Raw genomic sequence first — 66156 nt, 5'->3', positions numbered from 1 at the left:
CGCTTAATTTTTGCCCCTTACTGTGGAGGATTAAAGTATCAGCAACAAGAAGACAGAACGAAGGGATCTTTATCATTTTGTCTGTTTTGATAATCAAATATACAGTAATTGCAGAAGAAAGGAAATGGCCTAAAAAGAAAGTGGTTTTGCTCAGATTTGGCAAGGAATCATTTTGGTAGACAATAATTTTAAGAGAAACAACAGCTTAATCTCAGTTTTTTTCTTTCAAAAAACGGCAAACTCTGGTCCCATTCAACTCCAAATACTTCAGGCCTCATGTTTTTTCCAGCGTCATGTTTCTGTCCACCATGCTGGCAGTGGAACAAAGCTTTAAAGAAGGATCTAAAGGCCTCTCAGGAGTATGTGTAAGCTTAAATATTAGCAAGGATCTTCTTAAAACTAAAAATGTTCCCAAATCCCCTAGATTACTTGGAATTTGAGAAAAAAGATATTCATTTTGACATGTCGTTGGGGGGGTGGGGTAGAGAATTCTGTAACAATTTATGAGAACAAGATTAAAACCAGCAATTAACACAGGCTTCTATCTTTAGTAATTATTCATATACCTGTTTAGCTCACTATAAGTCGTAGCTCCAGGCTGTCTGCCTGCATTGCTAGGACACAGACAGCAACCTTTGCTAAATTGACTCCACTGGCTACGCTCATGCTGCAAGAGCTGTTTTCAAGGACAGATGTACAATGTTATATGGGTAAAAAGACAAGCAAATTAAAGATGGGTGTTCTGTCAGGAAAAGGACTGAAGAACTTGTGTCATACATTAATAAGGCCTCTGATTTTTAACTCTTTACCACCTATTACTTAGATCTAAGAAGCACCTTTCTTATATGGATAGCACAATTGCATCTTCTCAAATAAAATAGTGAAAATACAATAGCTCAGAACACAATACAAAGGCATGCACTATAGAAAACCATATATCTATATATAGATATAGAGAGACTCCTGAAGAGCTTTTGATCCTTATTAAACTGTGATTCATTTTAAGGCATCATAGCTTGTGGGTTAAAGAAGCTAAGAACAGTAGAACATGAAGTTACCAAATCACATTATTGCACACAATACAAAAGTATCCATCAATTTGAGATCATCAATAAACATACAGCACATTCCTACCGAAAACCTACACTTGTATTTCGGATTTTTCTTTTTACCACCTTAATTTTGTGTATTTCTGTTTAAAGCAGTATATGTATTTCTTTAAATGAGGCTGAAAGTGGGCTTATGGCATGTATATGACCATGTCTTATTTTACAAGAGGATTTCTAGCATAGATCTAGTGTACTCTGAGATTAAGAGCAGGTCTACACCTTATGATGTGAACTACAAAGAGCCAGGAGCCACTGAAATGCTCCCATGCAGCAAGACTGTCCTGTACTGTGACATTGACTTCAGTCCCAAAAGCCATACAGGACTATTATGATACTATTACACCAGGGACTGTAAACCCTTCTTGTTGGCAGGGATAATTAGAGCTTGGGCACCTCACTATTGACTATCCCATTTCTGAATCCAGAGCTAGGTTTGTTGCCGTAGTCTCAGGGTCTACTGCATTGTGCTTTGTCTCTACTGAACTACTTTCACTTCAGAAAGTCTTCTCTATAACAGTTTCTATTTGTTTGAGAAGAATCCCCAGTTGTCACCTGGGACCTGCTCCTTCTCATATTATGCAAAATTAAAGAGGCTTTTCAGAACTTCACTATGGACAGTGTCCTTCCAGGAAACTGACTACACTCTAAAATAGCCCTTAATTCTTAATGCAGTGGTTAAATAAAAGAAGTGTTATTTCCAACAACAATAGCTATTGCAAAGTTTCCAATAACTAGACAATGCAGGAGCCAAAATTAGAAAGTAACATCTTATCAATGTTTTCTCTGAAATTAAATAAGGTTTATTATGACTAATGAAAATTTCCCCCACTCGCCGATGTGATTAAAAATATGCCATGGACAGCCATAAGAAATCTAACATAAGGAACAATCAATCCTACACAGGGCATTTGACAAAAGACCTAAGAAGTTTCTATTCTTTAATGTAGTGAATTTCTGCATTCATCAAACAGCAGAGAAGCTTATTAGGGGCTTTAACCTCAACCCCCACCCCCAAAACACACTTTTCCTGTATCTGAATACAGAGAAATACTAAAGTTTATACTTCAAGATTTTTTAATAACTTCATCCATCTGTTAAATAATTTACATTCTGCTAGAACATGCAGCAACAGTATAGCTATGAAAACATACATTACTCCACAACCTGGAAACCATCCATCAGTACTTAACACTATTTCTTCTCTCCTGAAACATTGCATGGAGTTTCACAAAAGTAGTGCTTTAATGATTTGATCTTATCCATAAGAGATGCTTTGAAATAGCTTGATCGAGTCAAGAATCCTTCCACTTCCACTGTGAATGACAGAAACTGCCCTCTTTTTAATCGATATGCATCAGTTTTTCTGTCCACTATATACATAACACATTACCTTGATGCGCTGACTGTCCACAGCCAAAAGACTGAACATTAAGAATTGAACAGTTCAAGACAAAAGCTGTAGGATGGGAGATTTGATGGCAACCTATTTTTAATAAAGCCTTAAAAGTAAAAACAGAAGAATTTTGCATGTTCCCTTAAGTTGTAAATGTGATTTTGCTTTTTGTTTCATATTTAAATCCACTGGTAAGTGAACATTAGAGTGGAACATATTCTTTGGAAGCTACACCAGACAACCGTATTTATAATTTCTTAAAGTACTTAGAGAATACACACTAAAACATCTCCCTTTTAACTACAAAAGCTGAAGTGAAAGTTAAGGGGTAGTGAGACTGATGTAAATGAAAAAGTACAATTTGGAGAAGACATTCAAAAGAAATTAAAATTTTGGATACCTTGACTTGAGAAAGCGTAATTCAGTCTGATTTTCTGAAAGTGCTAAATCTACTGCAGCTAAAAGTTAGGCATCTTTCACATATTTCCAGCTGAGCATCCATGAACTGAGGAACTGCAAGTCATTAGTCTGCTTTGGGAACTGTGGCCTGCAACACCACAGCTCTTAACTTCTGACCAGTCACTGTCAGCTCTCCAAACTACTTACTGACTAGTGCACCTTTAGCATAAACGTTTTAAATTAAAAACTGCTGGTAGGTTATTTAAATGAGGCTTAACACACGTTAGTATTACTCTGCAGGCCACTTATCTTGGCCTAGAGGACTGCTGCCTGGAAAACACTGTGCAGTCTTTAAAGTGACTCACATCAAATGACTCACATCTTTCTTAAAAAGAGGTAATATACTTTCATACATGCAAAGAAAAACTAGTAGATTCAAAGCAAATTGCTTATACCAAAGGTAAGAGAAATAAAGTTACAAATTCCCCTTTGTGAAAGGGAATAGTAGACATATTTACAGAAATCTACATCAACAGAAAAAAGAATCTGCCTTATGCTTAAAGATAGTTTCTGTGATGAGGGATTAAAGATACTAAACCTTTGGGAGGCAGGTACTTCCAAGAAGGAAAGACAAAGATACTACAGTGCCTCAGATCTTACCAAAACCATTTCTGTTTTCTCATGCATAGGATGTTCTCTTCAAATTGCCTTTCTCTTGCTTTGAATCACCATTACCTTCTTTGAAAATATTCTTCTGGGTCAAGGCCTATAATTTTGATATTTATAGCCCCAACAAAATTAGAGTTTGTATTGTAGTACTATCTCCACTCTAATCTGCCGTCACGTTCTGGGGTTTAATGGTAGCTCTTATCTCTGCTGAAGGAGTGAAGTCTGTCATAAACTCCTATATCAAAATCAGCAAGTGGGAAATGGAAGCCAGCTTTACAAAACCAAAACATGAAAGTTAATGAGTACCCTTCAATACTGCCCAACAGCTTCATCATTTAGAAGAGAGAAATGACTGCTTCAGCAAGCTGAGAGGACTTATGTGTCTTCTAATGCTCTTGGAAATCTTCTCACGCTCCCAGGAGTAAGGGGGAGAAAGATGGAGGGAAATACAAAGTTGGTTTCTCACTTATCTTTTACATTGGTGGAAAGGGGAGGATGGGGGTGAGAGAGAGAGAATCCTAGTTTCTCAATAAGCCTCAATATATAACTTCTGTGCTCCTAGACCTGTGCCAGACATGTGCCACTGATGGCAAACCATCTCCTGGCACACTATAAGCAAACTATTTCAAGTCCACAGCATAATTTGCTGCTTCTACATGAGGAAAACAGAGTTTTTCTTGTGTTCTCCATGAAAGCAACCAGGATTTTGGTAGCAATTCCTCTACAGAAAAGATTTTAGGAAGGATGGGAGTAGGTGATGACTCGTGCTTCAATTTTTTTTTTTTTTTTATTTGCTTCCAGGGGAAACCATATATGATAACACTTCTAACCCAGTTCACCTCTATTGACCTGTGCTCTCTCCACCGGCCTCAGCATGAAAAAACCCCGACATACACACACAGACCCCCTCTCTGTTTTTTTTTCCTGTTGCAACTTAGATTACGTTACTGAATACGGGTTCCAAACTATAGTAACAAGTCAGTCAGGAAAAAAATGAAATGCCTTTTAATTTGGAGTTATTTAAAACTAAAGAAGAAAGCCCCTACAAGTAGTTTCTCTATGCTGGGAGTAAGTATGCAAATCCCATCAGTTCATGATGAGCAAAAAAAAAAAAAAAAAAAAAAAAAAGAACACTGATCAAAACTGAACAAATGAGCATTTTGTTTTGTTTTAAGTATCACCACTGCAACAGGGACACATTAGCTAGGCTGAAGAAGCATGGGTCCAATGTAATTAATATTCCTATGACTAATCACTGGAGTTATACTATTGCCCAGAGACCCAAGGAGGATTAGAATATCATCATAACAGAAATGATCAGTAGTATTTGTTCATTTTTAGCTTTAAAAATACAACTAAATTATTAAGACTTTGACACTGCCTCATACAACAACAAGAATGATTTATGGACATTCAGCAAGGGAAAAAAAAGGGCATAAAAAGGCATGAATCCCTACAGAACGCCACAGGAAGGCAAGCAATAGGCATAAACCTGCTAAAATGTGGAACATAATTTACATGATTCTTATATTTACGTTATTTTCAGACAAAGTATTGACTAAGATATCTGATTTCATCAAAACTGTGAAAACATTCTCTAAATAATTACATAATTACATTAGATTAAAGAGCTGATATTTAAGGAACAATGCTCTTTGAGGGTTACTCAAACAGTGCTGTCTGAGTAACAATGCTCATCCTGCAGGCAGATGACTGCAAACGAAAGAAAAAAAGGTGTGGGAAAACAACACTTCTGTACTGTGGTTAACCTTACTGAGGATGACTGTGTCAATCAACTGTAATGCAAGCTAGCAAGTAAACTCAAACACAGACTGCAAATCTGAAGGATAATCCACACATTCTTTTAACTCTTGCATTTAACTGCCAGAGCAGCAAGTGGTGCCCTTGGAAGGAGCAACCAAGACGGGGAGCGCAGCCACCGCCGCTGGTGCCTTCCAGGAGAGCAGAACTGGGAGGCAGCAGCATGGGGAAGGAAAAGCTTTCAAACTGAGGTGTGCTTTGGGGAGGCAACCAGGCTGGGATTTCCTGCAAATTAGACCAAATCCTCCCAAGTAACCTGGCACACTTTCCATTCTGTGTTTGTAAATGAACAAACCAAAGACATAGAAAAGAAGGCACTTTTGCCCAGAAACTTACTAAATAAAAGCAGTACCCAGCCTCCAATACGATTATGTGTATTTACAAAGACAGTAAACAGAGAAGAGGAAAAGGAATGAAGTCACAGTGCTGCCATTTGAGCCCTGTTTGGGAGCAATTCTACACATGAACGTAATCAATTATACTAGTACGTAACAGCAAACCTGCTGCTCGTCTGCTGTCTTCACTTCAGGGAATAAATGAGCGACAAAGGCTGTTGGTATATCCCGTGGGCAGGAGGTGAGGAAGCTGCCTTGCTCTGAGGAGCACAGAGCCCTCAGTCCCCTGTGGCGAGACAGGCTCCCTTCTGTCAGCAACTGCATTGCCCTGAACCTTGTCTCATAAAAACACGATCCTTAAACAGAGGTGTTTGGACAAATGGGGTTTCTGACTGCTTTCAGACATGAACTAGCAGTGGTAAATTGCAATTAGTCCAAAAGCTCTTGTACTTGAGTTAACACTGTTCATTTCCACAGGAGGTTCCATCACTTCTAAGAAGATGATGTCAAATCCAGGAGGAAGCCACACAGCTACTGTAAATTTTTTATTCTCTGTCTCCAAAATGGCAGTAGCAGAAAAACAACTGCGTGATCAAGGCAGTTAGGAGACTTAAAACAGCAGCTCCCACTTCTCTGACAGGGTTAACTCAGTTCCCACCTCTTCTTCCCCAACACTTGCCTTCCTTTACCATCTTTCCTGTCTATCTCTGTCACAAGTTCTTCAAAGAAAGGCCCTTCAAACTGTGTGCAGTTTCTTAGTGCAAGTGACCTTGATCTCATATGAGACCTTTGAGAGCACCAGGGAGCAACATCAACACCACAGCCAAGCAACACTGCATCAGGTCACCAGAAATAACTCACATTAGATCATTTAAAAAGTCCTGCACTCTCTTTGGTGACCGCAGCAGATGAGGTTACCTTCTTAGGACAGAGAGCACTTTTACTACAGCTAGTATTTGATATAACAAATATTTAGCTATCTAATGAATGGATTAAGGCAAAAACTAAGGTTTTTAATACTTGTTTAAAAAGGGAACATTATACATTTAAGAAGGCCAGGAGTGATATATTTTTTCCTTTTAAAAAGATTTATCATTATAATAAAGAATGTGACTATGACAACCAAGTTCCAGATCTTGTTAACTTGGTTAAGCAGCCTTTTGCTATGGTTTGAGTTGCGATACGGCCTGGGTTATCTTCTCATCAACAGCAGCTGTTCAGCAGCATATACAAAATGAGTGCACTGGTCACAGTTCAGCTCACATGCCCACATTGCCAAATTTGTTATCTTGAATTCAGCCTCTCTGAAATCTATTTTGAACAAGAAGTAGAGGACTTAAAACAGATATTGTCTGGTTGATTTGTTCAGACCTAAATTACTTTTGAAAGCTTGCTAATCTTTTGCTCATGTTGCAACTGTCCACAGTTTAAGAAAATTTCATACTTAGGGATTCTGCTTTGAGAAATATTACATTTTTTGAAAACATTTCACTTTACATCTGTCATCTAATGCTTAATAAGCTCTTCATCAGTAGGCTGCACTGCCGAAACATTATCCCTTACCTCTAATTTGGAACATCTCTCATTTAGTGTTTTCTTCCCCCCACTAAAAATCCTTGAAAGAGTTATTTAGCGGGACTGATGCAGAAAAGCACATCATGCTTTTACAGCCCATTTGCCCTTCTGCAGACTAGGATGCAACAAAAGAAATAACACACTATAGAAAGTTATTATCTAAGGCCAGCGTGCCAATAACATACAAACAAACTCTTCCCATACATGTTTGAATTCAAGTTAATTTGCCATACATGTTTCAATTCTAACTTAAATTGCTGAATTTCCATCAGTAAAGGTTTTTCTTTGCCACTGTTTGCTTTTTGTTGGTTTCTGCCACAGGGAATAAAACCAAGATTTTTCTCTGACATCTTCAGAAACTCATTTCTTTTAATAATCTTTTACCTCTATCTAACAGCATCAATATTCAATATTCTACCCTCTGTCAATCAAAAAAACCCTAACCAAACAAAAAATTCTACCATTTTGATCATTCTTCTCCCAGACATAGTACCATTATTAACATCTATTCCTAGTCAGTTTTGCATACATCAGCTCTGCTGCCATTGCAGGAAAGACGACTAGGCATTGAGTGATCAAAGGATGAGACCAGCTACATGAGTCCTCATTTAGTACAACAGCCATACTGCACCAAGTTTTTTAATAATTAGAGTTTTTTCATATTTCCTCCAAATAAACAGTAAAGTCACCTCATCAGCTCACATCACTACTTTTGATCTAAAAAGATCCCAAGTGGGACAGTAAATAACCCTTAGATAGTGGAGCAAGTGATATTCTTGAATGAGAGACAGCCACAAGATTTACACATAAGATCATGAAGAAACATTATGTTTTTAAATGTGTACTTAAAACCAGCACTCAGTCTCCCCCCATGGAGTTAAATAAGCAGAGCAATTTCTCACCGTCTGTGCACTAAAAGCCGAGGCAAGGGAAAAAGTTTCTATTATATCTACTAACAAAAACTGTTTGTGCATACATTGGCCTTTCAGACAGATGTGGTCTTACACTTTGTCACTTCAGAGCAGATGTTTAATTGGCAGGAAGCGATTTTAAACATCTGCAGCCAACATCTGAGAAGCTGGATGAAGACCACACAGAGCCTTGAGGAAATTAAAGTGTATGCAATTATGTCACTTCCTAGACTGCATATTTAGGAGAACTGAAAAAATAAACAAAACCAGAAGTTTCACTAGAGGAACCTTCAAAATAGTTTCTCTCCCCTCATTTCCTTTCCTCTGCCTTACCAAAAAAAATCAGTACTTGAGGAGATAATAAAGTCCATCAAGTGAGCAACCAAGGTTTGACCAACAGGAGACACTGCATCCCATGAAGGAAAAAAAAAAGGGGAATAAAAACCAATTTAGTATCAAGCCCTTAATCCCTCAGGGAAACAAAGAACAGAGTAAACATTTAGAAGATAAAACATTACTCGGTCCTAGTGTTTCTCAGGTGTATTGCAATAACTGAGGTTTAGCGAATACACCTGCAGCATATACAACAGCAAAAGCCTTCCACCAAGAAGAGCCAGGGGACAGTCTCTCCAGAATCCATGTCTCTAACTTGCAACAGCATTGCTGGTGGTACCCCCTGGACTTGAGCAACTGGGCTGCCTCCTTATTTCTAGTTACATCTTTCAGAAGCCAGGTTCTTTACTTCACAGAATAGTCTGGAAAAGAAAGAGTATTCAGATAAGCTTTTCCTACTTGGGTAGCTGCAACAGTGGGAGAGCAAAACAGAAAATGAGGTGGCCAAACAGACCAGTTCCCATCAACGTGAGGGGAGATGGCCATGAGATTCAGTTCCAGTGATCATTCAGTGAGACTTGCATTTTTCAAAACTGCTTTGCTTAAACAGAGCATCATCTACCAAAATCAGAATGACTAAATTTCTAAAATTCTAATTTAAAACTGCAAATCTTAACAAAATTAAGAGCATGTTTAAATAAAAATACAAATGCAGCTTGGTTTTGCCCCTCTCTTTTTTAGAAGTAATTTATTAGTATGCTATACACAGGTAGCATTCTATTTCCCAACTTGAATGGGAAAGTTGGAACTCTTTGCATTGTCAAATATGTAAAAATACTTCACTAGGAAGATTATTGTTTGATAATTTTAAATTTAATTAGGATCAAGACAGCAAAATTGTAATGGCTCAGCTCATGCAAGGTTTGTACAACATGAGGAAAATCACAAGATTTCACAAAAACTGTAAGTGACCAATATACATTTTTCTAAGTCCACAAAATCGATCTCTAAAAAGGTTCCCCAAGGGAATGCCAAACCTTTTGATTTAGTCTCTGAGAGCAGTAAATCGCCACGTAAAGTACAGTTTAAGTAGCACTAGCAAACTATTGGTACTTAGGAATATCAAAAGAACTTGTCAGAATTTGTAACCTGCGAAACAGCTGGAGTGGCTCCATGGCAGAAGTGAAAGACTAGAGGTCAGTACATTCTGCCATCATACATTCACTTATATAGCTGATGTGCTTTGGCTTGATAATAAAAATCTTCCTTTGAGCTAAACTACAGACTATAACTACAGCTTTTTTTTTTTAAAAAAAGGTATCTCAAAAGAGGAAGATGCTGTTTCACAATGTGTTGGAAAGGATAAGAGTCCACACTGTTTGCAGCTCCCCCGGTCTTAAGCCTTCCATGGAAGGCATCTGATTCTCTGTAACAGCAGGGAGAGCGCACCTGATGCTGACAGCTTTATGAGAGGTCTCTGGTCCATGAGATTGGTTAGAGACTTCTCTGGACAAATCAATGTGTACAGATTGCCAAACTTACGGATCCTGAGCATCAAAACCACACACAGTTTCAAAGTACTGTGGTACCTTTATTCTCTAAGTACTATAGTTTGAACATGGTCTTTCTCTCCAGGGAACAAACCCAAACACAAGTAGCAAAATTTCCAAGAAAAAAAAATTGTTAAAAGCTCTGTGGAAAACTTCCATTTTTGTCCTGCACGAAAATGACGCATTACTTCAATTTGTAGAACATATAGATCTTTTTAAAAAGTAAAAAAACAAACAAACAAACAAAAAAACCAAAAAAAAACCCAACCACAAAAAACAAAACACCAAACAAAAAGAACCCAAAAAAAACCCAACTCAAATGAATTGATTGTTATTAATGAGCAGCCAAAGTGAGAGAAACAAGTATGCTCTCTCGTCTCCAATGAGTTATGATGGCCCACTCAAAGCTGACTCAGGAACTACTGTAGTTGTTTCAAGAAGCAAAACAGCAAAAGACTTAATTTTTGGCAGCTTTTAAACCATCTGTTCCACACTATTTTAATCACTTCTGCTCAGTACAGAGATTATGGGTTTCAGTTCATTTGTGGTGGAAAAACAAAGAATGCTGCATTTTTGGAGTGCATGGGGGGAAATCCAGAATCCTCCCAACTACTCTGAAACTGGGGTATTTGAAGAAAGCAAAAGGCTTACTGCTTGCATACTGGAGTGATAAAACAACCCTCCCCCTCCATGAGGGATTCCTCCTGTGCCTCGAAGCAAACCCAAACTGAAATGTGCCACACTTACCTGAAAAAAGGGGGATGTGGGGAAGAAGCTCCTATTAACCCCTGTATTATGGCAAAACAATTAGTAGAATTCTTTCCAACAGAAGAACCCAAAAGTCCCCATTACTATTTGTTGTGGGAAATTGCTTATTTATGTGAAGAATGTGTCTCCTCAGCTCAAAAGTTACAGACTTTTCACAACTTTCTTGTAGTACCAAAAGCTCATTAGGGTAGAAGTGGGTTTGAAGTCATGAGTGCATCTTCTTTGTAACAGTGATTTCTCTCCCCTTCTCTCCATCCCCAAAAGAAGAGCAAACAGTTCTCAGAGGTGACAAGCAAACAGAAAAGGTCAGTCCTATAGCTAATTTGAACAGATCCTCAACTGAAAGTGTCCTCCATGCGGGTGACTGGTGGATCAATACAAGCGTTTGTACTTACCTGCCTGAGCTATGCAAATGACTATTCCCCTATAACCATGTTCATCTTCCCCAAGGAACTGTACTGTTACAGTTTCTGCTTCCCACTTGTGTCTTAGCACTTCTAAGGGGACCTGGCACAGCTCTATGTGCCACTTGAAGCTGAAGTGGTGTGCCAGTTCTTTCCCAGGTCACTGAAGGGAAATACGTTTCTCCACCACCAAAAGCTGATGCAGTCTTCATGAAAATGCTGAAAGACTTATCAGGATCTCAAATAATGTAGCCTGTGATGATTCAGCCTGTGATCCGACTAAGACGTAGGTAGGTAAACAGAGTTAGCGATAGGGACCTTGATCTCTATCTAACCATGTCAGCTTGTCCAAGCCGAATGTCCCACTGAAAGAGTTTTTTCTGCTCTAAAGATTAATTCTCAGTATTCCCATGATCAATAACTCCCATATGTTATCATCTAATACTGATATCAAAGGAGTAACCCAACTACATGAAGGTCAGCATGGATTTGGCTAAACAGGATTGGTACATTTGTTTGCATGGCCTTGGATGACTAACAGTGTTGGCTGGAAAGTAAATATGAAATTTTTAATTTCTGTTTATATTTTTCAATCATTACAGTGTAAATTCACATTTAATGCCTTTTACAGTCATCAAAATCTTCCATATAGACAAAGCATGCAACAAAAAAAAAAAAAATTCTAAATATAATCAGTGGTTCATCTAGAATATAAAAGACATCCAAAGAATATAAGTAGTATACATAAATACCTACTTTATATCATTAAAATACTAATAGTAAGTGTCATTAGGTTACGACAATTGTTATGGGGCAGAATAAACTGCTTGTAGCTAAGAACATCATAACTCTTACCTATGTAAACCAAGGAGGCAGAATTGGTTTACATAGATTTGTCCAGCCACTTTCCATTGCTGAAGGATCCGCTAAGTGGATTAATCATCTCTGATCTCAGCACACTCAGAATAAGCTAAGGATTTCCACAGGAAACATTTTCTGTACTACAGCAAATGAAAACACCATGAGGTACTTTCCTTCCTCTTTTTTCACCTTATTGGCTCAATTTGGGGGCTTTAACGTTCCATCTGCTATACCCAGCTACTCAAAACCCTCTGAAAATCAGGACCTGAGTGAATATTAAATACCCATAGAGGGTGCCAGTCTGAACCAGAAAGGGATTGTAGTGATCTATTTTTAGGACAGAAACGTCACAGTCAATAGTGAGGCAAATATCCTGCTTCCCTCTGCCCTGGAGCTAAAAGCTTTAAAGGTCAGAACGCACCACTTTCTGGAGATACTCCACTTTAGCTTCTCTAATAAGAACATGTGATTAGCCTTTTGAATTAGAAAGTTATTTACCGATAGCAGGAATATTTCAAACTGCACAGACCCTGCATATATGTTCACGTTGGATGGTTGTTTGCCACAAGCACTTAAGACAAAAGATTTGCATTGCTTCTTAGAGTCCATGGGATGCCTCATGCTCTTGCTCTCTGCAATGTGAGTATGAAAGACAGATCGTACCACTTGTTGTTAACTGTCCCTTAACAGCAACCCCATAAAGACGATAAAAGGAAAAGAATGAAGAGCGGGAAATGTACTTGCTCCTCCAAGAACTCTCTCAAGTGGTCAGCAGACTGTTTTCTCTCTTCAACTGATTGTTTTTACACAATCTCAAATATTTATATTTGAGATGCTTTCAAACAAAGATTTCAAAGTCCTCATGGAAACAAGAGATTGCATGATGGTTCTAGCAGCCACCTGCTATCCCTCTGAAGCATCTAGGGCAACTGAGAATGGAAATCCAGGTAGCTAGCTATGAAGAAAAGACAGAAAAATCTTTCCTGAAGCCCCAGTCACAACTCAAGACCTCCAGTGGCACGCTGGCCACTTAGGTGATTTTATTACAGGTTCTACTGTAACCTGTTATCCATTTAGACAACTTCTACGTATAAAGTAACTGTGCCCTCGTTTTGATCCTTCTGTTATCATGATGAGTCTTTTGGATACAGTTTGACACTTTAATCCTGTATTATGGAACATATGGAGATATAACTGGAAAACAAAAAAATCTAAGAAAACTGGTAAAGGACTATCCTGGTTTAAATTAATTAAATCATCATCTTAGGGAGACACATGGGATGCAGTCAAAGAATACTCTATAAAAAAGATGGTAAAAAAGTCCACCATTCAGGCCTGAGTTTTTCTTCTACTTTGCTGTGATTATCTTAACCAAAAAAGGTAATTTATGGGATATTAATAAGAAAGCTGCTTGTATGATGGACTGCTTCTGTCCTCTAACTCGACGCACACAACTTCAGCAGTTGCAGTAGCTGCTCTGACTCTCTACAGGTTATACTCTTGACCTCTGGTAGGATGATGAGCTGCTACAGGAGAGAGGAGAATAATGTGGGAGACACCCAACAGAGGAAAGCTGATGCTTTGTCCCTGACAGTAGCCCAGATCTCTCATTAGAGAATGGTCTCTCATTCACTGTTCAAACAGCTGTTCCCTCTCCTTACTTTACCTTACATAGCAAAGGGAACCAATTCAAGCCGAAGCTCTGACTTAACTTACAAGCCACCTGTTAGACCATGCCATTCTAGACTGTGACTATAGCTGCTAACTGGCAAGAAATAAATTACATGATACAGACAAATACTGACTACAAGGTTACCCATTCTCCATCAAGGCGGCCTGCACAGGTAACGAAGCACTCTTCCAAAAGCAACAGCTTTCAGTCACTATTGGTGAAACTGACGTAGCAGTCATCAGGAGAAAAGGCTATTTTTTATTTTTTTTTAACCACAAAGACATGAATCTATAAATGAACACGTCATTTTCTGTCATCTAAAGGAAGATGATTAAATTTAAGCTTTAGACTAAGGCAATTACCAGGAAATAGTGATTAGTTGATAATGTACACATGAACAAAATGTTGAGTACCTTTAAAAACACAAGTCTACACTTATTCAGCTCTCTTACCTGCTTTTCTTTTTTGAACTTATTGGTGCTGATAACTTTATTAACTTCCTTTGCAGCCCTTAAGTCCCCATGGTGTGAGTTTTACCAAGTGGAAGAAATCTGATCTTTTGCAGTGCACCTTCCTGATTAATCCCTTGCTAGTACATCAGGGAAACTTTTCTGTGTTATTTAGGCAGGGAGCATAGTAAAAAGCTCACAAGCAGCCCCAGCTCATTTATGAAATGTGGCTGAAATTCCCATATGTGTGTTTCTGTGTAAGAAATATCATGTTGTCCTTCATATTCTTACAGGGGAAATTCTTATTAGGCGCTTAATGATTCAAGGCCAACAAATAATGAGTTATTTATTTATGACATCATAAATTAAAACAACACATGAAACCAAAGGAATCAAAGCTTCTTCTATATGACAGGCATTCTTCATTTAATACTTCTGTCTACATACTTCCTTTTCTAGTTTTGTTATGAAAATGAGTTAGTAACTTGGCTTTCAGGGACTAGATAAAGGGAATAGTGTCATCAGGAAAAAAAAGTATTACTGTGTTGGGCACGGTCCTTCCACGCTGCATTGCACACTGTGTGGAGGAAAGGTGCCTTAAAAATATCAGAGATCCAACTATCACGTTTGAGGTGCTGTTAAGCAAACTAAGAAACTTTAACATATTGACATGTGCCTTCACCACTGCGACTCAAACAAAAAGGCACCAGGCAGACCTCAGAAGAACTGATGGGGGAGAGGAGGAGTTTAAACTTCTTCCTATACACAAAATCATGCTTTCGACCAGCAATGCTGTCCTATTATTTGTTGTCTCGAAAGTACTGATTCAGCAAAGAATTTAAGCATGTGCCTAAATTTAAGCAGTTTAATTAACTTTGACGTCAGTGAGCCTACTTGTGTGCTTATAATTAGATATGTGCTTGCTGAAGCAGAGCCCATCTGAATAGATTCTCGTTGATTTTAATTTGGCCCTTTGTCTTTGCTCCTAATTTATTCTTTGCAGTAACTGATGGATTAGCGCTAAGGTTCTGATTCAAGAATGCTCTTAAACAACTCATCTTCACTCACACCATGCAAAAAGAGGCTACGCATGTCTAAAAAATATGCATAGACCTACGTGCTTTCCTGAATAATGACAATTTCATGATTGAAGAATGATGAGAGAGGAGAGGTATTTCACTCATACTGTAAATTGGGTGCCCCAGTTTTTTTGTAAGTCAGATTTTTCTGGAAAAGATAGAAAATATTTTTCATTTATGTAAATAAAGAGTAAAAAGTTGTGCTCCACATACTAAAAAGAAAAATTTACAAGTAAGCAGCTACTTCATAGAGAAATTAATTTTGTATAGGAATCCTTTTTTCACTGTTGTTAGTTCTTGCAGTGTGGAGGAGTCTGCTGTAAATACCTTATTTGTTCATTTGAATGATGGCTTTTAGGTCCTGATATCCAGGGTATTTTAAAGCCACGTAAAAACAAACACAAAATAATAAAGCATTAAATAATAATAATTAAAAAACTGCATTAAGAATGCTGAGAACATGACCACCACTCATCCAGACAACAGAAATAAAAGTTCAACGTCCACAGAGGTCAAGAGACAGCTAGGTGCCTCCATAGTACATGCACCAAAGCAAAGCAGCAAGATCAAAGCCCCACCTCCTGCCAGGTTGCTCTGCTAAACACCTCTAGAGGAAAATCTGATGTCTTTTAACACGCCCCTGCAATTGTATTCAGCACACAGATAGCATCTTGAACAAGCCTTTCAACTCAGAGACTTCAGCCCATTCTTCTGTCTTTATGGCCTTTTAAAACCTAGAATACATGATAGCCATTATTAACTGCAGGCACACTATGATTAAAGGTGGGTTTGTAAGGCTACAGCAGCGGAGGGGGATGAGGAAAACAGTACGAAAACCAAGAAGTGAGCTCACTATGGAAAACATTACAGAAGGAGTTACTCACAAAGAACCCCAAAGGGTACTTCTTCTGAAGAGTTTCTGCTGCCTGTCACAATCCTCATTTACACAACTCACTGCGGGATTCCCTGATGCTCTGTACCAAGATGCTGCAATGCAGGGTGGGACAGCTGTGCTGCACTGGGGTACACTGCTTGCAGAACAACTGTCAGGTGCCTGAGCTGCACCAAGCAACTGCAACAGCAATGGATTCGTTACGCAGTCTGCATTAATTGTACTAGTAAATAAACAGCTAAAATACCAACAGGTCTGAAAAATATTCATCAGAAATCCCACCAATTTAATGATTTTTCAGAAACCCCCCTTACAACTGTAGGCGTGTGGCAAGATACCTCATCCTTCATTTACTCAAAAACTGTTGGCATGTACCTAACATTCTTTCAAAAGAATGTTCCAACATTTAAAAGTTTAAGAGGATACAGCCTCAAATTACACTGACGAGAAAGCCGATGATATAAAGAAATCAACTGTCCATCTACTTCATGAGTGCATTTGAAGACACAAGAACAAAATAAGAACATACCGGTGGATTATTAAAGCAATATGCTTTAAGTGACAGAACTAATACAATTCTTTTAAAGCCATCTGGTTTGTTAAGATAGGTTGACATACTGAGGTTGAAGGAGATGTAGGAAAAAATTCATTTAGCTACTAATTTTAGTTATGGGGGTATTATTTGCTTATTAACTTGCACGTGCCATAATTGAGAACCACATTATTACCTGCAGATCTCATAAAACTTCATTATCCCATTCCCATTACTTTGGATTTTGCACTACTGTATGATTGGGTTTCCCTGGACACATCTAGATATTCCATCCTAAAGTTTCTATTTTTAGCCTTAGATTCAGCCTCTCCCACACTAACTCATTTGTCTAGAATTTGCCGGCTTTGCAGGCAGAGCAGGCATACACTGTCCTTCTCAGCTGTTCCCATTTTGCGACCTCTCCCTTCTTTGCTCCATATCTTTTTGCTGCTTCAGTAAAAGGAATAGACCTATTTCACCTCTGTCATCTCTGCTTTTCTACTGCTTTAAAAATTTACAAACAGCTGCCAAAAGAATGGACACTGTTTAATGTGCAGGACAGATGATGTTTGGTCTGGGCACACTGAAAACACCGAATACACAATTTGTCACCATCCTGTGCAGCCAGCAATCAAGGCTTTCTCTCCAGAGGAGGGGAGACTTAGCGTTCAGAAAAGACATCACTAACAAATAATGCTTCTAGACATGGAACCTTAAAAAGTAATTCCAACATTGCTGTAGAAGACAGCTATTTCTGCATGCATGAGCTTTCTTAAGCATGGTTTTATATTGTCAATCTCTCTGCGACCTTTATAGCTTTATTGACCTCATGATAAGCAAAGAGTCTTGGACAGAGAGACGAAAGGCAGATAAAAACACCACCTACGCAAATAAATACAACAATGGAAAAGATCCTTTACAGACTTTTTTTTTCACCTTTGTAGACTAAATAGCACCTGCAGAATAAATGGTTTCGTTTCATGGGGCAACGTATATAATTAATACCCGACTATTCCAAGTTTCCAGGATGTTTCAAACCACAGTCCAAATATATTTACTTCACAACAGATGAACATATATGCTCACATTCCTTCAAGGTCTTCAGTTTAGTTTTATTTTCTTCTCTACAAAATTCCCCTCAAGAATGATTTGTATCATACAGAGACTGTCAGCCACGTATCAGTGTTAGCTTTTGAAGACTATCCTTAGAGATCATCATCATCTTTCTATAGAGTTGAAGACTATCTGACTGACAAGTTTAAGATGTCATTAAATGTGGGGCCAATTTATTTCCCATCCTCCCTCAATTTGAAAACACAAACCTCCCCACAGTTGGGAGCCTGGCTCTTCCCTTCTCTCCAAGTGAAAGCACACATTTGTCACTGATGCAGGAAGATGTGAATTCGAGCAGATCAAGAAAATACGAGGAAGACAGAACACACTTTCAACTGTGGAAGACTCAGTCTGTAGTGCTGACTGAACCAACGGGGACTGTGCCAACCCAGGCATGGCAGTCAGGATTTCCCCTCTGGTTTTCTAACATCACCTTCAACATTTGCTACTCCACACATTACGATTGAAGAAAAAAAGAAAAATGCTAAAATGCCTCTGTATATATAGTTGTTCTAAAGGGATGCTGAAAACCACTCTGCTGTCCTTCACATGGACTGAGGTCTGTTTGAAACCTATCTCCCAGCAAGGACTCTGGGGGAAGACTGGCTGCTGAACTCTTTTAAGCTGATTTCTTTGCCCTGACACATGATTTGGGGTCTCATATTAGCAATAAATTCCCTCAGTTCAAGCCAAGTTTGAATTTTGGTGTGTGTCAGAGTTATAATCAATTTGCAAAGGATCCCATCGAGCCTCCAGCTGTGGTTTGATGATCCACCAGCTCTGTGTCACTGGCTTAAAGACTTTGCTCTCAGATGTTATTCTTGTTTCAAACCACAGCTTCCTGTCCCTTTAGAGACACTGAATGATTCTGTGTAAGGGGCTGATCCCACTTACACAAAACAAATGGGCACCACAATACTTCTTTCCATCCCTCTATCAAGGCTTTCTAAAAGGCGGATCAGTCCTCAGATCCCATGCCAAGCACACAGCTTCACATGATTGTTCTGATATAACGGAGAGCAGCGCAGAGGCAGGAACACCTTGAGCAGCAGCTATCATACTGTACCGCCACTGCCTTGGCTGAGGAGCTTCTGCCTTTCTCTTTCACTGCAAGTTCGGAACAATATTTGGCTGCAAAAAATTAAATGAACACAGAATCTGCACAGAATATGTCTTTACCCATTAATTTTTCCACACACCGAAAGAAGGAAAAACAATCTCTCTCTTTTGGAAGAACATATTTTTCTTTCTTCCATTCTGTCAGTTGCTAGACCACAATGTCAGTCTAACCCTTCTCCAGCTCACAATGATGCTCGTCGTAGGTGCTGGATGCATATTTAGTTAAATTGAGTACAATTTCAAATCAGAATTTTAAAAGTATTTCTTGTCCTGTAAAGCATGCTAGATGTTGTAACAGAAAAGTGAAAGGATGTTAACACAATTTTGGTTCTAACAAAAGTCTTCCTGAAGTCTTTGCTCTTGCTCTCAAGACAGCACAACAGGGACACAACTCCAGTACCCCTTTGTTTTTCCTTTGGTCAAGTCACTGTTATTGTACTTACTGCTAATTATTCCAAACACACACATTTGGCTGTAATACTAGAAGACCTCTAAAGCAAAACCCTCTTACTGCTTGCAATGGCTTTTCAAGGACCACTAGGACCACTCCAACATTCCCAGTGGGACACAGCAACTGTTACAGATTTCCAACAATGTACATCTCCCAATCTCATTTTAGACCAGCAGTGAGTCATTTTTCACAGAGAATCTAGAGGTCTCTCTGGTTCTTTGCCCTAATTGAAATTGCTTCTGTAGTAAATACACTAAATAATTTCATTTGTTTTTTTTCTATGATGGAAAGACAATACCTTCCAGAGTGAGCAAGATTAATGTCATTTGGGTCTGACCAGACAATCACAGGGGAGACTATTGCACAAGAAACAACTACCCTGCTTTGTACGCAGATGTTCCGTGTTCAATTTATCTCCTCAGTGGTAGCCCCTGTTCAGCCTCCTGTTATTGATTTCAAAGCCAAGCCAGTAATATTTGCCTTTAAAAATATTTAAATTTATGTTTCCTGGGAGAGCTTGCTTTAGAAGATGCACATTTTAAACTAGTTTGTGAACCTGAAACTCGGGATTGGTGTCTGTGGCTGCAGGTGCGAGTATATAGAGCCCTAAACAGGGCATTGAGAAATTACAACACAGGCAGGTGGGATTTAAAAACACATGACTTGTTCCACCCACTAAAAATAGTAACTCCAGCACACTTTAAATGCAGGTATTTCTCAAAGACATAAGGAATACATTGAAGGGGGTTGCATTTAACCATTAGTTTGATCACATATTTCATACAAGCTAAGTTTCTGTATGAAATACTACTTCTTTATGTTTTGCTGAGAGTGAATCTCTGAGGTGATACTCAGTTCATACAACACATAAAGAAATACCGTTTCTTTGTAACAGTGCATGGAAGAAATACATATTCACAATAACAAAGGATAGGTACAACAAAGATACCTACTATACAGACAGATAAAAGAGTCAAAGATATTTGCTTAGGACTGCACAACATCCAGGCATCTTAATGTTTGGTAATTTTTTCTTTCCAGCACATTAGGAAATCCTGTCTATGAGCTCCAGCCCCAACAACAAGTATGTCTATGGAAACATCCTACAGGAACAGAGACACATTTAGCATCATAGACTTGCTTCTTGGACTTCACATACAGACTTTCATAAAAGCCTAGTTTAAATCACAGAAAATATGATTCTAAAGATCTAAAACAACGTAAGTTTCTAGGTTCAGATCCACACCTTCTGGGTTTTATTATTGTTAAGGTACTAAGCTTCATGACTTTTTTTTTTTTTTAAGTGAAATCTTATTTCTTCTATTTATTCCTCAAGTCAGCTGTTATATAAACTGCTACAGAGCATGATTTAGCATATAAAGACGTGTCAAGAATAAAAAAGGAAAGTATGGATTTACTAGGATATTAACAAAAGTTCACAATGAGACACAAATATCCCTGCAGTTTTAATCAGACTATCAAAAAATAAAAAGGGAATATTTACCTCGGCATCCAGAAAACCTGTAGAGGAAAGCTAATTTGATGGTTTTCTTTACATGTGTTACTGAAACTGAAGTTGAGACAAATGGAAACAATCCAGAAGCCTTAGCTAACATGAACATCTTAACCTCTACTGAACCTCTAAGAAAAACAGCACACATTATAAGGAACAATATTGCATTTGGTTGGGAATATATTACTTAATAGCTCTCTTCAAATCCATTTTCTGTTATTCAGCGGTCTTTCTCCTTGAATTCCCTCTCATGAAGAGGCACAAATACTAACACAAATTAGAACAGTCTATGATGATGAATCCTTATGATTCTTTGATTATTCTTTAACTGGTATTTTAATGAATGTATTTTATCACATAGCACTTACGTAAATACCTTGCTATACACATACTTTAACAGGTGTATTTGAACATGAGCATTAAAAAATATGAAATATTAAAACACTTATTCAGTGAGACTTCTAAATATGGAAATATCTCTTTTTAAAGAGAAATACTATATATACCATCTTGTCTGCTAACCAGTGTGTTTCATGGAGTGTCATCTCTAGAGTATTTGGAGCATGAACTTTTCTTAACAAGCTGACTACATGCTGCAGACAAACCTGCAGGAATTAGGAACGGATCTGAAATTTCGACCAGGGGAATCTCATTTGTATTTAGGAAGTGAACTTGCTGTCCTGGAGCTTGATAATCTGATCTATTCACACAGTTCATGGTTTCGGTCGTTCCGCCCTCTGGCACCAAAAAAGCTACCAATCCTCATGGAAGTTGCTATGTTACTGTTCTCATAGCTGGACTCCTCATGAACTTCTTTGAATGTCTCCAGGACAGACAGGCCGACAAAAGAGCACTGGCAGTGAGGTACATTTGGATGCACTGCAGCTCAAAAGGGAACACGTTCAGGACTGCATGGCGTAAGCTGAGTAAAGGTAACTCATAAAGGGCAAATGCCATTCTGAAGAGTTTGCTTTCTTCTCTTCCATGAATACATGTATGTTTTCACAGCTGCCTCCCTTCTTACTTTCCATTTGTGACATACTTTATGTTCAAAGGGACAGATATGTTACTCAAAATATAAACAGAAAATAAAACATTGAAATTCACATCAAGACAAAGCTCTGTCACCAATTTTTCAGTTTCTCTCAGTACATATGAGGTCCCTGAAGCAGAAGACAGAAAACAGTAATAGAAATCAACAGAAATCTTCTCTGGAGAATGTCATCTCCAGTCCAAGTGAAAGTGTGTTGCGCACACTAGGAAAAGATACTGCCCAGGATTTGCATGATTACTATCCTCTTCAAATCCACAGCAAAGTGAACGTTCAGGTAAGTACCAGCCTCACGAAAATCCAAGGCACAGACTAAGAAAACAGCAGACCTCCCTTGTTGCTATAGTTGAGTCTCTGCAATTCTTAAGTGCTACAGTAATAAGACATCAGTGCAAGAATGTTCCAACCTGGCAACAGAGTTTTACCGCTACATCTCTCAAAGTCAGGGACCTGTCAAATGTCAAAAAAGAACAGGCCAGATAAACCACCTGATATTTTGCCCAGACAGCAGCAGCTCGGCTGTGCAACCTCCTTTATAAACATAGGTGTTCAAGTGTACAACAGAGCAGTGAAATCCAAAAAGGTAATAAATTTCCATTCCAGAAAAAGAATACCTATGTATATATATGGGGGTCCTGGTGGACAGCAGGATGACCATGAGCCAGCACTGTGCCCTCGTGGCCAAGAAGGCCAATGGCATCCTGGGATGTATCAGAAGGGGGGTGGTCAGTAGGTCGAGAGAGGTTCTCCTCCCCCTCTACTCTGCCCTGGTGAGACCGCATCTGGAATATTGTGTCCAGTTCTGGGACCCTCAGTTCCAGAGGGACAGAGAACTGCTGGAGAGAGTCCAGCGCAGAGCCACAGATGATGAAGGGAATGGAGCATCTCCCTTATGAGGAAAGGCTGAGGGAGCTGGGTCTCTTTAGCCTGGAAAAGAGGAGACTGAGGGGTGACCTAATCAATGTTTATAAATATGTAAAGGGTGAGTGTCAGGAGAATGGAGCCAGGCTCTTCTCTGTGACATCTAGTGATAGGACAAGGGGCAACGGGTTCAAGCTGGAACATAGGAGGTTCCACTTGAATATGAGAAAAAACTTCTTCACGGTGAGGGTGACAGAGCGCTGGAACAGGCTGCCCAGATAGGTTGTGGAGTCTCCTTCCCAGGAGACATTCAAAGCCTGCCTGGATGCGTTCCTGTGTGATCTGATCTAGGTGTTCCTGCTCTGGCAGGGGGATTGGACTAGATGATCTTTCGAGGTCCCTTCCAATCTCTAACATTCTGTGATTCTGTGATTCTGTGATAGGTATGTCATGAGGCCCTAAAACTCGCATTAAAGACGAAGAGGAATTTCCAGCCCAAGGACAGTGAAAGCCTGACACAAGTATGATTGTGTTTCTTCTAAGAACAGAAGGCAGACTAAATACATCATCAGCAGACATCTCAGAGGAAGGGAATAGAACAGCTCGAACAAGTAAGGTCCAGCGGGGAAGAGTATCTCTCATTCTGCAGGCTCTTCAGATGCTCCATCTCAAGATGTTTGAGAGCTGACTCCTGAAATCTGCCGCATGCTAAGCCAACCTGACAGAGGCTCAACATACAGGATATGATTTTCCAAACTGCAGGTCTTCTGGAGTTTTGTTCTGAGTAAGCTCATGGGCAAGACAAATGGCCAAAGTCCATTGTGCCTTCCTTATGATCTCCTTTTCTGCGGTCAATGTAAATGTGGCTGTCACAGACTACAGACATAAATAAATGCTGCTTATCACTAAGCACCAGTACTGACTGACTGTGCTTCCCTTTGGTCAAGGGGTGCTGACTTCATTAGCAGAAGCTAATGAAACTAACCCTATAATCTGAATCAATTACTCATTTATTTGCAGTATCCATACTATACATCTTTAGGAAATAGAGACTTAGTTGCAACAAAGGTCTATCTTGCTGATACACGTTCCAGAATTATTTTATCTGTATGATAACAAAGCATAAGTGTCTCAGCTGAAACCATGGCTCCACTGCACTGGATACATACCTACAGGTGAAGAGGTAGTTTCTGTCCTGCATAATATTGAATCTAATTAAAACAGAGAAATAAGAGTGAGATGGAAGGTGTACTATTATTCTTGCTTCAAAGACAAAGCTACAAAAACAGAGAGCAAAGTTGCCAAGGGCACACAGTGAGAATCTGTGCTAAGAGCTGGTAAGGGAACCTAGAGATCACCTGAAATTTAGCCAGTCTTCTGCATCAAAAGCTGTTTCAGAAGGTAACAGCTAAAAGAAAACGATGCCTTTATTTTAACGAAGAGTGTCAAGTGGACAGTTTTAGGACGCTAAGTACTACTGGATCAGACAGCTGCATGGAAATGTGCCAAGAATTTAGGAACACACAGATAAAAGGTTCTTAATGAGCTTCCAACTACATCAAGAACCACATTATACAGTCAGTTTCATACATTTATTGAATTTTATCCTTAAAAAGGCAGTTTGATTTTCTGTTTTCCTTTCCTCTGCTCCCTCCCTCTCAGCTGTCATTCTATTTGAAAACCTACTCCAAATGCAACTGCCCTAATAGTTCAGAATTTCCCCCTTATTTCAATAATTTATTCAATTTACACCTATATGTTTTTGTGCCAACATTGTCCTGCAGCTTCATAGCTCTTCTTGTTCTAAGTTGTGTATTTGTTAGTATTTACATACATTCCAGAACTCTGGTCAGCTTTAATTTCATGAACAACCTAAGCCAAGCTCTTCAACTCTGCTCTCTCAAAGCCTCCTACTACTCATTCTTTTTATCAGTGACTTTCTAAGTACAGGTAAAGCATCTGTATTTCTTCTCCAGTCATATGAGACCATTTTGACTTGGCTGATTTGCCAATCTTCAGTGTGAGGCCTGAAACTAACGATTCATATGCTGTATCTTTCCAAATGCAGCCATGTCGATCATTTGGTCCCTTGGACCTGGAAGGAAGCCAACAACTTTGGTTGTAGTAATTTCTGTTCTATACTTCCAATCCTTTTAGCCATCTCACTTTGTCTTGCCTTCATAGACAACATGAGCATTATTATTGGAAACTTAGGCAAAGTGTTCATCTAGCCTTATGGTCCCCCATAATCTAGAGGTTATCCTTCCTTTCTACCTTTTCCTCATTCATATTGCAGCCTCATTTTGTCTCTCCTTTTCTCTCATTTCTGTAAGTTTGATTTGATAACATGCCGAAATGCAGATTGCTCTATCTATGATACTGTTTTGAAACAAGGCAGTAAAACCTGTTAGATGATATACCCTAACCAGGACATAACTTAGGTCTCAGTATCTTGTCCAGCACAACCATTTGCCAGTAATCTCACTGCAAATATCTTTGTCAACCTGAGGTCCAATTTATTCACAGCTTTGGTATCAGATCCACTAAGAACAGCCCTACTATTTTACAGTTATATTATAATGATTAAAGCTAAAGAAATAATGTAAAATCCTCAAATACCGTAAAGTTTTAGTTTATGCTTCATTTAAAATTAAGATCATTAAGTAATACTGCTCTTGAAAAATAAAAAGCACACCAGGCAGAGCCTAAGGGACTGAAAACAAAGCAAGAGCAAAAAGGGGTTGCTGTCTCTGCTATCAAACATCTAACACTTAGCTGCCCATCCAAGCTATCACAGCATTTGTTTGCTGTGCTTCTCAGTGATAGCTAAAGCACCTTTTCTGCACAGTTCTGCCCTTAGGCTCCTTTCTCGCTTCTCTTTTTACAGAGATACTGAACACTGCTCTTTTCTGACAAAGCTCTCTGTATGATCTCATCCTGTCATCCCCTTGTCTGGCCTCAGCTTAGCCTCCTCACAAAAGCAAAAGTAGGTAGAAGACCAATGAAGTTCAGTAGCTCGATAAAGTATTTTTTAAAAAAATATTTCAGAACAGAAAATTACTCCCTCACTTTTTTTTTTTCTTTTTTAAAATAAACACTAAATCGGTGAACTCTGTGTTATTTGAACAGCAGACCTTAAAATAAGGTTACCAAATCACTTAAAATCTTCTACAGGAAGGACAAAAGTAGCAGATATCATGCTCAGAAAAGGTCCATTCAGAAGTAAGGTCTTCAGGCTTAAGGAAGAAAAACCAGAATGCGCAAACACCCATGCACTCACATACTAAAGAGCAAGTGACTGAGGTTGCTGCAGTTTGAAAGAAAATGAGGCAGCTAACCTGCTGGGCCATTCCCTATAGGTGTCACAACAAGGCAAAGGAATTTGCAGTGGAAGGTTTGGGGAGCAGCTGTCACCAAAAGAGACACATATATTTTTAAAGGCTTTGTCATTTGTCTTCAGGGTGGAAAACGCTGTATTTGACCTCCCGCTGAGGCAGCAGCCCAGATGCAGCAGCATGGGCTAGAAGAATAAAAGGAGGCACAGCTATTATTTCAGGTACAAACACCAGAAAGCAGAGACAAAAGGCACAGTCATTAAATCATCATTACTATTTAAAAGCACACATGACAACTTCTTAATACTTTTCATGCCACAAGCGTCTCCCCTCAAGGCATTCTTCAAAACAATTTATATTAGCTAACTATTAACTATCTCAATGGCCAAGTGAATCAAGACAGACAAAAAAGCAGGACATCAAACACTGCCTCGGCAACACCAAACAGCCCGGGATGGGAAATGCTCTCTAAGTAGCTGACAGCTCTGGGTCTGTTCCCCTGCCTTCCTCTGGCCGTGACACCTGCGAAGGCTGCTGTCCCACCTGGCTCCAGCCCCCCATCTCTCCCCCACTCCTCCCCATGCCTGCCTGTGCTCTGATCTGCCATCTGCAGCTCCTGTAATCATTCTTCAACCTCTTCAGCTTAGCAGGGAGCTACTACTAAAACGGTTTAAAACAACAGGGATGAAAACAGCGCGGCGCCAATCGCACGAGCCAGGGATGTGGGTTTCCCACGGAGCTGAGCCAGTTCGGCAGCTGGCTGCTCTGCCCTTCAGCCTCAGGCTCCAGCCCTCTTCCACCAGGGACAGCCGAGACCCTCAGGCACTGCCATGGGGACCCTCACCCTCCTGAGGCCCTACAGAGAGCCAGTCAAACAGAAAACAGGCTGTACTAGCAAAAGCTCTTCTGGCAGTAGAGGTCCCTGAGCAAGAACAGGCTGGGAATCACTGGAGAACAGGAGCAGAACAATTGCACGGTTCAGCTGCCTCTGCAAACCAGCACACCTGAGGGACATCAGGCTGGGGTGGTCTACCTGCTGCACACAGCAGAGACGCAAAGCCTGCCGGCCACCACTGCCAGGCCGCTCTAGGCATCCCAGCCTGCGGGACATCAGTCAACAAGCCTTGTCCTAAACTGTAAAGAGGTACTACTAGTGGATGGCCCTTGACAGGATTTGGTGCAAATATTTTTCCCCAGTGTTCACCTAACTCAGATGTGTTTTAATTAGTAAAGGTTATTTTCTCCTTATATTTCAGAACATCAGACACCAAACAATATGGATTAATAATGTTCCCAGAGCGATCCCTTTGGCAGCATTGAATTCATACTTGCAGGAATTAATTCAAACCATTTTAAATTCCCCTTAAGCCCGGAGAAAGGGAAAAACAAATGTTTATTCATTAAAAAAAAAAAAGCCATTTGATAGCTACATCGGGGGACTTCTGTAGGAAAGCAACTGGAAGAAGTGTTGAAGGTGTATTTCAATAGATGTAACTGAAAAAATAACAAGTTACTCAAAACAACACGCAAGCATACTTGACAACAACTCAAGGAAGTCATGAAAAGCAGCTTTCAAGGATGCACACTGTTTACAAAAAAAGCAAAGGGCAATCTCAACATTTTTACAAAAACTGAATGAGGGAGCAGAGCCACTGTTGCTTTAGAAATCAGAAAATGTTAATGCACTCAAATGTTGAAATTAAACCTTTCAAAAAAGTCAGGATGGTCTGAAACAACCTCACATTTGTAATCCATGCCTGTCAGTCTTTCAAATTGCCCATTCAATGATGTATCTCTCACAGATATGTGAATGTGAAATCCTTAAGAGTAAGGGCTATACATGACATTTCACAAAATATGTTCTGGTATGCCCCAAAACATGAGTATTTAATACAGACAATAAAAGCACTAAAAACCACAGCATGGATGGGCATGATGAAAGCCCAGGAATAACTGGTGAAATAACTGTATACATGGTAAAACTAAAGCAGTTGTGAAACCAAATATTTTAAGATAATTGGAAATAAATTAGTTGTATATGCAACTGGGAAATAGGAAGCAAAGAAAAGGACCAAGAAGGTTTTCAGAAAATACACTGAGAAGAGCACATGATTACAATACTGAGAAAGCTGGTAATGAATCAATTAACAATGGAAAGACTGAAATCCATACAGATTGCTAAGGTAATGTGTTGGAAAAAAAGCATATATTCCCAAAAAGTAATTACTGGTAGAAGTCAAACACTGACACTGGGCTTTTCTGGAACATGGTGACTGACTAGTAGTTTTCAAGACTATCCCCTCATCCAAGCCCTAAAGGAAAAGGATTCACAAAAGATACAAAGACTGACACTTTCACGTTCACTAGCACACCAGTAGAGACACAACTCGGGAAGAACTGGCAAGAGAGGGGGTATGGCTATTTTTAACAGGTATATTTTCAAAGGAAATCAAGTTTTAATGTCTCAATGCACTCATAGCTGGAAATCCTCACTTGACAGGTTTTTAAAAAATGAAGAGTAATAGATGTGATAGCTAATGATGGGAGAAACTCACTAGAAATACAGAAAAAAAAGGGAGATCATGCCTGGTCAACTGAATGTTTTATCTTCCACATAGTTTTTTCCCAGATGAAAATAAAACAGCTTATTCAACATTTAATAAAATTAAGGATCTCTTCCCATGCAAAAGATAGATCAGTAAGTCCAGTGAATATGACCTGATGTGAAAGCCACTTCTGCACAAGGAACTGCTTAGAGCACTTAGGACAAAAGGTAGCCATGAGTAAAGAAGTTTGGGGCTGATAAAAACTGAAGAAGCATATGAAAAGAAATGTTAACAACCCAATCAGTTGACTACAAACTACTGTTTTGGAAGAAGGTAACCTTTTCTGATGTTCTAAAACAGGCAGTGCACACCAGTTTACTACTAAGGAGAAAAGTTATCCATGCTCAGTCTGGAAAGGAAGTTATCTGCCTGTTTTCCAAGCCGGCGCACATTATGTTGACATTCATCAGCTAAGAAAAGGAGAACCAGAATTAAATGCTCCAGTTAAATCAAAAATGTGAGAAGCAGAAAGACCTAAAGTGCATTTTCTACTTGTACGACACAGAAAAGCTATGGCAATACATCATGATCAAATATTGCTACTTAATCAGAGCCCTGTAACACATTATTGCCCTAAAAGACTGGAAAAATGGCTACTTGATGCTATACTAATAGCATTGCCACCTATTTTTGGCTCAAAATTCTAAAGCTAATGACTAGACATATGAGAAACCATGGTATATCTTTGCACAGGTATATGCAGTCAAGGAACAAAAGTTTAGCGATAGATATATCAAGGAGTGCAGAATGAATGTGAAAGATTTAAAGGCTGACACATGACAGAAAATCAATGGTTTACCAAGATGGAGGGGCCTCAGTGTGTTCACTCCCACCATTAAATTACTGAACATCAGTGCCTCTGGAAGTAACATTTCATCTATAAGATCAAACAGGGCAACAAACAGCACTAGTCGGGGAAAATACAAATTTCCAAAGTCATGTATCCTCAGGACAGAATGCCATTGAAATGTTAAAAGCAGCAGCACTACTACCACCAAATACATGTTTGGTTTGGTTTTGTTTTTTGAAGATGATACTGGGTAGCATTTATTCAGAACATGACCATGCAAGAATCAGTAATACACTAAAAAAGGCTTTTCCTACCAGCTGACTTTGGAGTAAATTTGTCCCTGTTGGCTGCACATACTGCCAGTAGCCTGTATCCAAGATCCAAGTCAAATCCCTGCTGAGCTGCCACTCGACTAACCACCTGCAAAGCAAAAGAGAAAAAGCTTCATTAGGGGTTACTTGAGCTCTTTGCAAAATTACATTAACCTGCTTACCAGCACTACTGTTAGGTAACTGAATCTGCTGTAATAGCCACAGTACAAACATGGTGCGAGGAATTGCTCTTCAGTAGTTTCCAGTGCAAGCACAGCAAACTGAACACAGGAGTCTTCTGGTCATCTAGTCATTTGACCACTCACCACAGGAAAGGCCTGGTAGTTCCATGGAAGTTGGAGAGACAAAGCTTTTCCAGAAAAAAAATAATGCAAGAGAAATGTAATGATTGTACATAATGCATTTTACTGTATTTGTGACTTCGGGATGAGACGCCCTGAAGTCTCTATCTCTGTGTCACAAGCAGTTCCCGGCCCTGTTTCTCAAGAGCAGTGCCCAGGTTCTTTAGGTTAAAATGCCCTCCTCCATACTGATGGGCAGTGTTCTCCTATGCTGTGATCAGTGGTGCAGCTACTGCATTTTAACAATACCGTATTGGGAAGCACATTTACTACAGCTTTTGAATAAACATGCCTATGCAAGATGTATTTGCCAAACACATTAAAGAGGGAAAGAAGATTTTCTGTTTGTTTGTTTGACTTCTCCTGGAAATGGGAGCTGATCTAGAAAGATGAGCAAAACTAGGCAAATAAAAGACTGGAGTTAAGGATTAAAAGCAGTCAACTGTTTCTCCAGGCCAGCAACTCAGTTACCAGCCAAGAATGTAGCCTGACGAAAATCTGCATAGTATAATCACAATACTGTGGTCATTCTGTCAAACTATGTTGAAATTATACACAGCAGAGCCTTTATATTGCCTTTTAGTGGCACAGGATGACTTCAGACTCAGAGGTATAGATAAAACAGATTACTCCTAACATTGCTATTACTGCTTTGCATTGAAACAATAGTCAAGGAACTCCACAAGAAATAACACCATTTCCTTGTGTGAAGCAAAAGAAAGTCCCTATCCTAAATAGCTTACAACACAAGAAAATATCCTTTTCCCACCCCTATCTCCACCCAAAAGCTTCTTCATAAGATTAGTAACACTGCAATTATCTGTGTCCAGGACTGGTTCCCCCCCAAAGCAAGTACAGAACACAGTGAAAAATCAACATATGTGATAACATACGAATGGTAAATAAATGCACTATTCTGCCCTACCTACTCAACATTATTACATGAATATTATTATTCTGAACTTTTTCTAATATCCACTTTTGCTGATTAACAATTAAAAACCAGATTTCTTTCTTAAGAAGGAATTAGCACAGATAAAGTTCCCAGATAGATTTTTTTTTTGCTTGTTTCCATTGTTCCTATTAATTTAGAAATTACAGATTCATATTCATTTATCAGGTGGGAGTGTCCCCTCCCTAAATTTCTTTTAACGCTCACAATCTCAAAATTGAGCAGTAGAGAGCTTCAGGGAAATGCAATGAGAATTTGGGATAAGCACTACGATAATACACAACCCTAGAACACACCTACTGTTTTATTTCCAGGATAAGACTCTGTGTCCAAACCTGCAAAAATAAGATAAAATAAAAAAAACAGAAGCAAAAGAACAACAGAACAAGAAGATACCTCATATTTCATGCTAAGTTAGCAACTGGAGTGAAGACTGGTGGGCTGCTATGAGATCTGGAGAACACACACACTTGGAAAATCTAACTGTTCCACTTTGCTGCTTCCAGTATCACCATAGTTCAGTCACTGACAGGTAGATGTTAGGGAAGAGGTCAGTGGGAAGTAGACAGAAAGCTCCTCTAAAAAAGCCATCTTGTTAAAGGCACTTGAGGGCAATGTCTCATTAATGTCTCATTATTTTAACTCCTTTAGGTATCAACTACTGTACCACCACAGATGAACCCATTTCATAGCGCTACTCAGATCTGAAAAATAAAGGAGAAGGGGCCCTCACATTTTCTGTTTTGAAAAAGCACATTATCATTGAACTATTGTTTTGAAACTGGACAGGAGTGAAGGCAGATACACCTGCTCATCAGTGAGCACACAGTAACTATAGAAACATGTTGTCTGCTTATATAGCATGATAGAAAGGTTTGGGTTGGAAGGGACCTTAGAGATCATCCAGTTCCAACCCCCCCCTGCCATGGGCAGGGACACCCTCCACTAGACCAGGTTGCTCAAAGCCTCATCCAGCCTGGCCTTGAACACCTCCAGGGATGGGGCATCGCACAGCTTCCCTGGGCAACCTGTTCCAGTGCCGTGACACCCTCACAGTGAAAAATTTCTTCCTAATGTCTAGTCTAAATCTGCCCTCTTCCAGTTTAAATCCATTACTCCTCGTCCTGTCGCTACAGGCCCTTGTAAAAAGCCCCTCCCCATCTCTCCTGTAGGCTCCCTTTAGGTACTGGTAAGCCGCTACAAGGTCCCCCTGGAGCCCTCTCTTCTCCAGGCTGAACAACCCCAACTCTCCCAGCCTGTCCTCACAGAGGAGGTCTTCCAGCCCTCTGATGGTATGCTTGGTTCATTTTAAAACATGAAGCTATGAATACTGAGACCCTGCTGGCCAGAGGCCAAGTCACTACTCTCAATTGACATCTTGCTAATTACAGAAAAAATTCTTCAAGGTAGCTCAGGAAATACAGAGAATTGTAAAACCCTGAGCTCATAAAAGCCGACCTATGATTCCAATGCCTTCACTGACTGTAAAGCCTAGGTCAGTCTGAGCCCTAACAACAGGCTGCGGCCTGACCTGTTACACTCTCATTTGACATCAGCTTCCTCTCCTTAATTTCCTCTGCCAGACAAAGCACTGCTCTGTACCCATGGACAAAAGCAGAGCTTCCAGATGCCAGGGCACACAGCCTTGACGCTGACTGCACCCTGATGGCCATGGCACTGCCCTGCTGAAGCCTTACCTTGAAGCGGGTGAAGCTGTACCTTAGCAAGCACTGCAAGCAGCAGACTAAGCATGAGAAGGCGAAACCTGAACTCGCGAGTCCAGAGAAGTCAGAGAGTCAAACTGTTGCTCAAGTTTTCATGAAAAATATTTTTAGCTAAAAAAATGAAAAGTAATAATCTGTATTTGAAAGAAAGTGCTTCCACTGACAAACTGCACAAAAACCCTTCTTCCTCTCAAAAGAACAAAACCCTCAGCTACTTAATAGAAAACAGACATTTCTCATAAAATTTCCATTTTGCCAAGAGTAATTTTCCACCAAATTTTTTCTTCTATGAACTCTGCTAAATGCGGAAAGAGGCTCTGTAAAACAAAGTGGTCAAACCATGCTCAAGAGTGCTTTCTCTGGGCCCTTCTCCCCCAGCTTTGCTTTTGTACACCACTCCTCAGTGATCCCCTTGTCAACAAGAACAGGGTGGATCATTTTTTATTTCCAATTTCTTCATAGGCTCAGAAATCCTTACATTAACTGTATCTAAAGTGTTTTTTTTTCAATTGTGACAGCTAAAGACTTACTTTTATTTCAAAATGGAAGTCAAACTAAACAGATCTTATATCCTCCAAAGACCCTGTTTCAGGTTGGCTCTGAAGTCAGACATTGCTCACTCTGTACTCAGAAGGCTTTCCTCCAGTGAACCTGTATGTCAGGGACCTCATGGCCTTTTAAATCAGCACTGACATTTCTCAGCAACAAGATGACAAATGCATCACAGGAATATGATCCAGAAAACACAAAGAACTAACTACAAGACATTTGGCAAGTTTAATATATTCAACTCAGCAGACCCTGTTGAAATTTACCTTAGAGTGCCTCAAAGGAACTAGCCCCGGCAAACCTTGTAACTTCTAATGATTATCTTCAGGAATTCATTCAAGACAGAGACCTTGGAGGCACATCAAATCTCTGGTTTTAAGATGGTAAAAAAAGTAAATCTCAGAAATTACAGGTACCCAGACAAACAACAAAACAAATCACTAAACCAATATTAGGTGAGTAATACAGAACATCATCCTGAATCTGTCAGCACAGCGCAGTTTTCTTTTTTGACAAGTTAACTGGCCTTGTAAGTGTAAGGAAGATAGTGGATGTAACATATCTTAACTGTAATATGCCTTTTGACATCGCCCTATATGACACTGTCATAACAGAGGAACATAGCCCAGATGACAACAGTACAAAATTTACTCAGATTATTAATTAGTAGTCCTCTGTCAAATCATAACTTGTCCTGGATAAAGGTGTGAATGGTTAGCCCTTGGCTAGGGGACAAACCTCAAACACACGCTCACGCAATTCCCCCCGACTTGAGGATAGGGGAGAGAATTAAAGGGGTAAAGGGAAAAAAGGACTCATGGGTTGAGATAAGGACATTTTAATAACTAAATTACAATAATATTGAAAATAATACTATATACAAATATACAAATGAGTGATACGCAGTGATACTGCCCTCCCCTCCCCCCACCATGACCAAGGCTCAGCCTGTTCCTGGCTAATGATCCCAGAGCAGGGAGAGTCCTGAAACCGCACTCACGGAACGGAGATGACAGTTCGAGTGTTCCAGACCCAGAGCTGACCGGGGTGGGGGGGGAAGGCCTTGGGAGAGCAACCACCTGGACCGAGATGACCCGGAGCAAAAGAAATCCAGAACCAATAGGGCTGGTCTTCTGGAGGGTCCTCACCTATATACTGGGCATGACGTGTATGTTATGGAGTAGATTACTGGCCACTCTGGGTCTCAATCCTGAACCTAAGATCAAATCCTGGGCTAGTAACTGGGGCTGTGCTCCCTTCCACCTTCGCCGGTCTGCCGACCTTGGCAGCAGCACAAACATCACTTCTTATCAGCTTTCTTCTGAGCACAAATACAAAACACAGCCTCTTGCTAGCTATTATGAAGGAAGTTAACTCTGTCTCAGCTTAACCCAGGACAACAGGTCATTTCTATATCTTCAGTTGTGACTTCAACAATGAAACAGAGTAAACTGCAAAACTTCTAGATGATAACAGGCAGAGGAATTTGCAAACACTTAAGAGGACAGAATTAGAGTTTAAAATAATATTTGTAAACCAGAAAATCAGGCCAAACACATATATGAAATGTATGAAACAAAAATGAAATGCCCAAATAGAAAATGAGGAACACACAGCAGAATCCATTTGCCCAGTGTACAAGTGACTACAGATAAATGCTGGCAAAATGTTCTAGGTATTAAAGATCATCAAGCACTGGAACAGACTATCTATCAATCCCTGGTGTCTGGGGGGTAAGGAGATTTACAGTAGACCAGAAAATATCCATACAATATCCCATCTTGGGGAAAAAAGAGTAGACACCATGTTCCCTTAGGTCTGTCCCAAAATGAATCTCAGTGATTCCAGACATCTGCTGCTGACTGGAGCCACCCAGCTCAGTCTGAACCCTGTCCCAGGAATTCTCCCAAGTTTGAAACCTCCTCTAATTCTTATCTTACTCAGGTAACAGTGCTGATCAGATGGGATCGAGTCAACAGAGTTTCAATTATTCATTCAATGTTATGGCTAAATGATACAATACCACTTGCAAACATACTCAGGCTTTCTCTAACCGCTAACTCAAGTTGAGCATAGTGGCAAAAATTCAGATAACATGCAGGTGGTACCATGTGTTCAACCATTGACTTCATTCTGCAATGTTGTAAGCGTGTATCCTAGTTGACCTAAGCATACATGTCATAAAATTCCGTTGAAAAGTAGTGCATTTAAAAAACATAATAGACATAGTTGTCAGTGATACCACAATGATAATCTGAGATAATCATCCTTTATCACAGTTGAGAGAGGTGCTTGGCCAGCCCAAGGTTCAACACTTAATGTTATTTTACAATAACAGCTGAGACAGCTAGACCTTATAAAAGCCATGCTATTTCCTAAGGACACTTGTAACATCTAGCTTTATTTTAAGTTAGATATGGTGCTGACAAGTATTCCAAGCTGTGTCTTTAAAGGAACATATACCTAATTTGCAAACAAACATTATTGTAATATTAACCACCAATAAGAAAATCGGATTACCCCAAACCTTTGAAATCTTTAATCTGAAAAATATTGCATTAATAACTGAGACATTGCATTCACTGACTGCTACGCAACTCTGCAGAGTTCCAGATGCCTGAACTCTCAGGGTCATTGACAGTGAGGGGAAAATGATGAGAGTGGGGTTTTAATAACATGAAAAGCAGATAAATTCAGCTGCCAACTTCTTTTCTCTTTGCTGAATTTAACTGCTATACTTTTTCTTTGCAAGGCTAAGGAGCTACACCACGGCAAGAAGCTCCACTTCTTGTCATTGCACCACAAAGTACTGGAACAATGTACCTCTTAACCTAACAGGCCTGTTAATCAAGAGAGCTATATGACTGCTTATTACAAAACTCCCTTCCCATTATGCTGCATTTTCAATGAATCTCTTAACTAGCAGCAGTCAAGAGCACACCCCCCCCCCCCCCCCCCCCACCACTGGCATCAGAATGAATTTTACCAATTCAATTTGCTGGCTGCTTAAAACTAAAAATGCCAGCTGATTGCTAGTTCAGACAGCTCTGTGTTCAGCCACTTGTGCATACTTGAAATTATCTGAATGCAGTTTGAAGACTACAGCAGAAATTTTGTAATTAGAATTCTGCAATGTAGATGGTAATTTTTCCCCTTCAGTAACACACGAAGATCAGATAAACAGGAAGCAAACTGAGGAATTTTGCAACATGAATAGTGATCTGCCTCAAACAGAAAAAAAAAAAAAAAAACAAAGGGAGCAGGGAGAGAGAAAAAAATCTTTGCGATATGAAGTTCAGGTCTCATGAGACTCTTACACTCCAGTTGCGGAAGGGCCGCCTCAACAATACAGACAATCAAAGCAGGTGAGTAAAGTGACATAACATTAACTAGTTTCTTGCCTTTGATGCTTGAAAACAGACATTATGTAGATTCTGCAAACATAAGAGACTCTACAAAGCCCTTGTATTCAAACTAGGGTTTTGTAAAAATACATCTCCCCACCCCTTTAGGTGGATAAAGACCATATTTTCAACATAAACCAGTATCCCTACCTACTATTACATTACTTGACAGTTCCTGCAACAGTGAAGCAAACCATACTGAATAAGAATATCTCCTCCTCTACATCCTCTTCCTCTCCTCTGCATGTCTCTAACAACCATAAACATAGAAGGGAAGGTCACTGTACTCAACCCTCTCCATCTGAAATTTTCTCCCAGAGGGAAAGATGCAAGGATCTTGCTTTAATTAAGCCAGCTGATCACTGGGTCACTGTAATACTGTTGGCACCTGAGTCCTGGTAGACTTTGACTAATGATATGGACGAAACACACAGCCATCATACGAAGAAAGTGATACAGGAATTCCAAAAGCATTTTAATTTGGACAGCAACACATCTCAAATATTTTAAAGTTGCAGAATAACCCAGGTCTTGACTAACAAAATTAAGTTAAAAAAGGGGTCCAGGACACCATGAGGTCACACAACAGCCAGTAATACAGAGTTACTTGGTAGCACTATGAGCTTCTGTGCCTACTGGCTGTACTCTGATGGTACAGCACGTACACAGCCCTGGAGTGCTGTGATGCACTGCAAACACATGAAACTATGTGCGTAACAACTGCATGGAGAGGATGATAGAAGCAGAATTTGTTCCACCTGAACTTTTTGCTCTGAAAGTCTTGGATACAAAGACTAAATGTAACATTTCTAGAGCTCTAATAGGAAGCTGCATCCTGCCATTTTCTGGGTATAAATACACTGAACTAACTCTACCATCTATAATTACTCACATTCAGATCCCAACCCGAACTGAAATCTGATCTTTGAATGTTCCGTGTTGATTTTTGATTACATACTTTTCTGCATTAAACAGAAAGAACCCAGCCAAACGTGAAGCCACTGTAGCAGCAGATACCTTGTGAACACATTAACATTAGCTTGACTTTGTCTTTTTTGTTGTCTGAAGCATCCTGCTGTGGAAATGTGACATTATTCAAAGCTACTGTTCTTTTTTTTTTGGTACTTTTTTCTTAAAAAAAAAAACTATTATATTTTTCATTGCATATCAGATGAGCTAAAATAGATTTCTATATCATGAAACTCAGAGCAGCTATTTTTTTTTTTCTTAAAATGACCTAAAAATCTCAACAGTCTCAATTCCAGGGTTTGCCAGAGAAATGCAGTTCAAAAGATTATTGTACCATGTATCAGTATCACTAGAACATGATCCTATAGCAGATACTTCCATCAGTTTAACATAGATGCTCGTTATTTCAGCAACTCTCTTCAGCAGTACAGAGATCTAGAAAGAGCCACACAAACAGCTAGGCCCTACAGCTTTGGGTGTTGTTTTTATTTGAATTTAAAGAGAAACATTTCTTAAACAAACATGGGTGAGTTTCCCATATCTGATGACTGAGGTAGACCCAACATTTGGAGAAGAAACCTAGAACATGAAGATAACAGGGGAAAAGGCATTTTCAGTGACTATTTCAGCATAGTTGTTTGTGGACAAACTCGGGTATTAACTGCCATCTTTTGGATGGAACAAGAAACCCAGGTCCTAAGCACAGTGGTCAGAGACCCCAGTTTTCACTAGAGAAGCTCACTTACATTCAGTGCTATGGCCAAAAGCCAGCTCAGGTAAGCACACCTTGTTTACCTAAATTCCTTCCACTGTCCAAAACCATTGTGCTGCTGGATTTTAATTTCTTAGGCTAAGCCTTTAGGTACAGTTACAGAGTAACTGCACACAGCTGTGCTTCTCTTGCTCTTCTATTTCTTTTTCAGGCACACTGAAGAATTATGAACTCGTTGCCTTGTAACACTGAAGTGCAATATGAGAACAAAGCAGCGCCTTTATCATCCTTTGCTGAAGACAACTCTGTAAATCTGTCCATTCTGCTCTCAGCTGTCCCCTCGTTTCCATTTTTGCTGCACTGTTGACACAAAAGATGGCCAATGCCCCCAGTAAGATCATTTACACGTTAAAATGTTTGTCAAGAGCAGACCTATGGGATGAGACTAGAGTGGATCTGAGAAACAGCAGAAAAGAGTGAGACAACCTTGTCCAACCAATCTAGGGTTGCTTGGTTTTTTTTTAACTGCTGTGTCACAACCAAGGCTGTTTCTTTCAGAAGACGGTAAGGTAATCCCATATACAGTATATGTTTAGAGAATTATGTTCTTAAATTTATCAAGAATATTAGCCTTATCATAATATAACCTCATCCCAGGGTGCTTTATAAACTATGAATGCTTTATAAACTATGAATGCTAGAATCAGAAACTCTTTCCACCATAGTAAAAACATAGCTATGTCTGGTTTGTGGAAAGCAGATGTTATTTTAATCATCTCCCTGTAACACTATGCAAGAAGCAATCTTACATACCAAAGAACACCTTATCCATTGCACTGTCAATAATTTATAGAATAAATTATTTCAATTGTAATTCAGTTTCTGGCCTACAGACAGTTCTACTTGATTTGAAAATAATTACTGCTGAGAAAGAACACCTAGCTTTCATTAGCAAGTTAGAAGAGAGCTTATTGTCTCTGAGAAAGATGATAATTTGTTTGCATGAGTTCCAGCAAAGCTGTTCAAGGGAACCTTTCTGTAGCCTGTAGCTTGCAAGGAAGAAAAGAGGTTCAAAGCTTACCCCTCCCTCCTTGACTTTTTATCTGTTGAAATGCATTTTCTTCATAAACATATATTACACGCTCACTTTGGTGAGTTTCCATAATGAGTGAGCATAAGAAGTTAAGCTCTAGAGTTAGTGTCTGCCAGAACTGTTTGAACATAAGTGATGCACGTGGAGTCACACACATTTTTGCCAGAAGGGGCACACCTTTTGGGGCTTAGTTCACGGAAAAAATATGCTATAAAAAGCACAAGCTATAGGTTTACTCGTGTACCCTAAACCTTTTCTCTTTGACTGTTTGCACTGCACAGAATTATTCCAGTTTTATTCATAGGCCTTGACAGCATCAGCCTAAGTTCTTTATCACAAACAGAAGTTATTTCACCTCTAAAAGAGCTATAATTTAAAGGATCCTACATAACAAATGCAAAATATTTAACTAACTAATCAAAGCCTGTTTACAGGCTTTATTAGACACCTCTCTAGCAAAACTTCAGCTGTTGTACCAAATCCTGAGTTTGTTCTTGAGATAAGAAAACCATTTCTATTATCCTGCATACAGTGTCACCAGAGCCCATAATAGCACGTCACTCCAATAATATCAAGTACTGCTGATACATAAAAATTATTATCTACTGCTAATAGCCAGTATGTATACTGTGCACATGTATTATTCTAAAACAGAAAAAAATCACAGAGGAAAAATGAACACTAGAAATGTATTGATGTTCAACTCGTGCTGTCTAGCTCTAAACTCATGAAATTTTCAAGTCATCAAGATCTCCATAAGTGCTGGCATTACAATTTAGGCACAGAAAACGTTTTGTAGCAGTCTATTCTACATATTTTTATCAAAAACAGTGATTCTGTAAGTGAAGCTGGAAGTTTTTCTGTTCATGACCAAGCAGAATATTTCCAAGACTCCTTCTGCATCCATTCAGGGTCTGTTAGACTGGCAACATGAATAAAAACATCCTGGTGGTACAAAGTTAACCAGATACTACTGACAGTGCTGACATGAAGATGGTGTGTAGAATAAACAGAATTACTTGCTAAGAACCACTTCTTAAATTAAAGCACAATTTCAAGATTTTGAGCAGTTTTTTTTTCCTTTTTATTAATAGGATTAAAGCTAATTGGTTAATTTTTGCAAAAATATTATAGATAAGACTTAAATAATGCAAAGAATCTGTTATACCTAACGTACCATTAAATTGGCTATTCATAATACAACAGCTCTATTTTGATTTTCTGTCATTGTATCAGATGCATCTAAACTTTGCAGTGTGTGAATGGATGGGTTGCTCATTCCTGGGAGAGCTTCCCCTTCTGCAGTCATGACATATTAATATATTTCAATTTGGATTAGTACATTCCGTGTTATCTGCTAGTAGGATATGATGATTTCATATCCCTTGATGGTTCCAAAGCAGTTTAGTGTACCACTTTTTCCCTAGTCAAAGAGTTAACAGAACAGAATGTCATAAAATAAAAAAATGCTTCTGTAAACTACAGAGGAGGAGCCCTACAAGCAAGCATTTTTAGTATTCGTAGAATTTTTTTATTAACTGCACTTGCCTTTACGAATCTACACAGCTCAAACGTTGTACTGATGGTACAGATTGCTTGCTTTAAAAAGCATATCCAAAAATATGCATCTTTTAAGGGAGTTCGTTTTGGAAGGTCATTTTAAAGACTGGCAAAATAAAACAATAATCCTGTTTTAGTGGTTGAACAGACTTTCACATAATTTTTCACTTTACTTTTAGAATCATCCCCACAAAGAATACCAATATACTTTTTCAACATTAAGAAAAATTTGCTCCTGATAGTACAGAAATGCAGCTAAGCAAGCTAATGTTAAATTTACTCATGACATTCCAGTGTTTCAGCTGCTTTTCACTTATTTGCAACTTTCTGAATAATTTCCCTGGAAACGGACTGAAGTTCTATCATGTTTATTAAATGCACACATTCTCCTGTAAGAGGACAACAAGTCTCAACATCCACCTTTGCTAAATTTTGAAGAAGAAAATATTGTTTAGAAAGGAGTTATATATGAGCACGCTCAGATAAAAAGAATTTCTATAAGAAAAAAGAGCCCTTGCCCACTGTACTGCTACGTATTAGGAAGATACAGGAAGTATCACCTTCCTGAGGTACAAGAATATAGTTAAGCCTGTTTAATGGGAAGCAGGAAGAGGGATGTACACAGTGAGAAGAAATTAAAGAATATCTTCCTTAGAGGGGTTTTAAAATTAGGAACAAGAAACACATTCATTGCAGCTTATATGCAGTCTGTATATCCAGTGTATTTATCTAGCACAAAACAAGCCAACTGGTTAAGTTCCTGTCTTTTTTCCTCGATAGGAATATAATGAGATGACAACAAGTGTTAAAGATGCTGCTGCCAGTCAGTCCTACACTGCAGACAGTGCTCTCTCGTAACAAGCCTGGGAAAGGAGGATTTCATGGCACCCTGTTTGGATTTCAGGGAGAAGTATAAAGCAAAGCAATACACGCTGTTTAAATCTTAACAGTGCTTAGATAATAAGGAATTTTTGCTCTTTCTTGCCAGAAGTAAGATAACATTCTAATTTCAAGAAACTCTGATAACCAGGTATTGTGCATTTTACCTCACTGTTTTTCATGAAGCATTTCCTTCTCGCTTTCCCTGTGCTCTGTGAAGACAGTGAACCACTACCAGTCAGACCTTTTTTTGAGCCTGTACTTGGGCAGGGCTGCAGATCTGCTTATGTAGAAAAATGGATTTAAACAGCAAGGAAGTCACAGGTCAGATTTATAACGTTCTAGCAGAGGTCTGCAGAGAAGTACTGTGCACAGGCTGCCTAAGTATACTTGCGCTGGACGTCTCCTTTCCCAAACGCTAACCTGAAAATGCTAGAGAAGTTTTGAAAAAGTATAGATAAATTATATTTATGGTCACACTAGACCCTACATTTTCTCATGACTGAGTTATATATAAACTTTTACTTCAAACAGAATTGTTAAATATCTTATCTTTGGACTCCACCAACATTTCTAACTTCTTTTAATTTTTTTTTCTGGTTGGAAGAATGATACACACCTCTTTACATCATTGGATTCATTCTAACTTTTTGACATAGAAATCTGAGGGATGCTATACACTTGAGCACATTAAGATGGAGCCATTCCTTAACATTTGGATTTCTGGAAACTAAATTTCAGCCTTAGTGTTTGTTTTATATACAACAGCTACACAGCGCATGAAAATAATTCATGCACTTCTGTCTCCCCAACAAATACAATAATGCTCTCTTCATTAATAATTTTAAAATTTCTCTCTCCTTTGTGACTATTTATTTATATCAACTTGTTTTGCAAATTACAGTGAAGCTTTTGAACCCTCCTACTCCAGTCAGAATTTAATTATTCTAAAGCCTTGACTTGTAGCAATTTTGGATTGGATCCAGCTGTTGGGTGCATGGGACATAAAACTTTCAAAGCAAAAAATGCTGTTCTGAACACAATAAAATATATTTTCAATGCATTATGATGAAGTTGCTTTAGAAACTACAGGGGTCTTAATAACAAGTGAACAGAAAGAAAAGCACTGAAGTCAATACAACTGTTTGAATCAGTATGTCAGGATTAGACCTCCAGTCAATATATACAACAAAGTAAGCTGAACAGGCATGTCAGAACCACTGCTTAGTTGAAAGTACAGCATACTTAGGACAGAAGACAAGTCGTCCTCCAATCCCACCAAAAATGAGCAAAGGAAAATAAATGCCTGAAAAGTCCCTTAACTCCATAAGAACACAGCTCGCTTAGCAATTTCAAACCATGAAAATAAATATTCTGTGTGCATATCAAGTAACCTAGCCTGTGCACTTGTAAGTATTCTAACTATAAATATTTTTCTCTTTTATGATTTAGCTTCTTGTTACTGCATTTTGCTTCCTGTTAAGTAATGGAGTCAAATAAACAGTTGTTAGGATCTGGCTGCACGTGTTTAAGATAAAATGACAAAAAACCCCCACAAAACGCAGATTTTGAAAATCAAGTTCCCTTGTCCATGAAAGACTGCATACAGTATAAAACAGACGATATGAACAACTGCGAGAGAGGGAGCAGACGTACCGTCAAACAACCCATCAGGCTCTGCTCAAACGGCCTCTGGAAGGCTCTGGGGTCTCCACACCAGTCCAGGAGCTCTGTTGCTGCATTATGGAAGTTTGCAGGGTTCTGTAAGTGCTGGAAAGGGAAGACAAAGCAACACAGTAAATAACATACACAAGGGCTGATGTAGACTTTCCTACATCACATTAATGCAATGTTTGGAAAGCAGGAACAGCAAGTAATTTGGAAGCAAAACCGTAAATTGTACAGTGAACACAGAAATTTCTACTTCATTTTTGTTAGTACTGATGCAGATTCTCTGATTTTCTGATATGAACTCATTAGTTAGAGGTGAGCTGTATCTAAAATACCAGAGATGCCCCGAATTCCATCCTCCGTAACATTGCCTCTCCCACCTGCAAACCATAACGGATTCTACTCAGAATCAAAACTGCCAGAGCCCAAATTTAGGGAAATTTCAGTCTCATGTTCAAAGTCTTTGCCTTGGGTTTATGCCCCTTTGTCAGGACATGCCAGCAGAGCCATGCCTTCCAACAATTAAGAGTTTAACCTGTGCCTGCCAGACAGAAGGCAAAAATTACAGTCTCTGAAAATAACAGTGACAGAGAAAAGCAAATTTACTATACTGATCCTTTCTAGGAGTTCTGGGTTTTGTTGATCATGATGTCTCATCATGAGCAATTTGGGTGACCAGCTTCAGGATAATGAAAAATGGAGGATTATTTCTTGACTGAAGTGTGATGGAATACAGCCATGACCAAATAACTTTTTCACACACACAGAAAGCAAGTAGAAATTACAGAATGGAATCCTACCTCTTCTGAAGAGGCTGGCACAATTTTAGGAGAAAAATCTGGTTTTGTTTTGAAATTTGCACGGGCAATGCAATTTTTTAACTGTTAAAATCACCCCCGTCTTTGTACTGAACAACCTGTAGTCCTGCTTTTAGAGGCATTTAGTAAACTTACCTGCTTCTGTTATTCACACTGTCATCCCCCACTGTGTTACATTGCCAAAGTATTCCAACATTTTAGCAGGAGCAGAGGGAGGGCACAGGAAAGAAGGAACTCAGTTTACATGAATAATACTGATACTAAATTCTCCAGTTCTGGTGATGCTAGATGTTTCAAGGAAAACACCAGAAACAAGAAGAGTCTATTTAGGAATTGTTATGTTTTTAAATAGTAGTTTTACAATTCTTGGGATTGCTGAGAAAAACATGGAAATGAGATGAGCATTTTATCTGGAAGGCACAAACCCCAAAGGCATCATTTAAAAAATACAGCATTATTTTTGCATCAGTTGCATAATGCGGGAAAACATGACTGCTCATTTCTAAGCATCTGGATTAGCAATAATATTCACAACCAATTTTTTCCCCCCTCATCCCCCTTTGTGCCTGAGAAGCTGCATATATTAACTCTATGACAAATTAAGTAAAAAAAAATTCCTCCCACGCCAGGTTTTGAGGAGTTCCCAGTCTACGAGCTTTTGGGTCACGTTACTGTAATTCTCATTCAATGAAGGCTCTTGGTCAGAGGCCTTGTTTTAACAGGAGATGACTGACATGTGGGGCACAGATTTTTAAAACAACAGCAGAATTTGAAAAAGCAGACAGGCATTGTGCAATGCAGTTTTCTTCCTCTGCACTACAAACACAGACTACAGCTCACACTACCATCCAGTTTGAGAGCTTTACCTACGCTACATTTCAGAACATTTCTTTGCCAGCTGATCGTCTAGTTGTTGAGGAGTCAAACTATTGCATACACAAATTAAAGAGAAGAATCCAAGTAAAGAAACATAAGAAACCATATTTTAAGGCTTCTTGTAAAAAAACATCCCATGAACAGAGACAGCAGTTTGCGTTATAAATCTCATAAGTAAAAGGGAAAAGGATGCCTTTTTGAAGGCTCCACTTAATCCTCCAGAGAAGTGATTGCCTGACACCAAATCTCTTGGTGTATACTGCTCCTTCTGCGTGCCAGTTTAAACTGCAAGGGGAACAGAAGTTGGTTCAAACCCCTCTACAACAGCACGTGTAAGCTCTGCTACTATCAAATATACAATTTCCAGAAGGCAAGAAAGGCACTTAAGCTGGTGAACAAACTGCACTACACTGAACACATACTGCACTGGTAGGACACAGGTCACAGATCTCTCAGTAGTGAAAAAGAAACAAAACCAAAAACCCCTTCCACACAGAAACAACATAAGGAAAAATTAACTGAAAGCCACTCAATTCTGTACTTCAAATAGTCTTTAGTAGTCCTTCCCTCCTTGGGAAATTAACCTAGATCCGCTGATGAAAAGCCCTAAATAAGAGGCTAGATACCATTTATTTTCACCAACATTGCTGTTTGCCAGCTACACACATGGCATGTTCCACTAATGTTTACAATGAAATTTCCCCACTGAGAAACAGACATCACACCTGAATCAGAACAATTTTTATAGGTTTAGGCTACTAAATAAAAAAGCAGAGCAGGACCTTAGTCATATGCTTAGTTTTCAGTTTAGCATCGCATAATGGCAATTTCTACTTCCTGTGACAGCACTGAAAAGCTGTATCTCTTTCCTAGACTAAAGGTCCGAAATATATTAAATTTGCACTTCTCCATGGAAGAAAAGGCTCCTTCTACTTGCCTGTGTCACGGTGACCTCAATGACTTGATCTGTTTGTTCTGTAACTCTCCATCAAGTTATTTCACTGCATCAGGACTGAGCACTGAGGCACACTGTCATCACCCACTTCTTAAATACAGAGGGGATACTGAAATCCTGACTTATTAAATGTAACTATGCAACTGAAATGAGCTTAGAAACTTGTTGGGCAAGATAGGCATTCTATTAGTCCCATTATAGGCTAAAAATCCCCAAACAGACCATAATAAAAGTCAGAATACCGGTGGTTTCCATCTCTGCGGAGTTGATTTGAGTAGTTTCTGGGATGAGAGAAAAGCTGGTCCTGCTGGGTCTCTTCTAGCAATGTCTCACGCAGTTCTGTCTGAGACATATTTCTCACAGCTTTCTGTTTTTCTTAGTATTTTTAAAGTAACATTTTCCTCCAATTTTCTTTTTCAGATTACAGAGGGCAAGGTTACTTTTGTGGAAAACAAAAAGAAGATCCAGCATGAACCAAAGCATGAAGGGAAGTGCAACTCCTTGCCTCAGTTACGCAAGAAGACATTCCAAATGCCTACTGCAATTTTTTTTTTTTTTTAATTTATTGACAGCTTAAATACTGTAACCAGGGCAAAAAGCCCCAATGTCATTGACATTCTTATAACAAAAAGCCTGCTTGAGAAGCATATTACATCTACTATATTAATCGAACGAAATTAAAGATATTTTCTTAGCTCTCAATCCAAGAACAGAAGTACAAAACAAAGCTTATGCCAGACCCTTCCATCAGCTTTGTTGTGAAGCATTTCTCACACATGGCTCCATCCTCTTCAACTGAAATTATTGGCAGCATTTTGACAGAAGCAAGGCATGTGCCTGAAGAGTCTAGTCTGAGACTGTGCTTCATGTAAACAAGGAAAAAAAAATCACCTCATCAGTAGACTGTTTAGAAAAAAGTGACAATGAATCAGATCTGGCTATTGATATACCTTGGTGTATCTTCAAAGCTACTAGTGAAGGGCCACCTAACATCACCATGCTTGCAAGCAACGGTGTTTTCAACAAGTGGAGAGGATTTGCATTAATGAAATATGAAGCAGAGATGAACAAAGCCAGTGAACTGAATTAATCAGTTATTTACCAGATTGCTTTCAGTATCGTTTGCTTTTTTAGAAGGCTATTAGTGAAACATGACAATTTTCATTATTTCAAAGCCCAAGAAAATTTTCTGTGTAATCATTTATAACTCCAAAAATCCAATATTTTCTTAGCCTGAATGGAACAGAAATCACAGAAATACTTGATGCATGTGAGAGTATTATTATTGCAGGGATCACCAGGTGGTGGTTTGAAGAGACAGTCTCTCCACGCCTCTTTCTTTTCGGTCTTGGAAAGAGTCTTGTGTTCTTTGTAGCACTTCAATTAACAGTCTGGTGTCGGGAGATGAAGAAAACAGCAAAGGACTTTGGTCTCCAGTTTATTATGTCCAAGAAGAGTGAATTGTAACAGAAAAGCCTCGTGCTGAAGACTGGGCTGACATTTGGGCTGGATTCCAGAGAAGACAGGAACATCTACCTGCTGCTTGTGACCACCTCTGGCTTAAATGTTTTATTTACATAAAGAACAGACCATCTTTGTAAATTAGACTGGACATATAGGCAGAGTATGCAGGTACACTAGGACCCACATTCATTAGCTTTCACATCAACTGCCTGTGTGCCCGTTCCATGGTTTGCTGCTATGTACTCACCCAGGTCGGGTGGGAAGCAACATTCACATGGGGAATTACATGCAACAGCTGGCATGTGGCAAATTTTGGTGCAAACATTTCAAAATACAGCCACTTCTTGAAATTGTGACTCCCTTCTAATTAGATGGTGCTCAAAAAGTCTCGATATGCAATAAAACTCTGCAATGGGCCCAAAAGTATAAGCTTCATATCACACACGAATGTAAGCCCCTATGAGTGAAATAACACATATGTAAGAAATATCTTAATTTTTAAAAGGATACTCAAGCACAATCAAGTACTTTCAGTCTACACACCCACACCAAAGCGGGTGCAAACCACTTCCTGCAACCAAAGACTCAGTATGATTTTAGAGACTGAAACCAATTATCCACACTGAAATATGGCAAGGAAAACAGCCTTATCTCCTGTAAATATAGAAGACTGCAACCCAGATGTACATTTGTCTATCTTAGACGGAACAGTCTAGTAAGTAATGGAAGAATAACAGTCAAAATTAAGAGCAATTACAGAGGGTTAAAGTTATCTCAAACACGCATCAAGAACTGCTAACATGACAGCAATGGTATGGAAAATGAATCATTTAAACATGGAATCCATATGTTCTAGTTTGTTGCAACAGAAAACAAATGTAGGATTTCAATTTACAAATGACATATCTCTGGTGGAGGATTTTTTTCCTCTCTTTTCTGTGGAATACATCAGATTGAACACACAGACCTAATTTGCCACAACTTAACCTATTCAAAATGAGATGTCATGCAAATAAGTTTTTAAGCAGCAAACTGCTTAACTATGCTAAAGAAGTTATTGCATTTATTTACATGATGTCACACCAAATTACTAAGGCTGACTCAAGTTGTCTGTTTATTTTGCCAAGTTACGTCTGCTCTGTGTCTCACTCCTTGATTTAATTGAGCTGCTGAGGATAATATAACTTATCACACAGACACTATGCCATGTTTCTAGATTCTAGGTTAATTAACAGTAGCCTACAGTCACTGAATTTCTCACATGGTTAGCCACTTGGACCCTGTCTACTGTCTTGCTTCACTAATCAACAAGTCTGGGAATTTTACATTAGCAACAGCATACACTAGCAGCATACGGAGCTTCTGACTGCACAGAAAAAGAAAACACAGCTAGATGGTAGGTAGTCTTGTCTTTTCTCTGAAATTAAACCCGTTCCTACACACTGTGTGGCAAGGCTTCATGCTTGGCAAAACTTCTCGTGCACCAGCTGGGGAAATTAAATTCTGGAGGCAGCTGCTCTCCTGCAGGACAGAAAGCTATGGCTGCTGTTCCAAAAGCACTGCCAGCTAAGGCAAGCACCAGCAGCTGCCAGCCCTGAAAGGCTCCTGCCTCCTGTGGATCTGTCTTCTCCTGCCTGCTCTCCTGTGCAGCACAAGAGGATGCATGGTTGCGCGGTGAACTAGCTTCATCCTGTACTAATAATTTCACCTGCGTTGGCTCTCCAATGGCATGCAGCACAGCTCTTTGAACCTTAGCACTAGCAGGGGAGATAGCAGCAGCGTGTGCCACTCCAGCTGGAGATCACTCAGGAGCTCATGGAAATGGTCACGGGTTATGTCACATCGTCTTTTCATGCCAATCCTAGACTGAAGTTGACCTAAAACTCAGGATACATTTTCTTGATATGCTTAGTCCCATGGCAGGCTGCCCCCAAGAGCTTCTTCCTCAAACCACCACTTTCAGTGCCTTAGACCATGCTTGCTGTTCTGATTGCAAACTAACCTCCCAAACACTGATTTTCAGTTGTCACTTACAGTGAGATTCCCGAGATTCCCTGTGTGACCACACAATCATTAGACCTGACTCAGAGAAGGTGGCAGCGAACACAAGGCAGGGAAGGGAAGGTACCAGGACTCCGCTCTCAGCAGCCCACGCTTTGGATTAAATTTGGAACTTCTCCCGAAGGTGGAGCTATACCACCAATATAAGAGGAAGACAAAGTTGAATTCACAGTATAAATACTCCTCCCACCTCACAACACCCCCCATTTTAAAAATAATGGTACTTTCTATTTTTTCAACCTAGAGAAATACTTTTTGTTATTAATGTTCTTTGTTATGCTCCATAAAACACAATGCATGCAAAGAGATGTGCCAAAAGGAAATAACGATTTTTAGCATTCTGGTGTTATATATATTTACTCTGGGGTTAATCCTCAGACTTCAGCAAAGTTATTCCTACTTTAGACAACAGGTTCATCTATGAGATCTGCAAAACCTTGCAACAGGTCCAGAATTTAAAGTGATATAAAACCCAGTACCAAACCCAGCTTTTCCAAATGACGAGCCAGATACCCAGCATGCCATAAACTTTGCATAGAGCTTGTAACATTTGAAATGCACATATACAACTTTGAAGTTCACATGATCTGCTTGCTATTTTCAGCTAGTGGCATGCAGGTTTTCAAGCCTTTCTCCACAACAATGAAAGTTAAAATTCCCATATAGTTGTAAAATCTAGGAATTTAAAAGCAAAACAAAACATACAGGAGTAATCGAACTTTATATATAAAAATAAGGATGCTCAAAGCTATTAATGCAGAAATCGTAGTTCCTTTGTAACTAAACCAATTGATACTGCTTGAGGAAGCAGCTGTTTTTTTCCACATTTACATGACTCTTCTAACTCTGGTGCATACCTGCATACCCTGACCCTTGAGAGACAGGATTTGGTGTCCAGGTGCTTTGGCAGAAAAGGAATATCGGATATTAACTGAGGATACATTTAAAACGTAGAAAATTCCATAACCTGAAATACGTGGTTTCTCTGTTTTTTTGTGGGGGTTTTTTTGTTTTGTTTTGGTTTGTTTTTTACAGCCAAGTCTGATTATACAAAGGCCTTATCCACAAGCAGCTATACTCAGTATATTAAGAACTCATCTGCAATGAAGATTCAAAACAAATGGTCTTTTTCAAGAGGATAGAGGGGAGTATTGAGCTATTTTCTGTCTTTTGGGATAGTGATTTTTGTTTATCTGCATATGGTTATATACAGTTCAATTCTCTATAGTCCCGTTCAATATCAAAGATTGTTTTATTTATCAAAAAATTAAGAGGCTCAAGCTGTGCATTTTGTATTCAGATAATCCGCACCCCCACCCCCAATTTAGTGTTTGTGAGATTGAGAGATCGCTAATTAATAGAATTATCTTGCACTTACATGGCTCATTCCATTGGAGGCTTTATAAATATTTAATTAAGCTCACATTTTGAGAAGCACTAGATACATAGAGAAAGATTAAAATCATGTTAGCCATGCCTACTTACAAAAAACAGAATGAAAGGGAGTAACCTTTGCCCCATTTGTCCATTGCAGCTTCTTTTTCAAAGGAAAACAGCAAATACTGAGCAAGGACCAGCACCTCTTTATCATGTTTTACCTACGTGAAAATACTCTGTAGAATGAGCAAGGGAGTCAACACTAGAGAAAGGAGATCACATGCTAAACAAATGTGAAAAAGAACAAATAAAAATGCATGAACATTACCTAAATGCAACAAAGCAAGTTGTCCAGTTGTGAGCAGTAACAGAACAAAATTTGTACTAATGCAGATTTCCAGAGATGCTTCTCTTGTACACTTTTAATACAAAGTGCAAGTATAAATCAGTATCAGTTTCAGAAAAGGTGAACACCTGGTAATTGAATAGCCTTGTTCTGCTGCCTGGATCTCCTATACAATGAGATCTGTGAGGAAAATTGCGCATCTATGTGCATGTGCTGGAGGAAATATACTACAGCCTTGGCTTGTCCAGTAGTTCTACAGAAGTGTTAGAGATGGATTCAACATCCTCATCCTCGAGCCCTATACACAGAAACTAGAATAGCTAAAACAAGAATCATTCCCTAGCTCTGCTGATCAGAATTATATTGCCATCTTCCTGCTCTGTACCCTTCATATCTGCGTAACTGCAGTATATTTATTATATACTTTGATATAACTTTGTGTTATATAAGGGAACATACAGTAAATTAAACTCATTTTGTCATAAACTTATCTACTGCTGTTCTACCCTCCCCTGCCCAAAAGGAACTGTGACTTAGGAGTCTACAGGCTGTGATCCAGATCTGGCTGAAGATGGGAATGGGGCACACTAGTGGCAATATTTCTTTTTGTTCAGCTATTGATGAGATGGAACAACAGTGCCCAGTCCCATCTTTGTACTCTTTTTACCACCAGCACCTGGACTGCCATTATGCCAGCTGAGAGCACAGAGAACAGTATGCTTTACAAAAGACTCAAAATAATCAGAGGGCTCTGAATTATATTTGATTAATAATTCACAAAGAGTGATTTTATGGGGGAAAAAAAGTCAAGAAACAACGGTACAACTGTTTGTTCTTTCTCTAAGGCCATGCTGAATGATGCAAGGCTCCAATCTATCTTGAAATTTACAATTACAGCTCAACTGAATTATGAAATCAGTTTGTCTAACCAGTTCACTCACTCTTCCTGGCAAGTGAAACAACCCATTTTCCATCAGTATCTCTCTGTCATAACATGCTAGCACAAGATGTCTCTATACATGACTACATCAACGATGCTGAGGCTTCTTTAGTTTTATCATTCCAAGACAATGTAACAATACAGGAGCTTTCCTCTCTAATCTCATTATTTTAAGCAAGTAGTTACAGTCCTAAATACCTCAACACATGAAGGAGTTAATTTCCTCAAAGCAGTGGCCATACTCTTTACCTTAGAATACTATTGCACTGTTAGAATAATGATCTAAATATTTACTTAAATTGTTAATGGCTTTTATTGATGAAAATAGGCTTATTTGTTCCACATTTGTTTACCCGCCTTCTTTACAAAAAATCTAGCTTCATAACATCGTTTATTAGAAGATAAGTGAAGGATACAGGTAAAGTGGGGCATCCACATGAATAATTTGTGTTATGGACCATTTAATTTGAGGTGCATATCACAGTGTTTGAAAAGTTGGGGCTGGTGGTTTCTTTATGCGATTCTTTCCATATCAACGTGTCTGAGAGACATTAATGAAGTATTACAACATCCCTTGACTAGAAGATTATTGTCAATAGTACATACTACCCAAGAGTATAAAGTGAGTTGATGGCAAGGGGGGAAAAAAAAGAACCAACTCAAATGCCCAACTTATGTGCTGAACCAACTGTAAAAAAAAGCATTTAAAATAAATGCATATATGCATTTTCTAAATTTCAGGAGAATAAATGCACTGATTTTGAAAAAAAATAACAAATAATCTTCAATATACCTGGTCAAACAGCACCACATTTGTTGGACAGGTTTATTTATTTTTCAATTTTTTTTTTTACTAATTTGAGTAATTTACTCATTGATTGTGCTTTTTATAGCACTTTTAATCAACTGACTTAATCTTTATTATTTTATTCTCTTAATCTATGCTGCAATAAAATTTCAAGGCGACTACCTAAAATGACTACTACACAAACTGATACCACTGTGGAAGATGTAAAATTCACATGACCTATTCTCATGGGTCCTACCAGCCAGCTAGATGTTACTGAGATATTTCAAAGTCAAAAGGAAAAATGCTTTGCCATACATTTTTTTCATTTGCGTATGCTTACAAAACTGCCCAGAGCATGTGCTTTGTGACCTGCTTATGTAGAACATTAACAGCTCTTTCTGCATCGTGCACAGAAACATAAGGAGTGAACGCCATCAGTGAGGAGCGCTTTCCTTCAGCAGATGATGGCAGAGGTCTGCATAGCTGAAGGCTCCTAGTATTAACAGTACTATCACCGCTTCAAACATTTTTTTTTTTAAAAACACCTTCTGCTTTTACAAACAGGTACATTGTCCTTAAGTGTAAATGCTGTGTAAGTTGTACCTGCTGTGGAGTTGCTGTTGCACTAAAGCACGCAATGGAAGGAACTGAAGAGTAGCTAGTGGATACGTATGAAGGAAGAGCCAGAAATGGTATGACAGAACCTAGAGACATGCTGCCAGCTATGTCACGTGTTCACTGCAGTTTGACCCAGCTGCTGCTGAAAAGGGTTTCCTGTGCTCATCTGACACTGAGGGGGCACCATGGATCCAATTTACAGATTTCTAGCATATTCAGATGTTCATCCTCATTTACCAGTAGGCAATTTTAAGCAATATGCCGGATTAGTTAGTTGGACAGGAAAGAATATAGTTATTCTAAATACCTTGGGTACTCGAAGCTTTAAGTGTAAGTTTAAAACATGTATTTTCTCTTCAAAAACAGTTAACAATACTAACATCCCAGCCCTCAAGGACAGGTGCTGCAGAATTGGGAACCAGAAAAGTGTACCCAAACCAACTTTACCAGCCCACCTTAAAAGATTCCACCCCCTGGAATACCATCAGATAAACAAACCATCCAAAGAGTGCAAAATTCAAGAAGGTGTTTTCTTCCCCCTTTCCTCCAGAAGTGCTTCTAGCACTTTGCCCCTTTGCTTTTTCCCTTGTGGCTTCACTGCCTGAGCCAGAACAGTCCCTACCAGGACAAAGGATCTAACAGGACAGGAATGTTGATTGACAAGTGGACTAGAGGAGCCAGGAAAGCTGGTCTGCTGTCAGTTTTTCCTAAACATACTTAACTCTAGCAGGGGAATATTCCAACAGCCTGAGCACGAAAGCACACAAAGAATTTGTAGCTATGGGTCTCAGGGAAAAAAAAAAAAAGAAATATAGCTACTAAGACTGCATTGGACCATTCAACCAATAAGCTGTAACACTTGAGGCCCATCAAATGTCTTTTTATGGAAAAGAAAGATCTTTTTCACCATTAGCCTTACTGCTGTATGTTGTTTCATATTTAGCCGCTAAAAAACCTGTAACATATACAGGCTACAACCAAAAAATATGTACTTAAATAAATGCACCTTTCATAACAATACTTCTCATGTTGAAAGTTCTTGAAGAATGAAATTTTCATGAAGCTTTATTAAAACCTTTCCAGCTATAATTTCATACCAGTCCATATTAACCAGTCCAAAATATATTAAAAATTACATGTTTAGGACTGCTGAGCATTTATATAAGTCTGCAAAAACAATATTGAAGAGCTTAAATGCTAACAGTTATAACATTTCAGCACTTAAAAGCTACAGTTATGTAAGCATACAAATAATTCTGTTTTCCTCTGAATTGCAAATGACCAAAAACCCAGCTGCTGAATGATGAAATAAATGGGCCTGTTTGTTTCCAATTTGAGCAAGAAAAGATCAACACAAACACACAGCAACTACAACTTTTAGCATATCTCTCTGAGTGGCTAGAAAGGCATTATAAAGCATCACAAGTGCAGCAATTCAGCAAGCTTCCTTGAAGGAACGAGTGGAGAAATGCTGATCTGTGTCTAGAAATCAGCTACGTGACGTGTGCCTCCAATTAAGTGGGGTCCCCTAAGTGATCCAGCATCATTTGATGCTCCAGGTGTCCTTATGTAATGTGACACAAGCAGCACAAACAACCTTCTCTATTCCCACCGTGACCAAATACTTTTGACACCAGAGAGCCTTTCCATACTTCCCTTTAACCTGTTACTAAAACTTCAGCACAGCTCTAGTATGTACCTTGACAACTGTCCTCAGCACAGCAGGGAGATATCACGCACCTATCCTGAAATGTAACTTAAGTATGGAAAGATTTTATCCATCTTCCTCTTCTCAAGAATTTCAGAAGAGATGTATAGAAACCTTATGAACTAACTGACAGCAAACAGAGACAACAAAAGGTAGAAGCCCCTAGATTTAAAACAGCTCTAAGTTTTGAAACTGGACCCATCAGCACGAGAGTAAAGATATGTCAGGCAACCCACTGATTTTGCCTGGTATTTGCTCGTATCACATAAAAAAAAAAAAGGATGGTGTTTGATTAAAACCATACCTCTGGTCTGTTACGAGGAATAGTTTAAGAAAACCAGTCAATTCTCTGTTGGGACTTCCCATACAGTGTGAGCCAAGCTGTCTCCTTCAGAAGGCTGTGCCTGGGCCCCAGGCACCAGAGAATCCCTCAAATTCAGCTCTGTGCCTGCCCAAGGCAGCTCCTGCTGCCCCAGAGGCTCCATGGGGGACAGCGCATCAGAGCCACCTGAGCCATGACTGCTCGGCAGATAAACAGATTACTACTGCATCCTTGAATAGGGCAGTTCTCAGGGGCTATCAGACCTCCGCTGAGCACAAAATCATTTTGTGTTTTTGTTTGTATGGACAAAGCATTAAAGAAAACATGTCTGCACCCTGAAGATCTAGACTCCTTCAACGTACGCTGAAGAGTCTCCTGTGTCATGACACACTAATTGCATGTGTTAAGGAAAGGCTGTTACTTTGGCTTTTTCCAGTGAACATCAAGGAAACTATTGTTTGATTGTAAAGCACATAACAGTTACGAATACTGAGGGAATCAGCTACAAAGAGACCACACAAGCTGCTTCAGCCTTCCACAGCACTCTGGAGATTTTTTTAATCGCTTCCGTTTTCCCTTTCAGCACACACACAGACACACAGACACACACACACACACACACACGCGCGCGCGCACGCGCACACACACAGACACACGCACACACACGCACACACACCCAGACACACACGCACAGACACACAGACACACACAGACAGGGATTACCATTTATAGTGTTTCTTAGGGGCAGGGAGAGGGGCAAGGAGGACAGTAGACAGCTCTCGGTCTGGCTGCATGCGCCACTCGCTGCCAGCAAGGTTGTAAAACATGCAGATGCTGGCACCAAGGAAGGATGGTTTTCCTCCCCCTGTTGCAATGCACCTTCTAGGCCACTGCTGTGTTAATGACCCCAAAAGCACAAGTGTTTTCAGGGGAACAGCAGTACCGTTTGTTCACAGGCTGGGAAGAAAGCATAAAAGCCTGGACACTGGAGAAGAAAAGTCAGGCAGATTTTTGTCTGACCTTGCAGTTAATCCCCAAAATCAGTGGAGATACATTGATATGGCCATGCAAGGTACTGCTTTGCTCCCTAAACCAATGTGCACATAACAGCATGCGGTCGAGTTCCCTATGGGTGAACTGGAAATTACTCTTTGTAGTACCACCTTAATTTTGGCAGCTAATAACCTGCCTCAAAGAACAAGGTAAATGTCTCCAAGCTGGAAATTTAGGATATTGTGACAGAGAGGCGAGTCTCCTCCAAAAAGGTAGTCAGAGTTGGTTGCTGTCTCTTTCTCCACTACTGCAAAGGTAACAACATGAGATTTTGGAACTATGAAAAATCACAGAGCAGTCTCTATGCTATATTCTTCTACAACAACAAAATCAGCCATTCCTCTCCAACAAAACTACAAGTATTGCCAATTTCACAAAAGTGAAATATTTATTTTTGGTGTTCAGCCACTGTCATGGTTAACTACATTTTTTCATGAGTTGAAAACAAAAGCATCCCTATTCTCTTATTGGGGCAGGCACCCAAGCATGCCCAAAGAGGATACCTCCTCATCAGGCATCCTTTGCTGTCTGACAGAACAGAGCAGCTATGCAAGCATGCCTCTGCCCACCAGAAAACCCTGAGTTTTCTTCCAGACAGGATCAAACAAAGCCAAGAACGCTCCACAAATCCTGGGAAGTCTGACCTTCCTCCCTTCCGCTGAGCATAAGAAATAACCTAGCTGCCTATGTAAACTAGCACTATGTATAAATGAAGTTAGTAGCTTAATTGACAGAGTACCCATTACATTGGAAAAAATATCTCTTTAATACTGTAAGAAGTGCAGTTTGATATTCTTTTATCTAACTAAAATAATACAAATTCTCTATGTACTGAAACGGACAGCTCTAGAAAAAGGAACTGAGCAGCATTCTCCCTTTGTCTCCACTTGATCTAAAGGCCTGTTCTTACAGCTGGAAGGTTAAATTGTTCTGCAAGTCACTAATTGTTCATCCTACGGGGTAGGATGGTCAAAAAGGACACCAATTTGTGCAAGCCAAGGGCATGTTTTTTCTGAACCAGATAGTTGTTCATAAGAAACAGGGAAGAAATCCCAACATTCTTATTTCCCTCAGGACTCTAAAGGGCTGTGAGATACATTAACTTTCACCACAGAGTGATGAAAGAGAGAGAGCCACCACGGACCAATGCTGGATAATGTCCAGCAGTTCTGCAGGGACGGATTCCTGTTTCTGCTCCTTGACTTATGAACTGGCTTTGTTTGATTTATACAAAATCTTCTCTTATAAAGGAAATATATAGAGAAAAATCATATTGTTTAGGTATGAACTCTATTCTTTTTCTATATAGAATCATACAATCATAGAATGGTTTGGGTTGGAAAGGACCTTAAAGATCATCCAGTTCCAACCCCCCTGCCATGGGCAGGGACACTCTCCACTAGACCAGGTTGCTCAAAGCCTCATCCCCCAAAGTATCTGCATGACCAGACTTGCAAAAAACCACACATTTTCTCTTCTTTGCAATACAACACATCCTAGAAAATATAAACTTCTACTAATATCTAGGCAAACATGAGAAAACATAATGATGGAGAATGCTGAAACTAAGAGAACGGAAACAGATAATCATAGAATCACAGAGTAACTCAAGCTGGAAGGGGCCCATAAGGGTCCTTGAGTCCAACTCCCTGCTCCTCACAGGACTACCTAAAACTAAATCATATGACTAAGAGGGTCATCCAGATGTTCCTTGAACTCTGACTTCCCTGGGGAGCCTGTTCCAGTGACCGACCACCCTCTTGGTGAAGAGCCTTTTCCTAATGACCCATCTGAACTTTCCCTGACGCAGCTTCATTCCATTTCCTCATGCCCTATTGCTGATCACAAGAGAGAGATCAGCACCTTCTGCTCTGCTGCCCCTCTTGAAGAATTGGTAGATTAAAAAAAAAAAAAAGTTTAAAAATCTAGACCAATTCAGTACCATACTCATGCTTATTTTTTATATGTTCCTTTCATTTAGGGTGCTTGTGTCTACAACACAAATAAATCTACAAACAGAGAAATGCTGCCCTCCCTCAAGAAACAATTTGCACATCCCACAGCACAAGCAGGCAGGTACGTTTTTAACTTAGTTAACACAAATATAAAATTGAAACAGCAGAATGCTGTGGCCTGAACTGACATAAAAAACTGCTCAGACAACAGGGAAAAATGGTTTGTGAACATTATTTCACAGAATAATGTCTTTCTGTTTTTTCCAGTGTAATTCAGAAAATTTCAACCAGTTCTGAAGAGATTTAAATTTGGAGTTCATCTCATGGATCCAGTTGGGATAACCAAAATTCAAAATACCTGTCTGCTGCTTGCTTTTATGCACCTGTTTGCTGGATATTTGCATTGTTTTAGAAATACAAACAGGAAACATCAACATAAGAAACCATTCTCTTCCTCACCTCCCTCTACCCAAAGGACCATTGCAGTGAATTTTCTGTAAGGATTCCTGCATGTGGAGACAAATGTATGTGAGGGGAAGATACACACTGCCTGCAACACTGGAAAGCAAAGCTCACTAAGAAGGTTAATTTTTTAGACAGCATTTGCTCATTCCGTCCTTGCCTTTGTAGTTTCACTTGATTATAAAAGCATTTGCAAGCACAGTTACAATGGGGAAATCTGTAAATGAGACTTAGATCCCACTGCCTTTCAGTGAATTATAAGGGCCCTTCACCTTTGCAAACAGATGCTTCTGGAAATTTTACTTTGCAAATGGAAGTTTTTACATCTCCACACAAACCGATTAACCTGAGCACTTGGAGGTATGCCAACTGTCCAAGTTTGAGTCTCCAGGCAGTGCAGATCTCAGGTCAGATACTGGATTAGAATCAAAACTGTCCCATTGAAATTTTGGTTTACTGTGCTCAGAGCACAAATACGATGGCTGCCCACTGTGACACCTTCAGGGCAGAGTTGGCAGGACTAGCATCACTAGCTTTCAGCTGAGACAGATTTATTGAGTCTCCAGGATGAAGATTTCTGAGAAAGGTGAAAGTTTGGCTTTTGAGGTTTATACACCAGCTCTTGCAGCAGAAATTCTCCTCCCCTCTAAAAGGCAAGGATATTAATTAAGCAAAAGGTAACCATAATGCACAACACACCCTGCCCCACAATACACAATGCTCATCTAGCATCAATGATTTTCACCTTCAGCTTACCTGTTTTATGCACTGCAGCCGGTCATTAGTCTGCTGTATATGCCTGTCCATAGAATTCATTTTGATTGTCTCCACTTGGCTTCTACCTGAAAGCCATTAAAATCCCTTGATCTGCAAGACAAAAAGGACAATAAAGATCACTGAGCACAGTTTGCCCACTTCTTCCACCTAAACAATCGAGCACAGCTGCTTGAAAGAAATCCCTGAGCACACTGTGAGATAAAATAACAACAGTCCCAATAACAATGATGGTCTGGCTTTTGCAAGGACAAGGGCATGGAGTTCTTCCTAATCTTCTTCTAAGAGAAAATACCTCCTGTAAATATTAAATGAATCAGATACGTCAGAGTATTATACGGCCAAAAATAACATAAAATGTGTGTTATGAAGACTCTGGATTTCTGTATTGAAATTAAAAGCAACAGGTATACTTTAGGCTCTCCTCCAGCTAGCAGATCTATTTAACAAGCTCTTGAAATGGCAGTGAGTGAAGGACTGGGATTCACAACTCAATCAAGACTTTCAGAATGACTAACCATTCCAGATGCACAACCCAGTGTATATGGAAGAGGCCTGATGTTCAGACCAAAGCAGTTCCTGCCTTCTAGAAAAACTGGGCTTTTCACGGTATCCATAGCTGAAAAAACTACTCATTACTTCTGGAAAAACATGTCCTGCGCTCTGCAGGCCCATCTCTAACAAACTGTGTAACTTAAGTTAAAATTTCCCTGTGACTTCAAAAAAACCTAGAAAATGAAAATCAAGGCTCATCATGGTGTTAGGAGTTTTAATTCATGTTGCTGCAGCCGTATAAAATCATCAAAAACTGTCAACAAGTTATGACGATCTAAAGGGCAAACCCACAGTCCCCTAAGCCTACCACCGATGCTTGCCATGCTGAGTTACATTTGTGGATAGAGTTTGGTACACACTGATGCCCTCAAGACAAGCGCTGCTCTACATGTTCGTTAACCCTCTTTCAGAGACATGCTTCACATCACACTCCATGATCACATATAAGCGGCTCTTCGTCAAGGTAACAGTATGTGTCAGGAATCAAGAACACCACCTGCAAGAGGGGGAAATGGTCCATGCTAAATCAGCAAGCACACAACATGCCAAGTTTGCTATTTACCTCTCCTTTACCCCTGTGTTCAGACTGGGGTAAGGGGTTAGCCGTAGTACAAACAACTCTACTGATCTGAAAGGCAGGAATGGCCGAAATGCCACTCAAACTTGGACAAAGAGCAATACACTGAAAGGACAAGTAAGCATAAACAAGCCTCCTGGTGTGGGCATGGTTTGAATTTCACTGGCCCTTCCACGCATGCCCTCTCTCTGGCCTTGCCCTACAGTTTTCCTATAGTGGCAGGATAGCACATCATAAAGACAGAAGCCAAAAACTAATCAACAGTGTCAGTCCATAATTCATATTACCAAATGGTTTACACAGTGACTTCTACTTATTTATGTTTTAAGTAGAACTGCACAAGACTCCAGCCTGTACCTAACAAGTTGAGCAGTTTTAAGTGCTTTTTTCTAGAATTCACTTCTTAGGGGCCCAGAGATGTTTCACACATATGTATGTATACTCTGCTGTTTTCAGTCACTTTCATGGCATCAAAACATGAAAGCAGCATTTGCCTATAAATTCCCAATATCCTTTTACTGGGACAGAGCAGTACAGTCTAAGGAATTGTATCCTCATGCTCAGGAACAGGGAGTGGGCACAGATTCAGAAATACACACTCAAATTCTGTATTTATATAAAACTTTATACCAGCACAAGCAAGGTCCTGGACCCGGGAGACCTCTCCCTCATGAAACTCCTCAATGGCACTGAGCAGTTATTCAGAGAGCTGTCCATGACAAAACTCTGTTCTACTCCCTACACACACAAAGGAGTCAGCAAATTTTTCAGATAGTTGCTCAGTTGGAGAAGTTGGCTGCTCACCGCTCCTACCACATATGACTCAACATCTGTTTAGTTAAAGCACCTCTACAAGTCTAGCCCTGTCCATACTCAACCCCCATAAGGAGAAGGGTGTTCCCCATGGTGGGAACCCTGACTGCATGGCTGTCGCAGTGAGACACACTCCAGACCACAGCATCTGTCTGTGTCCCACACACCCAAGCTGCCTGAGATTTCTGTACCTCACTGATAATGTTCCTCCATGGCTCCTGCCGGATTAGCCCGAAGAAAGAGATCTGTTCAGCTAGACAGCTAAATGAGGTCTTATAACAGCAGCTCAAGCTCGTCATCTCCACACTCTAGACACAAGAGGGTTCAATAAAGCACTCTGTCAATAAATTATAATACTTATGAAATGGAAAAGCCAGTTTCACACACAAGTATTATCATTTTGATTATGCCACTGCCACCTTCTCAATAGCAAATGCTATCCAAAGGTCCTTTAGCAAATGTAAATTGATGTATTTTATTAAAAGCGGGTAACGCAGTCTTATCTGCCTGTAAGACCCCAAAACAGACCTCGGTAGTCATCTCTCAGTGGACAGCAGAGGTATTTTATCAAGAGATAAGCTAGCCCAGACATGACACCACTTCAGCAGTGATCCATCTTACAAGCTGGGACACATTATCTGCATTTTAATTGAACATCAGGACAGAAGGAGAAGGGCATGCTGAAAACAAATACAAATGTATACATGCACATAGACTTTTGCTGAAATATTTGAAGAAATGCAAAATAAGGCCTTTTTTTTTGTTTGTTTTTAAGAAGTCAGGACATTTTGCTTTATGAACCAGTAAGCAAAAGACCATATTTCTGGTTGACCCTGTAACACAATTTTTTCCTATTTTGGCACTACCTATTTGTGCTGTACAGCCACGCAGAGAAACGGGGAGTTGAGTTGAAAAGAGTATCTATCCCGAGCAACAGATAGATAGACATACTCTATACTGTCAGAAAACACAATTCTCAAGTAAAGCCACATACACCAGCACTCAGACTCATGGCTAGTGGCACCAGGAGCTGTGTCTGGTGTTACTGGCAATATACTTCAGGGCTGAGAGACTGCAGAGAGATTTTACAGAGACAATGACAACAACTTGCATTTATGTACTGTCTCTTATGCCAACAAACTATCCAGCATGTTGATTTATGAGCTGTACACATAATACCACCCCAATTCTCTGCCTTCCAGATAACCATAAACAAAATGGAAGGTTGCTATCAGATACCTGAACCACACCTTACTATTGTACTTGTCCAAATTGTCATTTCTCCCACACAGCATAGCTCCTCAAAGCTCGTTTGGAAAAGCAGAGGGCAGAGCACACAGAACTAACACACCTGAGCAAGAGACCAACAGAGCTCTTGGAGGTAGGACTGGGAGCACAGCCCCTGCTCTCCTACACAGACATGCCATACACTCTCTGTTGTAAACTGATCAAGTTCAGTTTCAGAAATAGTTCTGCTTTTAACACCCAGTGGCTCCCCATTGAAAAACTCTGACTCAAACCCCTCCCATAGCAGGCAGAAGTATTTTCACTTCTATCCTCAGCTCCACTTGTTCTCACATCACTAGTGCTCTCTGTCTAAAACAGCCTTTGCCCTACCAGTCTGCCTCCACTTCCTCCCCAAAACTTCATGGATGGACACCTACCAGCCCTTTACTGCCACCGGTTTGCTACTTTCACCAGCCCAAGCTTGTTTATTCTCTTCTGGTCAAGAGAAGCCTCCGAGTCCACTTACTCCCCCCAGACAGTAAACGCTTGTTGCATGAACCAAACAGCTGAAATTGTATATATGAGGCCTCACCACACACAATGACATTAACACTTTGTACTTGAAATATCCTGCCTCACCTCCACAAGACACATTTTTACCTTTCTCTCAGATATATCATAAAAGCATCAAACAGAATAATTTTTACAGTGAGCATAGTGGCTCTAAGTAATTTCTGCTATAATAAACACAGAGCTCATTAGTGAGAAATCATTATTATCTGGAAATTATTCTTTCATAGGCCTCAGCAAAAATTTAAAGATTAAATGTGGAAAGTGAAAATTATCATATGGATCTGAAGTTTTACCAAGACAGAATAAGCATTTTGACACCAGACCATTTTGCCTGCAAAAAATAGCAGCAGAATTCAATTACCAGTAACTACACCTAGTACACAGGTACTGTTGTACACTGGTCTGTTTCCCCATGTGCACATCCACATCCTGAAATTTAAGAAAATGCCCTTTCTGTTGATCTCACGCTGTTTGAAAACTAGCAGCAAGATCACTTTACTCAAAAATAATGGTACTTAAGATACAGAAAGGCCGACAGGGCTGAGTAGGAGTAGACTTCTATTCGGTTAAGTGCCAAGAGCTTATCAGGTCACAAGAGAAAATTACTTTGCAGGGTCTCTTGCTAGCTTCTGGTATGCCCGCATTAGAAATCATGCTAAGATTCAAGCGCTGCCAGCAGCTCACGAGACAGCAGGGGATGTTGCTGATCAGGATTAAGGGTACAAGCAGAGTGGGATAGAGACGGGAATTTTACCAGGTGCTTCACAACAAATCCCCTCTGTTTGGTGCACGCATAGCCAGAAAGGTCATACGCTACTGCTTTATATACTAACTCCATCCAAAAGGATAAACAAACAAACAAAAAGTGATCCCTGCACCTTCAGCAATAAAAAACCCCATTCTCCTGCTGTCTTTTCCAAGGTAAAGACCCAATCTCTCTCTCTTTAAAAAAAAAAAAAATTATGTGAATTATTCTTTGCCCTCCTTCTTCCCTCCCCTCTAGCATGCGAGTTGATAGCCCTAAACAGTAATTAAAGGGGCCTCATTTCCATATTTATGAAGTCTCAAAAATGGAGAATGTTTTTTTAAAGATGTATCAACCTGTTAAGACTTTTTTAGACCCTAAACATACTGAATCTTTTTTCTTAAACAATTACTACAAAACCCTCTTCAATATTGAAAAAAAAATTATGTAATGACTGTAAGAATTTCACAATCTTCTGCTACAATCTGTGTTGGTTGAAAGCTCAAGTTCGGAGTTTGCAATTACTATATCAGAAATTGGACTTCCAGTAATGCATTTAAGAAGAGTAATTTAGTAAAACATGGTCCCTACCAATCCTAAGGCAGCCTAAACGGTCTCTTAAAAAAAATAAAATCAAACATTTCCGCACTGCTTCAAACCACTGAAGTATCTAAAAACATACTGCAGTTTGAAACTAAGTGCGGTTTCAGTTCTGCTCTGGGATGAGCTCTCCTCATGCCACAGCAAGAGCTCTGCCGCCCCAGGACCAGCGGAGTGCAGAAACCTGCTCGCCTGCAGCCACGGGAGACCCAGAGCGCCAAGTGAAACAGGCCCGGCTTCTCACCGAGTTTAGAGACACTCCTCACACGGTGCTTTTTGCTCTTCCTCTGCTCTCGCATGCTTTCTGACAGGCGAGGCAGGGAAACGGCTGCGGGGAGGTGTTTGAGGGCCAGCAGCACCAAGCTGCCCAGGGTTCCCCTTCCACCGGCTGAGCACACCGCCGGGCACCCTTTGGGGAACTGTGGCCGCTATAATTAACAAGATTGAATTTGGAGCCACTTCAATGGAAGGAGGACATAAAAAAGGACACACAAAAAAACCCTTATCAGTTGAGAAATTCCTTTTTTTTAGGTGAGAGGAAGAAAAGATGAACACTGTTCCCTAAGCAGGAATTCAACAACAGCGGTTTTCAAATGTCCCTCTTCCCCTCCCAGGCCCATCCCGCTATAGAACAGAAGTTGGTTAATACCGTTTATTCAATCAGCTAAAACTAATAATTTCCTGCATGTCTCCAGCGTGCTGAGGGTTGTACAAGAGGGCAGACAATTTTTATCTAATAAGTGACTTTGATCAAGCGCCCAGCCAAGCTA

General features: G+C 39.6%; 1 long non-coding RNA gene across 1 annotated transcript; it reads right to left on the bottom strand.

The window, feature by feature from the left end:
• Window positions 1-29958: 29958 nt before the first annotated feature.
• Window positions 29959-60391, bottom strand: LOC104468973. The gene is made up of 3 exons (XR_727628.1): window positions 60279-60391; window positions 43763-43876; window positions 29959-30011 (listed from the first exon to the last, which is right to left on the bottom strand). It is a non-coding gene; the product is annotated as an uncharacterized LOC104468973 (long non-coding RNA).
• Window positions 60392-66156: the final 5765 nt, after the last annotated feature.

This window comes from Pterocles gutturalis, unplaced genomic scaffold, assembly GCF_000699245.1.
Source record: "Pterocles gutturalis isolate BGI_N339 unplaced genomic scaffold, ASM69924v1 scaffold30260, whole genome shotgun sequence".
NCBI lineage: Eukaryota > Metazoa > Chordata > Aves > Pterocliformes > Pteroclidae > Pterocles > Pterocles gutturalis.
The sequence above is the reverse complement of the archived record's forward strand: the minus strand, read 5'-3'. Positions and strand labels throughout refer to the sequence as shown.